The 70,905-nt window shown below is 48.7% G+C and overlaps 5 protein-coding genes across 6 annotated transcripts; 2 read left to right on the top strand and 3 right to left on the bottom strand.

Annotated features, from left to right (window-relative positions):
• Positions 1-6,344: 6,344 nt before the first annotated feature.
• LOC115310283 lies at positions 6,345-14,708 on the bottom strand. Its single transcript, XM_040222166.3, has 3 exons — positions 14,661-14,708; positions 7,848-7,918; positions 6,345-6,672 (listed from the first exon to the last, which is right to left on the bottom strand). The coding sequence occupies exons 2-3, from the start codon at positions 7,908-7,910 to the stop codon at positions 6,415-6,417; spliced, it is 321 nt and encodes a 106-aa protein (XP_040078100.1). The 5' UTR covers positions 7,911-7,918; positions 14,661-14,708; the 3' UTR covers positions 6,345-6,414.
• Positions 14,709-39,156: 24,448 nt separating this feature from the next.
• On the bottom strand, positions 39,157-46,673 carry LOC120849891. Of its 2 annotated transcripts, none has more exons than XM_040222167.3 (2): positions 45,926-46,673; positions 39,157-39,530 (listed from the first exon to the last, which is right to left on the bottom strand). In XM_040222167.3, coding segments are annotated over exons 1-2 (528 nt in total). In that variant the 5' UTR covers positions 46,452-46,673; the 3' UTR covers positions 39,157-39,528. The 2 variants fall into 2 exon arrangements, with proteins under 2 accessions (XP_040078101.1, XP_040078102.1); XM_040222168.3 differs by having other exon boundaries at positions 39,157-39,535; positions 45,931-46,673.
• A 2,491-nt stretch (positions 46,674-49,164) lies between these two features.
• LOC115326539 (TNF receptor-associated factor 6-like) lies at positions 49,165-50,547 on the top strand. The gene has a single exon (XM_029987449.3). It carries the CDS (start codon positions 49,165-49,167, stop codon positions 50,545-50,547), a length of 1,383 nt encoding a protein of 460 aa, XP_029843309.3.
• A 2,766-nt stretch (positions 50,548-53,313) lies between these two features.
• Positions 53,314-56,280, bottom strand: LOC115320705. The gene is made up of 2 exons (XM_042291403.1): positions 56,227-56,280; positions 53,314-53,976 (listed from the first exon to the last, which is right to left on the bottom strand). The coding sequence occupies exons 1-2, from the start codon at positions 56,278-56,280 to the stop codon at positions 53,314-53,316; spliced, it is 717 nt and encodes a 238-aa protein (XP_042147337.1).
• Positions 56,281-56,766: 486 nt separating this feature from the next.
• LOC8043700 (myosin-1-like) lies at positions 56,767-65,047 on the top strand. The gene is made up of 2 exons (XM_029987448.4): positions 56,767-57,015; positions 62,984-65,047. Exons 1-2 carry the CDS (start codon positions 56,791-56,793, stop codon positions 65,045-65,047), a joined length of 2,289 nt encoding a protein of 762 aa, XP_029843308.3. The 5' UTR covers positions 56,767-56,790.
• Positions 65,048-70,905: the final 5,858 nt, after the last annotated feature.

The raw sequence follows: 70,905 nt of genomic DNA, 5'->3' as shown, positions 1-70,905 counted from the left end.
TTTTTAGAACTAAGCGCTCACCGCACATCGCACAGATCGCCAGCTGTTGACGGCACGGTCTTTTACTTGCGTAATACACGAAAGTGAGGACACTGAAACGGTCCAAAACACACGAAGAGATACACGGCTGATTCTTCGAAGAAAGCATATCAATAAACAAGTTCGATGTAATTGTCAATTATTTCGGGGATTTTAGCAGTGTCTATATGAGCTACTCTGTCCACATGTGCACTGTTGAGTCTGCCGGCACGCACTCAGTGATGGTTAGCAACCATTCTGGACATAAAGCAGTAAGTGTTATAATTTGATGCCATAGGCTTAGCACATATATTCGGCTGCTCTGGTGTTTCATACACCTTTTCTAAGACGACGGTTGAAGCTACCTTTCTTCTCCTTCCTCTAACGTGTGAGGATCGAATTCCCCCCTTGGGTGACTTTCCTTCACCCACTCTTTTTTCTTTGATTCTTGGAAACAGGTGATCTTTTGGCATATCGAGATTAGAATGATGGCTCTAATTTTCTGGCTGAGCGCTTCAACGAAGGTTTACGCCTTTGCTATAGAATTCAGCTCTGTATTTGACAAGTTATGAATTGATGCATGATTCTTGAGCACGCCGCCCACTCCGTCGCACGCGCTTTTTCCGTGCCCTGGCGCTGTGTTTATCTATCTGATGGCGACATTCTTCTTTTTAAACCCATACACCTGGTGCCTGTTTTTGAAGTGGCTCGGAGCGCCGTCCAAAACCTAAACTAGCTAAGAGAAAATAGGTAGAGGTTCCTCTAGCTGCTTTTTGATGATGTTCAGTGCAAACACCGTGTGTGCCGAATCATGGCAAGTGTCGTCGCTCACAACACCAAAGCTTGGCGTTTTTTGCTAGGTCGGAGCAACGAAGGTAAGGATAGACACCCTCATGTTTTTCCAATGATATCCCTGTACGGCGTGTTGGATCACAACACTCCAGTTTTCAGCAAAATCGAAGTGCAAAATCACAGTACGTGACTTTACGTGCGCTTTCTCGAACCATATGACTTTTCTTTCAGCGCACCTGATGTAATTGTGAGGAATATACTTTTTCACCCACTTTTCGAACTCGTTGACGAATGCTGTGGCTCCCAAATGTTTTTTACACAACTACTCGCCACCACAGTCCCACAAGGCCAACTCCAGTTTGTCTTCGAGTTTGACTGCTGGCATAGCAAGAGGTACATTCTTCTTATTGGAGCGGACTTCGCATCTAGCAAGAAAAAGTCTTTCGAAGGGTTTTCACACAGGAACGTCTTCAAAGGTCACAGACCGTCCAGTTGCATTCGGGCAGAGCGAAAAGTTAGCGCAGCAAACGCACACGCATTCTTCTTTACCCACTTGGGACGAAGAGAGCTTCGTTAAGCCGACCTTTAATTCCGGATGGGCTGCTTTGAGTTGCCTATAAGTTTCCCTAATGGATCGTGTCAAAAACCACTTAATGACAAATGCTTCTTGACCGTAAATAAAAATCCGCACAACGTCTTTCTGTCGTGAGTGGCATTCGAGCGACCGCCGACTGCAGCGCCGCGACGCGCCTACGCACGGAGTACTCTCGCCCCGGGGGGGCCAGGGCAGAACGGCAGAACGGCGCAACCATGCAAAGACACGGCTGTATGTCGCCGACCGCTCGTATTGACTTTAACCCGTAATAAACCGTTCTTGTTACACCCGAACAACGGCTACGACATGGTGGCAGCGGCGGGATCCGTCCACAACACGAAGTCAGCGAGCAACCGCTCCAGGTAGGCCGTACAAGCCGCACGAAGCGTCCAAGCAGTTGCGCGGGAAAAAAAAAAACGTTAGGCCTCGTTGCCAAAGCACGTCCTCGGACAAAGGACCACGCCAACTGGCACGAGGATGACAACGTCCCAGCAAACAACGCCTCTCAACCCGTTCGTGGTCGAGTTACCGGAAAAACTTGACTTCCGACGACCGGAAGATTGGAAACGATGGTTCACAAGGTGGGAACGATATCGAGTGATCTCGGGCTTAAAAAAACAAGACAACGAGACTCAAGTGAACACACTGGTGTACGCCATGGGCCGGGAGGCCGAGGACATCTTGGCCTCGCTGAAACTAACAGACGCCGAGAAGCAAGACTACGGAGCGGTGACGGAAGCGTTTGGAAAGCACTTCGTGCCAAGGACGAACGTGATATACGAGCGGGCGAAATTCAACAGCCGTAAGCAAGAGCCACACGAAACTGTTGACGCTTTCGTTACGGATCTTTACAAGGCGGCCGAAACCTGCGAATACGGGAACCTGAAAGAAGAATTGATCAGAGATCGTCTCGTCGTTGGACTGATCGACGTTAAGCTGAGTGAAAGACTTCAGCTGAACTCGGAACTGACATTGGAGACCGCCATCACGAAGGCGCGCAATTCCGAGGTGGTCAAGCAGCAACAGAGAGAGATTCGCGGAGGTGAACAAGCGACCCCGGCCGTCGACGAGGTCAGAAAGAATCGCCGCAAGGAAACAAGAAAACTGCCCATCCAAGCTTCCTATCAGCACAAGAACAGGACAGAAGCAGGACACTGCAGGTGGTGCGGTGGCGCACGCGACCACACGAAAGTGCATTGCCCGGCTTCAAACAAGACGTGCAACCACTGTGGAAAAAAGGGCCACTACGCATCAGTGTGCCTGTCACGAAAGGACAAGCATGAAACACTGGCACGTGTCTCGGAACGCAGCAAGGGCGTCGAGGAAGTTTACCTCGGTGAGGTCAAAACCCAGTCAATCTCGGAACCATGGAGAGTTACTGTCAAGGTCAACGGCTCGCCTCTCACGTTCAAAGTCGACACGGGTGCAGATGTGACAGCTATATCACTCAACGACTACAACAAGAAGACCATGGGACCCTTGAAGACTTCAGCGCAGACACTGACTGGCCCAGGTCAAACGCCTATAGCGACAGCGGGGTACTTCGAAGCCACAATTAACCGGCGTGACACAAGCACACAAGACAAGGTCTTTGTCATCAAAGGACTGAAAGAGGCATTGCTAAAGCGCGATCCAAACCAACGCTTCTTTTTGCGCCTGTAGGTCGTGCGGCTGCGGATGTGACGCATTTTCGTGACGTCGCGCCGCTTCTTCGCTCCTTCCGGGCGCGCACGAAGAAGTTGGTTGATTTCAACTTCTTTCTCAAGCCGCACAAAAAAGCGCGGTGACGTAGCAGGCCGCGCCTGTGTCCCGGCCAATCGGTGGAGGGCAAGCTAGTTCCGGCTCCGCGTTTCTCGCCGTCTGGCTGCCCTCTCCTCCCCCCCCCCCCCCCCTTTTATTCTCTTCCAACATGACAACGCGATCTCTCTCCCTCTCTTTCTCTCGCCGGCCAGTCTGTCGCTGTTGCACTTTGCTTGTGCGCTCGTGCCTGCGTGCGCGCGTGCGCCCCCGCCCGTAGCTGGCCCGTCCAAACCAAAGCGCACGCTTCTGACTCAGAAAGCGCGCCCGGAAACAGCAAAAACGACGCGGAATGCGTCACATCCGCAGCCGCACGACCTACAGGCGCAAAAAGAAGCGTTGGTTTGGATCGCGCTTAAGCCGACCAGCAGTCGAGTCTCTTGGCATACTACGGCGACCACTCGAGCTTGGGGAGACATGTGCGAAACCAAGCAATATCTCCGATCTTCTGGCACAGTATCCCAAGTTGACGTCTGGACTCGGACTAATGAAGACCGAATACCACATCAAAGTGAAGGATGACGCCAAGCCCTATGCCGTCACATACCCAAGGCGAGTTCCTCTTCCACTGCTCTCACAAGTGGAGAACGAATTGGAAAGGATGAAAGAAATGGGAGTCATCAAGAAGGTGGAAAAAGCAACGGAGTGGTGCTTCCCGATGGTTGTTGCCAAGAAAAAGAATGATGAACTGAGAATTTGCGTGGACTACGGTCAACTGAACCAACAGATAGTCCGCGAGCGCATGTTGATGCCGACAGTTGATGAGTGTCTCGCAAGGCTAGCCGGTGCAACAGTGTTCAGCCGCCTAGATACTCGAGCCGGGTACTGGCAGGTGCCTCTCGCAGAAGACTCGCGCGAGTACACAACTTTCATCACACCTGTTGGACGGTTCCAGTTCCTCAGACTGCCTTTCGGAATATCGACAGCACCTGAGTTCTACCAACGAGAGATGCTCCGCGTGCTGGAGGGGCTGGACGGTCTGGCGTGCTTGCAGGACGACATCATAGTTTCCGGACGGACAATGGAGGAACACGACAAGAATCTACACAAGGTGTTGAGCCGACTGCAACAATCTGGAGTGACCCTCAACGTCAACAAATGCACCTTTCGACAAAGCAAGGTCAAGTTCCTAGGACACGTGGTATCTGCAGAAGGAGTAAGTGCTGATCCAAGCAAGCTGGAAGCCATCACTCAACTTGAACCACCGTCAGACGTGTCCGAAGTGAGGTCCTTCCTGGGTTCGACAAATCACTTGGCGAAGTTCCTTCCCGGTCTGGCAGAGATGACAAGGCCACTTAGGGACCTGATGCACCAAGATGCGGAGTGGTTTTGGGGCCCGGTTCAACAGCAGAGCTTCGACCGGATCAAACAGGCACTCTGCGCAACACCAGTTCTCGTCCACTACGACTCCCAGCAGCCGCATACACTCTCAGTCGACGCTTCATCCTACGGGCTGGGAGCCGTTCTTCTGCAGCAGGCAGGCGACGGGCTGTCACCAGTGGCGTATGCATCACGCTCACTTTCTGAAACAGAGCAACGATACGCCCAAATTGAAAAGGAGGCGTTAGCCATCACATGGGCATGTGAACACTTTCGCAAGTACCTCCTGGGATCCACATTTCATGTAGAAACGGATCACAAGCCTCTTGTGCCGCTGCTCACAACCAAACTACTAGACGAGCTCAGTCCTCGTCTCCAACGCTTTCGAATGCGCTTGCTAGAGTACGACTATACAGTGTCACACACTCCTGGAAACAAGTTGTACACTGCTGATTTACTGTCCCGAAAGCCGCAACCAGAGCCAGCCAAGGACGAAGAAAGAGACCTTGAGAGCGCTGTGCAAGAGTACGAGGAGTTGACACTGGAACAGCTGCCGGCGTCAAACCAAATGTTGGACAGAATCAAGGCAGGCATCCAAGCAGACCCCACACTCGCCAGAGTGGCTACTTTGTGTACCTCGTCATGGCCGACCGTACATGGACTTGCACCGGAACTAAAGCGCTATGCAGAGGTGGCGAGTGAACTTTCTATTGTCGACAGTCTGGTGTTTAAGGGTGACAGACTCGTCATCCCACCAAACCTGAGGCTTGAGGTGCTGGAAAGACTTCATGCCGGCCACATGGGCACGAGCAGATGTCGCGCAAGAGCAAGACAGTCGGTGTGGTGGCCTAGCATCGGAATGCAGGTACAAGACTTTGTTGAAAGATGCTCTGTCTGCCTACAACATCGAAAGCCACCAACTGAGCCACTGCTGCTGACTCCGTTGCCTGAAAACCCATGGGACACTATCGGCATTGACCTCTTCAAACTTGAAGGGAGAGACTACATTGTGGTTGTGGACTACTACTCCAGGTTCCTGGAGGTGCACTCTAAAAAAAAAAGGCGTCATCTTAACACTTTTTGGAGTGTAAATGGTTTGTCGCAGAATCCACCCTTTTTTTAGAGTTAGGGTTACTCTTCGAAAGAAGGTGTTGACTTTACTCTTTTAAGAGTAACAAGGAATTACTCTTGACAAGAGTTACAATTACTCTTCAAAACGAGGTGTTGACTTTACACTTTTGAGAGTAACCAGGAGTTACTCTTGACGAGAGTTAGTGTTACTCTTTTCTAGGGTAAGGGTTACTCCTTGAAATGAGGTGTAAAATCAACACTTTTGAAGAGTAGCATAGACTCCTACAGGTGGTGTTGTACGTACCCTCGAAGCGAATGTTGTGGCTACTCTCTTAGGTGCAAATAGAACAACTCTAATGAGTGGTCAAGGCTACACTCTCATGCCAAGAGTTATTTTAACTCCCTCGTAAAGGGTAACTTCAGCTCCATAAGAAGTGTTAATTGAGCTCTACGTCAGAGCTAAAAGTACACTCTGTTAGGTGTTATCTTTTCCCTTTCATGTAGTGTGCCTGAACTCTATAGAAGGGCAAACAAAGAGCTTCCAAGACATTGAATCCCTTAAGCAAGGTGTTTATTTCCCTCGAATATGGGCATTTCTTGTTCACAGCTACAACACTCCGCAATGCACGGATGCGAATGTCCGAAGAGAATTCTGCATGTGCTCACAGGACGAAAGGTGTTGCTTGAGCCTTTTCAGAGGGTGCCCATACAGGCCCTCATACAAGGTCGAGTGAAAACAGTAATACGGTGCTCGTTAAAAAAACAGATTTTAATGTACATGTAAAAAAATACACTCATTTAAGATCTCAATCTTCCAGTTTTTAAATTAAATCTAGTACCAAGAATGACTTGGTCTTGTAGGTCAAGCCAATGAAGTTGCCAATCACAGCAAGTGACCAGGATGCTTTTGGACAGCAGGAAATGTCATGGACCCAGTATAGCGCAAGAATGAGCGCAATACCGACCACAATGTCCGTTACCTCGAAGGAGCAGTCCTCCAGCACCACTGTGAGTGGTGAACTTGAGGCCCCTCCCCTGACTTGCATCACAGGGAAGGCTGGCTGGACATGATCCTCCTCCTGTGAAGAAGAAACATGGGCAATTTGTAGTATTTGAAAGGAAGATAATTACCAAAGAAAGGCTACTCAGTCTCCTCGGGGTAATTACAGCAATTTCAGGGTGTCTAGCGAATTATTATTTTGAAATTCCCCAACTTTTCCAGCCTCAACTTTCCCTGACAATTTCAGGTGAAATTCCCTGACCTCTGTAGAGGCAGTTCAATATATGAGACCATTACAACACAAGGCATTGAGCATTGAGCACTGTGAGCAAATTTCTAGAACCACGGGTTTTTCGAGTAATTAAGCAACTGCAGTGGTCCCCGGATTCAAACCCAGGACCTCTGCATGACACCCAGGAGTGGTGCCCACTCGGCCACCACATCATGCGCGGCAATATATGTGGCCCCCTCGTGGGCCCAGAAAAATACAACACAATGCAAATAGCACATCAAGTAGCACACCATTAAAGGGACACTTCAGTAAAGTGACAATTTGTAGATGAAAATATTTGTTCATGTTACACCAGCACACAATAAGAGCAACAACACCATATCCTGCCTTTTGCTATAATTTTGGCCTTTCAACTAGCTCAAAGATTGAAGCCTAAACTTTCTTTCCCCACTTCACACCACATTGTCTTTATAAATTGCCAGAATTACCAAATAAGCACGACAGGCTTATTTGCATTTTATTGTATGTATCTCGGTATGCTCGGAGTCTGCTGAGGTAGTGCATGCCTATATAAAACACTGTTGCTTGTTGCTTTATTAGAGCATCTTTTATAGAGGCTGAAGGCATAAGACCAATACTGCCTGTCAGCCCAGCAACAGGTGCAGAGCAAGTGTTTGAACATCTCCTTCACCATATTTAGTCACATTATAATATTTCTTAAATTTTTTTGGCAAACCAAGTTTTTAAACAACTTCATCTTTTTAAAGCTACTCTTCTGATTTATTTCAATGCTTTTTGTGTGTTCTTCAAGTTGGTGATGATGAATCTCTGTTAAACTGCAGGTTTCTTTTTTTCTACGAGATGCCAGAGAGGCTGCTCTTAGAACAGCCTCCCTGGCTGCTTTTGCTTCACAGGTACCTGCGAGCAGGGTTCTGAGTTACCATGCATACTGAAATTGACATGTGAGCCAGTTTTCACTTCGTTTAAGAGGTTAGAAATTATATCAGAATGGTATACCATACCTTCTCAATGAGAGAAGCTGGTGAATCCTTCAGCAGGGCTGCCAGGCTCTTTACCACCTCCATGGCAGGAGCTGCAAAGAATGAGGTTGCTTAGTTTTCTGATGGTAAGTGTATTCTTATATGGCAATAATTCCTAAAATTCTATGCCAAAACACTATGAAATCAAGGCAATGACCACCACCCCCCGACTGCATAAAAATAAATATCAAGGCTGGGATAAGAAACCCATATGTTTCATTCAACACAGCTGAATGATCACAATAATGCAGAATCCAATCAAGAAAGATATACCCAACTTTTGTGGACCTAATAAAAAAAACTATGCGTTGCAGAAAGCTGAAAATTCACCAGCTTTAATGTAAAGTCAGCAATATTAAAAATGAGTAAACAGCTTGCTAAGTGTCCTTAGTTAATACCAGCACACTTATTTGCAAGACAATAGACCATTTTCGAAAATCCCAGGAGCCATTCATAGGATATACTTGAATAGTTGACTGGGACTTGCTTTTTTGCCGATTGAACAAGAGTCCGAACCAAACACTTAGGCAGTACTCATGGCTATCTCGCTCAGCCACAACCATCCAAAACCATTAGTACCCCTTCTGACATGAATACCTAAGAGAAAGATAATCCACATCGCTCTCCCTCTCTCTCTATTTTCTCCTTTGTATGCAATGGCAGCCGTAAGTGGTTGCATTTATTTATGGCATCCCCAAGTTATTACCCCCTGACAGTGGCATCGGGACAAGGGTGCAAGGGGAGGGGGCAGTTGCCGCCCCCCCCTTTTTTTTTGATATTTGAAACAATTATAGCAGACAATATGGGAGAGAGGGATAGGGCTTAGCTTCCCTGCACATCACCCCTCCACCTTCCAAACGGTAGCAATTTAGCTGGCCTCTGCCCACAGTGGCGAAAGACATAGCTCTATATTTATACAGACTTTCCCGAAGGGTAGGATGAATGCAATTTCTTAACAACTGGATTTGTCCAAGTGGAATCGTCCAAGTTTTTATAGATTAATTAGTGTGAACAATCTATTGTGTTTCAGAGCTGGCTGCCGTATACTATAGTTTATTTTACACCTTTACAAAAAAAAAAGCTAGCAAATGCATATAACATCTCAGTTTGGGGAGACCATTGACTAAATGTAATTTCAGCTCTACAAGGAGCTAATTTGCTATAAAGTACCATTTAACCTGAATAAAAAAATAAAAAATTATACATACTAAAATGCACAAATTCTATAAAAAAAATATATATACATATATATATATAAAAGTAGCCCAACCCAAGAACACACAGGTTGTGATTCGCAAGAGTTAAAATAATTGATAAATGTGCCACATGTCAAAACAAAGAATGCATTATGGCCTGCTTAAGCTCCGCCACAACCGACACTACTAGATAGTTAGCAAGCTGTTCATGTGTGCCACTTCATCATGCAGCTAGCTGCACAATAGATGTGCGCTCTAAATTTCTTGGTGCATGTGAATGAACTGTTGCGCCACTCTGAATGCAGGTGCAGGCACATGCATTGCAAGGTCGAATTTAGAGCTCTTTTTTTCTTTTTTTCAAATAGTAGGAAGGTGAATTTATAAATTGCTTAGGCCTACTCTTGCAACATCATAGTGACCCTCAACCCTTCATCTAGCTTTAAAGGGCCTCTAAAAAAAAAAAAAAATTATTTTAAGCAGTTTGGTTGGGACGCGCGTGTCAAAAGAATTTTATGCGAAAAAAAAAAATGTTCAGAGCAATATTGACGGCAAAAGATTGATTTCAAATTATGCGGGCAAAGTCCATGACATGACAGAATGGTCATTTGCTCTTTCCACCTCAACGAGATGGTCATTCGTTCTTTCCACCTCAACGTGAAGGTGAAGCCGATCCACCTTTCCTCCACACGCCCGAATGCCAAGAGAAAAGCAGTTGAAAGGAGGTGAGACTTAATTGCAAGGCACCTCGCGCCATCAATATTTCTGTAAAATAAAATGTTTTTTTGCTTCAATTTTCTTTGACACGCCCCAACAAGACTTTAAAATTTTTTTTTTTCAGGTGTTTTTAAGAATTGTTAATTACAAACTTGCCATTTAAGTTCACACCTATATTTCTACGTTGATTTGAAAACAAAAAAAGAATGTTTTAAGACTTACGGTATTTGCGGCACAGAAATATGTAGTCATAAATGTACCCATATTACCTCCATATTATTTACAAGTTAAAAATCAAACCGCTAGCCTCCCTCTTCAGCTAACCAGTGTCAAATATACTACTAAATTAACAGTCCAATAAATACCCTGTTATACGAAAGAACATGACAGTTGAACAGACGTGTCCTTCTGCCGCGCCATTCGCTGCGCGAATGGCGCGGCAGAAGGACACGTGTGGCAGCTGCTCCGCGGGATTTCACCACAAGCAGCAACAGATTGTTTGCTGTGCGTGTTTAACTCGTTTTCACTGCAAGTGCGTGAATATCGTCAATGATGACTACGACCTACTCGTGCAAGATGGGGTGAGCCAGTACAAGTGTGCGAAATGCGTCAAGCGAAAAAACGACGACGACGACCAAGTTCCCACGCCTAGAATTTCAACCACGGAATATACAATGGACGCGGAAACCGACACCGATGACATTCTCTGTGCTGCAGCAGGTTCATCGACATCAAAGAAAGACATGCAAGCGGTACTGGAAGAGCTCGTTGACCAGTTCGCACGACTAAAAGCGGAAAACGCCTCGCTACGTCAAGAGGTTCGTCGTCTCAACGACACCGTCTCTTTGTTCGTGAGTCAACGCTCCAGGAATATTTCAGACACAACTGACCGCTCTCGTCCGTCGTCCTACGCATCTGCCACTGTAGAGTTTCCCGCCTTGAGTTCCCGACAGCAGAGCCCACCGAGACCTCGAAAAGCGCTGCCAGCTGACACTTCAGCGAATGCCATCGGACCAACTGGGCTCTTTCCACCTGCAGCGTCTACAGCCCAACGAGACTCTGTTCCACGAAGCACCGTGGATGGTGACGGCTTCACCCTTGTCACCCGCCGTAAGCCCGTAAAGCCCTCTGTCGGAACTTCGAAAGCGTCAAAGATAGCCGTGATTCAACGTGCCCCACAAGAAAGAGCCCTGTTTGTGTCAAGACTGTCCCCGGAAACAAGTACGAAGGACGTTGAGGATTTGGTCGCTGCTGTTTTGCAAGGTAAAACTTTCGTATGCACGAAATTGAAAACCAAACTTCCTTACTACGCGTCTTTCCACATTCTCGTTGACAAAGAAGTATTTGAAGCGATAAACAGCGTGTCTGTCTGGCCAGAAGGCTGCATCTTCAGGCAATTTTTTGGACCACTTCCTGTGTCGCGCCACTTCGATAGTGCAGAAAGCAACGTTGAGGCTGGTGCGACTGCAGCGTAATTCACGGTTTTCTTTGCACTTGTTTGTCCGTTGTTTTTTCTTTTTTTTTCCTTTTAACCTCTAGCTTCATGGCCGAATACCATGAACTTCTATTGCCTGTTAAACTAAAGCGATATGCAGGAACCAAAGACTCGACCACGATCTTACATTTAAATATACGCTCTTTGAAATGTAAAAGTGACAATTTTATTACTCTTTTAGATCAACTCTGTGTTTCGTTTGAAGCGGTGATGCTTTCCGAAACATGGTACGCAACAGATGACGATGTTTTTATCGTGCCGGGTTACAATCACTTCTTTTTGAATCGAAGCGGAAAACGAGGGGGAGGTGTTTGTATCTATGTTAGACAGGATATTAGATGCGAAATACTCGATGCCTTTACCGAAATTACAGACGACTATGAAATCGTAACTGTGAAGCACGGACGTCAGCTGCTTTCTGTTATGTATCGACCGCCAGCTGGTAGCTTTAATAACTTTTTGTCTTTTCTTGAGAGGTATCTTGATTTCATATCCTTGAATAACTACTCACTTGTTCTGGGCGGTGACTTAAATGTAAATAGTTCGGAAAACTCTTCTCTTTCTTCACGACTGAGTAGTACACTCAGTAGTAGTGGTTTTTGCAATGTGATTGTGTCCCCCACCAGAATTACTCATTCTACGGCAAGTTGTATCGACGTTTTTATTACCAATATAAATACTATAGTTCGCAGTGCAGGTACTATTAGTAGTGATATAAGCGATCATTTACCAATATTTTTTTGTTTTCAAACCCGTGATTTATCACGGAGCGTCGGTAGACTCGTAACTTTCCAAGCGATAACCGACTGCCAACTGCGGTCCTTTCGAAGCACAGTTATGCAAACAGACTGGACTTCTGTCTTTTCAAAGCAATGCGTGAACGAAGCATATGATGATTTCATAAATATTTTTAAGACGCTATACATCGCATCGTTTCCATATAAGACGGTTACTGCTAAAAAACGAATAAGAAAACCATGGGTCACGCCACCTATTCTAACAATGATAAGAAAAAAGAATCGCTTATATCAGGAGTACCTCTGTTCAAAGGATGACGGTGACCATGCAGTTTTTAAGAGGTATCGCAATCAACTGACATCTGCACTTAAAAAATCAAAAACAGAATATCACAAACGTCTTTTTCATGACGCCCACAAGAAGCGTCCTGCGATTGTTTGGCAGTCGATAAATGAAGTGCTTAAACGCAGCAAGCAGAAGAATTCAATAGATGAACTTTCACTTTCTGGTGAGAGCGTATCAGGAGTACAACTATCTGAGCTCTTTAACAGACATTTTACTAACTTGCCTTCTAGCGCGCACAATGAGCATGCTTCCTCGTTTATCTCGCACCGTGTAACAGACACAATTTTCCTACAACCTACAGACGAAATGGAAGTGATCCGTGTATTTATGGGATTGAATAACAGTAAAAGCCATGACATAGACGATATACAAATAAAGCCCGTTAAATTCGTAATCGATGTGGTGGCCCCACTCTTGGTATATATATTTAACTTAGCATTGTCGAGTGGTCAATTTCCGAATAACATGAAACTCGCAAAAGTTTCAGTTTTGCATAAAGGTGGAGACAAAAATTTAGTTACAAATTATAGACCCATCTCTGTTCTTCCAATATTTTCTAAAGGGCTGGAAAAAATTATATTATATCGTTTAGACAATTTTTTTACGAAGACCTCAGTGCTAACTGACTCCCAGTTCGGATTTCGCAAGGGAAAATCCACGGAAAGCGCTCTGATATCACAGAAAGAAATAATATTACACAATATAGAATGCAAACTGCTGACACTGGGAATATTTATTGACCTTAGCAAAGCGTTTGACTGTCTTAACCATTCGACGCTCCTTGATAAACTTTCATGTTATGGCATACGTGGCACGCCTTTGATACTTATTCATTCATATTTAGAACACCGTAAGCAATGTGTCTCCGTGAGTGATCATGTTTCCTCTTTGCAAATCTTGAAGTTTGGTGTGCCCCAAGGCAGCATACTCGGCCCTCTGCTGTTCAATGTATATATAAATGATCTAGTCAATATTTGCCATCAAGCACGTTTTGTAATGTTGCAGACGACACGAGTATATTTCTGTCTGCATCGAATATGGACGAACTTATACCCATGGGAAACTTAGTTTTGGAAAAGTTTCTTTCGTGGTCAAAAATAAATGGTCTTAAAATAAACACTGTAAAGTCCAAAGCAATTTTGTTTAGACCTGTAAATAAGCACGTTATTAGTAATTATACTCTAGAGATTGGAACTGACCAGATTGAAATAGTTAAACAGCACAAAACGCTAGGTGTCATTTTTTCAGAACATATGCAATGGGATAATCACATCGAATACTTAGTTACGAAACTGTCAAAAGTTGTTGGAATAATATGCCACTGTCGCTCCTTGTTGCCTGTAAATATTAAAATGCAAATTTATCATGCTCTGTTTAGCTCACAAATTAACTATTGTCATTTGGTTTGGGGCGCAACAACCAAATCTAATATTAACAAACTCACGATCCTACAAAAGAAAATGCTGCGTTTTATTGCAAACGTGCCTTACGACACTCATACTGAGCCATTATTTCTTAAATTCAACATCATGAGGATTGCCAGTGTATACGAGTACCGTTTGCTATGTTCTTATTTATTTTCGACCGCTGAGTTTGCTTCTTTTTTGTCTAATGTATCCCATCTGACAAAACGTGAATCCTTCATCCTTGTCAGACGCAGAGAGTTCTGGAACGTGCCTCATTTTCGTACAAATTATGCACTCCAATCTATTGCGCATAACCTGCCTTCATTACTTAACAAGTTCCTTATAGACCACAATGATATTCACTGTTTAACAAAAAAAGATGTACGTGTTTGTTTTGTTTAGTCAAAGTGTATTCTGTAGTACTTGTTTTTTTTATAATGCCCTGTAAGTGCAGGGGCACCAGGCCCAGTCAAGCTACCTCATGGAAGCTTTTTGTCTGGTGCCCTCAGCACAATATTGCTGAAAATAAATATTACTTACTTACTTACTTACTTACTTACTTAACATGACATTTGAATGAATCAAGAATTTAAAATAAATCAGTCACATAACAAAAAAACTCGTTGAGTAAAGATAATTCCTGGCAAATACATTCACATATCGCAGTGATGTAACTGACACTCCACTCGCACCCAACAAGCCGAATCTTGGCAAATAAGGACTAACTCAACACTCTGTGGCATTCGGCTTTGGACCTACTGAGAGGACTTTACTACAGCACACATCTACCGCCAAGAAGACAGCCATATTTTAACAGCGAAAATGAAATAAACATGACTTTGAACACAAAAATAACCAATCATAACGTCTCTCACGGACTATTAGAATAAAAAGCACTTACAAATAGCGCTGTACAGGGCCTTTCGCCGTGGATTACACGCTGGACTCGTCGGAGATTCCCGGTCAAGAGTTAGACACAATCCAAGCTCATCAGATCCTGACAAAAAGTACATTCACTGTAAAAACAAATTCCGTCAAATTAATAAAAATTGTTAGCTAATTTTTGATGCCGATACAATTAATGTTGTCTTCCATCACGGTCACAGCATTAACTATCTATTACGTGCATGACAGTAATGAGGCCCCACGGTTTTCCCCGTAACTTGACCTGGGTAGAAGCATGGCAGAAAACTGTAACTCTCAGTCACTGTACTGCATGTGATGCACGGATACGGGTATTGTTCCGGAATCAAAAATTAGCTGCCATGTTGTCTGTAACTTGCGACGGCAAAAAACCGCAACTTTCAATCACAGAGTTGCACGTGACGCACGACGACGGGAATCGTTTAAATTAGCTGGCGTGTTGTTCGCACCTTGAAGCAACGGCCAGAGCTTGTTAAACTGCTAGCTGCAGTGACTTAACAAAATGGACGTCTCAGTGAACAATAAATATAGCATTTTACTAATATAATTATTGTTCACTGAGACGTCCGTTTTATTAGATCATTGCAGCTAGCAGTTCAACAGGCTCTAGCCGTTACTGCAAGGTATGGACAACACGGCAGCTAATTTTTAATGTCTGAATGATTCCCGTTGTCACGCATGACGTGCAGCTCAGTGATTGAGAGTTGCAGCTTTTTGCCGCCGCAAGTTACGGACAACACACCAACTAATTTTTGATGCGGGAACAATTCAAAGTAAATATCTAGCGACCATAAAATCTGATTAGGTTGTGGGCCCAAGTTACTTTCAGGAGTTAACGCCAGCTGCGCTTCCCAGCGGTTAGCAGGTGCTTAAACACTGTTAGAAATTTAAAGCAAGTGCACACAAGATACAGTATTAGGTAAAACATGTTCATACCTTTTTTTCTCAAGAAATAATTAGTGGGCCATTTCCATCTTTCATGTACAAAGCAATCTCTGATTTTCAGAGCAATAAAGTCCATATGAAGAACTACAGATCCTGGAAAAGCAAAACAGAAAATATGGAATGTGATTAGATTATCAACAGAGTGCGATGACAGAATAAATTTCCCAATTTCTGCAAACTATGAGTTAGACGTGAGCGCATTGCAAGAGCCTCAGCTTAACTCTCGCGGGAACTAGACAGCAAAACCAACTTGAGACCTATGCTACGAATTAACAAAGGAAGTCCGAAAATGCCTTCGAAGACAAAATTGCTGCAATCAATGAGTTTCTGCAAGCATGCTGTCACGAGTTACTTTCAGAAGTTACTGCCAACTGTGTCTCTCAAGAGATAATTACACACTGTGGTAGCAAGAAATTTCAAGCAAGCGCACATAAGATGCAGTACGGAGTAAAACCTGTTCATACCTTTATTCTTGAGAAATAATTAGTGGGCCATGTCCAGCTTTCATGTACAAGGCAATCTCTGATTTTCAGAGCAATCAAGTCCATACGGAAAACTACAGAACCTGGAAAAAAAATAAGTGGAATGTGATTAGGTTCTGAACAGAATGCAATGACAAACTAAACCTCCCGATTTCTGCAAACTATGAGTTATACATAAGCGCAGTGCAGGTAACTCAGATTCATTCTGGCAGGCACTAATCAGTGAAACCAACGTGCGACTTATGCTATGAAACCATTTTAACAAGGCAAGTTCGAAAAATACCTTTCAAAATGAAATTTCCACATTCAATGAGTTTCTTCAAGCCTGCTGTCACAAGTTAATTTCAGAGGTTACTGCCAAGTGCACCTCCCAGAGATAGGTGTTCGAACACTGTGTTAGTAAGAAATTGCAAGCAAGTGCACACAAGATGCAGCACTGAGTAAAACTTGTTCGTATCTATTCTTGAAAAATAATTACTGGGTTACGTCCAGCTTTCAAGTGGAAGGCAATGTTCGTAACCTGCACAGCAATCAAGTCTATATGAACAACTATAGAACCTCGAAACAAAGAAAAACAAAAAAATGTGGAATGTGGTTAGGTTCTGAACAGAATGCAATGACAAACTAAACCACCCGATACCTGCAAACTATGAGTTGCACGTAAGTGCACTGCAGGTGCCAGTGTGATTTAAGAAAGCTGTAAACCCAAATGAAATCACTTGAAAGGGGCCAGGACACAGAAATTAGGGAAGTTGGAGTATTCATTACATGATAGCCCCATAGGTTACTGGGCATACAGAAAACACTTAAGAATATTTAAAGTTCCAATAATTACAAAAATATATCTTTTAATGTTTCTGATTTTTATCTGCTGACCAGGATACCTGGGTGACCAGGCGATGCCTGAACATCGGACTCTGAGAACACCAAAGCTCATTGCAAGGGACCGCATACTAGCATTTAGCAGTACACTGTCGAGATTGCGGTGCAAACTGCAGGAAACCTATTACATAATGAAGGAAACCTATTACATAATAAAAAACAGACCATCTTGAGTAAGCCAACCTTCACTGACTCCAACGAACAGTGAGATTCATTTTCTGAATCTTGGTTAGCATGTGGAGTGTGCAATGAAGAAGAAGGAAGTGCAAAATCCACGGTGCGCCTTATACCCGAGCGAACATAGTGCCATATACACACTCCAATGAAAAATCAGTTGTTAGTAAGCACTTATCCTATGTAGTCCTTCCTTTTTGTCCTTTTCCCTTTCGTGCTGTTTTTCACGAAGAAAATTTCGAATCCATGATAAAGTGAGAGAATCAAGATTTAGTGAGGAAAGTTTTGATATTAAATGACAGTGAGATACATGATCGAAAGCCTTAGAGTAATAAAAAAATATGGCATCATACTTGGGAGTTAGTGTTCATATTAACATGAATATCACGGGTGAACTCCAGCAGCTGCCTCTAGCATGAATATCTTTTACGAAACCTGTACTGATTTTGGTAGAAAAAGTTGTTAGTAGATTCCAGATGCGATACTACATGAGAAAATATTTTGAGTTCTAACAACTTGCATACAACGCTGGTTAATGATACGAGACGGTAGCTTCCCGCAGAGTGACGATCGCCACTTTTGTAGATTGGAACGACCTTCCCAACCTTCCACTCGGGTGGGATGCAACCAGTGGATGAATGCTGGAAAAGTAGACTGCATATTACTGCGTGCTTAGGGGTAGCCCAGGGGGCTCCGCGCCCGACTGTCATGCAGAGGTCCCGGGTTTGAATCCTGGGACCGGCAGATGTCTTTATTTATTCCTAAAACGATGCTTCTAGAAAATTTGAGAAGGCCGTGGTTAATTCTAGAACAGAATGTTCGAGTACAGAATGTTCTAGAAAGGAGAGTGCTATAAAAGAAGCCCCGCGTGGCCTTATGCAATCAGTTATCGCTTGTGCTCGACCCTGTTGTATTGAAGACACTCTACGCCTCCGACGTGCTGTTATTTCCCTTTAATTTGGGCAAAGTTCGCCCCATTAAACATTCATTTTGTTCAGTTTTACTTCGCCTCGTCACCTATTTTTTGTGACAACCCTTGGTATTTTTTAGAATTTATGTATTAATTGAGTCGACACCAGCCAAGCTGAAAATTTTGAGGTTATCATTAATATCGCAATTTCAGACGGTGTTATAGAAATAGGGTCCATATACCTAAAATCTACATCTGGTACAAAAGGTAAAAAGGAACTATCTCCATCAGTAAAAGTAGACTAAAAGCAATTGTTCAAAACCGTAGGACATTCATTGTCCGAAATAACAGTGCCATCATTGTTCATCAAGAGTATTGAACGGGATGACTGATATGAGGAAATAAGTTTCCAAAACGTTTTTTGGTTATTCTATAATATTGAAGGCAGTTCACAGTTATAAAATTTGTCTTCGAAGAAATGCATACGTTCGATACAGAGTTTGGCCCAAGAGTTATATTTGGTCCAGGCTGCCTCGAAATTCGAGTTTTTGGCTATCTTAAATAGTCTTTTCTTTCTTTTGCCCTAGTTTTTAAAATCTTCCATGTACCAGGGTTTAGTGCTGTCTAACCAAATACGAACGCATAGAACAAAGGCAAGAATTCTAGCAACTTTTGTTTGGAAAGTAACTAGTTGTCATTAACTGTAGAATCAAAAAAATTTACAACATAATTGTCAGAAAATTTCGAGAGAGCTGTGTTAAATTTGGCCATCACTGGGCCACAATACCACTAGCAGACATTAGTTGCTAGAATGACAGCAAGCTGAAGTTTTCAAATAACCAACCTGCAGAAAAAAGATGTTTGAGTGCTCCATCACGGCTGTGCTAGCGTGCCCCGAATGACCGGCATGGGATAGCGGCTTTTGTAGAGGCATCGCAGCTGACGACCAATGTTGGCAGGCTCCTAATGCTCCTAACTTGAAATACACCAGGACGGGTTCTGGGAGCCGCTGTTTTCCCGTGGTTGGCTCGAGAATGATCGGTTCAGTGGCGTCCCATGGTCCGTCCAGCACATGGGCCCGTCATTGCTGGCGATGCTCAGAAGTATAGACTGCAACAAAAATATGTGTAAGTGCTCCATCATGGCTGTGGTAGCGTGTCCCCCCCTCCGATTTCAGCATTTGGAGCAGGTAATTCTCGTTCATCACCTTGTAAAAAGCGATGCAAGTACTATAGAAAACCCCGCAGTTCCTCAAAGTGCCATAAAAACTATTTTAACTGTGACTCTAACACAGACAAATATTTACAGCAAAAAGAGTGTTGTTGGAAGTGTTGTAATAGAAGGGGATAGAAAGTAAAAACGCAAAATGCCTTTAAATCTCGATCCATTTACTAAATCAGTTCAGTCTTTGACAACTGCAGGGCAATAAAACTATTTTAACAGAGCGAATAAACTACAGGTCGTAACATGCACTTTTCCTTAAAGGGGTGGTGAACCGAAATTTGGATTTCAGAAAACAATGCAGGAGCTGTAGATGGGACGCTACAATCCTTACAACACTACTCGTAAGGCGATATTTCGAATGGACGGCCGTATATTTGGAAAAAGAGATCGAGATTGAACGAGGCCAACGAGGGACGTGGAGTCAACGTATCTGGTTCTCTCCTCTCTTCGCTTTGCGCCATCAAGGCGACGAGGCGAGGAAGACGCAAGAAGATTCCCTCTCCTTCTCGACTCTTCTCAAAAAAACAAGACGTCAACATATCTGTCACATGCGCCTCCTTTTTTAAAAAAATATGGTTGAGATATCGCTATATGGGTGATCTTTTGGTGTTTGTAGCATCCCGTTGCACGCTTTTGCTGCCGTGTTTTGTGGAATCCAGATTTCGGTTCAGCATCCCTTTAAAATGCAAATATAGCGAGGAAGAGTCATACGAGTGTTCCTCAAGTAATCGGGGCCACTGAAACAATGATTGACACCTCACTTCCTCCCATGCAAAGCATCAATAACCATTTCAGCCAAGGGGAAGCAACTATAAAGGGAAAGTAAAAGTTGAACACTTGTCTCGGAAAGTGGCTACTTTTTGCTCGAGCACATAATTTAATAGTTGCTTTTACGTAGGGAAATATAAGCGAGTAACTTGGTGTTCCTTAATTTCATAAAAGGACAAAATTGTTTCCGTCTATGGCAGTGCTCTCTCAGGTCACCGTGGGACAGAGGTGGTTTGTGTACCTCAGTCCTATTTATTATTGAGCGGTAACACATCATATCCGCTGAAAGTATTTAATAAATCATAGCGGCCAAAGCAGGTGGCACGTCATCGTCTGCTTCCAGCCAGCATCTAATGATGTTGTTGGCGCCATCCTGCGGTATGTTATGCAAGCACGGTCGTCGTTCGCCCGCTAGGCCTACCGCGAAACGAACGAACTACCGGTCTCTATGACAATTGCCGGATCACGCATCCCTACTTGCTCGCTGCAGCGTGAGTGCGGCCACCGAACAACCATCTTGCACATTGAAAAATTGTTTTTGGAACGTGGTGGAGGATGGCGGCAGCTAGCTGAAGACATGTTTTCTACTTGTTTGTCGTCATTTGCCAAACAAGTTTTTTAAAACCCTGTGTAAGCCGTGAAACTTGCCGTTGAGAAAACGTGGAAATTTTTACGGCAGCAGAGTGCCACAGGAAAAAGGCACAACTTGTCGAAAGCATGTTTCACCGGTCTAGCAGCGTGATCAAAGCTTCCCTGGCCCACAAAAGCACTGCGTCTCTGCGCCTTCGCATGCTCGGATGACAATAAAGAATCGACGTGTAAATGTGTTTTACGAGTGCGATGTGTGTAAAGCCATATGTGCTTCTGGAGCAGCATTTTACTTTACCCCGACGACTGTACAGGGTGTCACAAAAGAAAATTTACACAGTCTTTTTTACTGCAAAAATCAACTAGGCATCATCGAACGCTCATTCTCTGCCGAAAGATAGAGCTAGAGGTCACAACCGGATGGCAAAGTTTCAGCCCGATCCGATAACTTAATCAAAAGTTATAAGCGATTTTTTGAAAATTTCAATGGGCAAATGGCCGCCGACAGAGTTTTCAAACACATGGGGCTCTATGGCACCAGAAACCGAAAACGGGCAAAAATGGGCTCCATTTTCCCATTGAAATTTTCAGAAAATCACTTATAACTTTTGATTAAGTTATCGGATCAGGCTGAAACTTTGGCACCTGGCTGTGACCTCTAGCTCTACCTTTGGGCGGAGAATGAGCGTTCGGCGATGCCTAGTTTATTTTTGCAGTAAAAAAGACCGTGTAAATTTTCTTTTGTGACACCCTGTATTTGTAATTTCCGGCACTTGCGGTCCAGAAAGAGCTTGATCCAGGGGCCAGTGGCAACTAGAGCACTATATAGCTCCTACGGAGCAGAGTAGCGCAATCCTTTGAACCCCCTGTTTTGCCGACAACATGGCCGACAGAGCGGCTCGGCGCGAGTCACGTGGTACTCAGGGTTCCAGGACGCGGCCCGCCCTATGGGAGAATACATGGAGATCGACACAACACGGCTGATTAAAAAATGAGCGGCAAGTTCACACCTTTCAAAACTAGTCTGTCGTGAAGTTAGTAAGGCGCTAAACACTTTATCAAAGTTTTAATAATATCGGATGCGTGTGTAAATTTTGAGAAGGCAATTTCCAAGGCAATGGCGTTTGAAGCAGACGATTTTTGCTCGCAGCGGAGATGGGCTTTTCGGGTTGGCCGGAGCGGGTCACGTGAATGGTGTGACGTCGCCGTGTCGTCTGCTGCATGATGCCGTTCAGGCAATTTTTTAAAAAAAGTTACGTCCTTGCGTGGCACAAAACTTAGCGCAAATTATTCTAAAATGTTCCATTATTATGTCAAAAACAATTGCCATTTCGTAAATCCCCACAAAACTGAAGAAGCAACGATTTTCTCACGTTCTCCATGCATTTCTGACCGCAGTTGGAACCTCCGGGCGTTCGCCGCTAGTCGCCGAGAGGCGGCGTTCTAGATTGCGCTACTCTGCTCCGAAGGAGCTATATAGTGCTCTAGTGGCAACGAACGAGGAGGGGAAGGTACACATCATGATACTGTTAGCGCGAACACGACATCGGCACATTTTACTTCCAATTAGTATTAGCGAGCACGAAATGTTTTTGCTTACATTATATGAGCTCTTTCCGTAGCAATAATAACTTGGATGACATCCCTTGGTTTCAAAGAGAAAAACTGGAAAAACCAGCGATTACTTGTTCGCACAAACTGTGTCGCACTCAGTACGTCTTTTTTCGTTGTTAGACTATTTACAGAATATTGTGCACGATAGCTCCTCATCACTGATTAGTGCTGAACCATTATAAACCTACTTTATTGCACTTGACGTTTGAGCGCGACTCGCCTAATTGTGATTGGCCAAGGGACTGCACACGACCGTATGGGTTGCGCTTCAAAAATTTTAATTCTCGCTGTCTTGTAGTTTTGCCTTCGAAAACCAAACTTGCTCCACAGCGTTGCTCTATTTGTGCTGCCATGTGATCCATTAGAGCAGATATGGAACATGGTTAATAGTGCATAAGAGCAACCGTCCATATTGTTTTCCCCCTTTATTCAAAGCAACTTGCCGGAACAGCTGGACGACCCAGAACTCCGTGCCCGATATATGATACCCAAAAATATCTACGCGCGACACACCTTCAAAACTCTGCCGCGGCGCCGATTCTTGATCGGTATCCAAGCGCGCGAAGGCAGAGAGACGCAGCGCTTCGGCGTGCCAAGGAAGCTTTGATCACGCCGCGGTAAACTTGATTTCGACGAATTGCGACTTTTTCCTACGGCACTGCGCTTCCGTAAAACTTTTGACGTGTTCTCAACGGCAAGCCTCACGGCTTACACAGGGTTTTAAATAACTTTTTCAGCGAATACCGACGAACGAGTAAAACACGTAACTTCAGCACGCTGCCGCCAGCCTCCGCAACGCTCCAAAAAGGCAATTTTTCGACATGTAACATGACCGTCTGGTGGCCGCATTCGCGGAGCGGGGATGCACGATGTGAAACGAACACACCACTGCCTAAGACAAGAACTTTTTTTTTTTCTTTACATAGATAAGTAGACTAAAGAAAACATGACATCCTCTCTTTAAATTTCAGCACGCGAGAGCGCCCATCGTAATTATTCAACGAGTGCGGTTCAGTGTTTTCGATTTCTTCCGTTCTTCTTACGGCGCCGGAAAGCGAAAAGGTACGAACAAAAAGTGTTTAAAAGAAACCAGAGCAAACCGAACTCCCATGGATATGCGCCCTTGTCCTGGACACATCAATCGAGTCGAGTCTCATGCGAGGATGCGTTGCCCTCGTGCAACTGAGTGGGGAAAGCAGAAGCAACAAGGTTGAGCGCGTTTTCTGACACAACACGCGCTATCGCGTTAAGTTACGCGTCTTTCATTCCTTCTGCACTTCGATTATCTCTCAAGGCGCATGCGAAAATGAGCTACTTACCTTTTAAGTGCGGTTGAATGGTGACAAGAGGTCGCGGCAACGAAGTCACGGAAGAGCTGCCGTCGGCGAGCCTACGCAGCGGTGTCGACGGTGCGCCCAGTAAACATCACGTGACAGACGTCTTCGTCCGCGAGCTGAGTGCGCCGGCTTTCGGGTAGGCCTCCCTACGCCGCTCCGATGGCGAAATGCCCTAAAGCAAAGAGATCTCGCCTTGACGGCGTCGGCGTTTTGCCGCGCGCGCCCGCGCGCGCCTCTCAACGCTTTCGTCTCTTTTTTTTTTTTTCTTTTTTTTAGTGTGTGTGTTTTGCGTGCTGGGCTCCGTCACTCCTAGGCTGAAAGTGTAGAGGAAGCTAAGGGGTGCCCGGTGAACTAATCGCACGTCTGTCTTTAACCACGTGATCACGCTCCCTCCTGTAACCAGGCGCAGAGAGCGAGGCAGGTGATAACTGGTCCGGTGGGCGCTTAGCTCGCTCGACACTGTCAGCTTAGAAATGGAGGGAGTCCTCCTTCAAGGACGAGTCCTCTTCGCTTGCAAAGAAGAGATTAGAAGAGATTGGTGATGGTGTAGGGCAGTGTGGGGAAAACGGGTGGGGAACTGTCCTCCCATCACCCTCTCTCGCCCTTTCCCAGGGAAAGGACGAGTTCTTGCACCAGGCCGAGCGACCTTGTAAGCATTCCGTTTCGAGGCCGTCGGTGCGCGCGCCTCCTCCCCCCCCCCCCCCCCCCCCCCTTTCCGTGCGGGAGAAGGGCGCTCGAATTCTTTCGTTTGTCTCTGTTGGTATTTGCTTGCCGGGTATCCAAAAAACCAATGTGGTAGAGATTGCTTAAACATGACAGCTCTAGAGCAAGAAGACAAAAAGAGTCTGGCAGACACGACGCTCCGAACTCAGCTTGAAGCCTAATGTCAAAATTAAAAAGAGAATGATAAATCAAATGTCTCCCAACGAAAAAAAAAAAAAGAGGCAATATGATTTTCAAGAAAATCGTCAGCCACTTTCGCGTTGCCTCGGAGCACCAGCGAAGCTAACTAGGTTATGCCTCAAAATAAACAAAACAACAAAACATGCCCACCAAAAAAAAAAGAACATGCACGCAAACATGTGGATTGCGCCAGATCGGTAGTCTAAAATACCAACCACATGTGGGCGATCGTACGGGTGTAGCATTATAGCCTCACGTGCAGAATCCCTGTGCGAGCTTCAACCAGCATTGTTCCATGTCTTAACCTAATATGTTGAGGGTCTACAAATGACGGCATGATTACGTTACACACGCTCGCCTGCACACTTACTGTCTCTTAATTAAAAGCAGAAGGCTCAACCGTCACGGTGAGGACCTGGCCGTATGATCTGGGGATTCGAGTCATGGGCTTCTGATCAAGCTAGCCTTTTAAAGGCGGGGCTAAAGGGTGGGGTGTCAGTCGTGGGGCATTTGGCAACTTCTTTGTGCTCGCTTCTTTTTTTTCTTTTTTTTTTTTGCGTTTTGCGTTTTGCAGCTGACGTTATTTCCGGCTAAACTCTAAACCAAACACGACGTTATCGTCTGCTATCAGTGCCTTGGTGCCATGTTGGAGCGTAAAGTCATAGAGCCGTCCTTGTATAACCACGCTTCAGAATATGTTCTTGTCCTGTCAATCGCAACGGGGTTCTTCACTGGACACGAAATGGAGTTCATAAACCCGTAGTTACAGCACGAAGCTTTTCTCTCGAGGTCGTAAAGTCAACATAATAATCTGGAGCGAAAGGTCCCATGCATTTGGTCGCGACGGAATGACGAGGCATTGACGCAGACATCGGCAGCCCCATTTGGCGGCCCCGATGAGCCCATATCGAGACATTTCTTATCGTAGTTTTCGGTTTCCAGAAACAAAGATACGGTCTTCATATCAAGATCGGCAATAAAATAAAAGAAATTCTTCATTAACCCTTTGCTCATGTGTAGTCATAAAAGGATGTACTTTTATCCGAGTCTCTGAAAAAAAGTGCTGAGGTTTCGTACGGGTCATCGAAAAGCTTTTGTCCGGCAGAGCTCTTGTTCGGGATTCATGGATTCATCAGTGACGATGTTTACATCGCCCCCACGGATTATAGTCACGTGACCTTGTGACTAGTATATGGAGCGCTATTTCCACTGTGGTTACGTGGTGGCTCCAATCTGTTGTATGGTTACAGACGACCGACCGGCGGACCGTTACGGACGCGTAAAGTGCGCAGGGCTCGCTAATAAATGCTATCGCAAAGCAAGCTATGTTGTGAAACGGCACAACGCTCGTTTTGATGAAACCGTCGATGGGACAGCGCAGTGTCGACGAGACAATTTTGTCGATGAAGCATCCTCCAACAAACTGATTGCCATAGCGGATCAAACACGTCGATAAAACCCATTTTCCGGATTGCTAGTTGGAGGGGTTAATTATCATATGATATACGTAATACCGAGGCAAGAGAGAGCGGGTGCACTACTGAACGAATGCCCCCAATAAACAAGAGCTCACGCGTTGAAAGCATCCGCCACAGTAAATATATTCAAACCAACATGACCAAAAAAAAAAAAAGTACATTGGAGAGTGTTTACCATTTTACAGTGATAGCTCTTCGAATCTCTAAAACCCGCGAACGGTTCCACTTGCCTTCACTACAAAAACAGATCTCACCTTAATATTTGAATGATTAACTGCCGTAAACTTTACGGCAGTTAATCATTCAAATATTAAGGTGAGATACCAACCTTTGAAAGACTAATCGAAAATTATTCATTCAGTTATTAGCGCACCCTTCCCGCGGATATTTATTTGTTCTATTTATTTATAAAATGCCTACAGTGAGCAGAGGGCATTATTTTAGGGATTAATTTCGTACATAAAATATCAAATTGTCACAGATAGAGAAACACAGCGTCCGACTACATAAAAGTCCAGTAGCCAAATTGCAAAAAAAAAAAAAAAAAAAAAAAAAAACAGGAATAATAAAAAGGAACACGATGCATCAAGAGCACAGCACTCAAATGTCACGCCAATATGGCACTATACAGGTATCACTGGTGACCGGTATTCTCGGAGATCACTCCAATCACGAATCAATTTTTTGAGAAAAAAGAACAAATAGAAGATTATTCAAACAATTACAATCTGTTTCTAAAAGTGGTAGCTTACGTTAAAAGTACTTACGCTACTTTCGCGAGCACTCTGCTCGTGAAATAGATGCGGGTGGCTTCCAGCTTTTCTCCTGCACTTCAAAATACTACTACAACACCAAAATATATTTCCGCGCGAATGCTGCACGTGCCCGAGGCTTGTCCTTAAACAGCGAAGGCTACCGGCACGAAAGTGCAGCCTTCAGAGGTGTTTTCGCGGAATGAGGGGGATCGGTGGCCGTGTGGTCTAGCGCACACCAGCTCGGAGCACGTGGAGCGAAAGCTCGCGCTGCAGAACCCAGGGATCCTGGGTTCGAGCCCCACCCCTGCCCGTTTCGATCTGGATGAGCATCGTACCGGCGTGCGGTCGTTTATCACTACTGCGTGATGCACGTTAAAGACCCCAGGCTAGCGGCTGTACCGCACTGGCTAAATTTCTCATCTACAGCTGGGAGACTCGTCGCCCCTATGAGGCAGACCAAGTTCTAGGCTGTATAAACACACACACAACCCAATTTTTTTCGCGGAATGACCGCTTGCGCTAGAAATTTCTGTTTCCAAGGGAGGATTTCGCGCTAGCCCGCGCGAGTCGCTGACTGGTTGGAGCTAAGAGCACGAGGAGCGCAAGCTCATTCTGCAGAACGTGCTATGAACACCAGGAATACTTCGTCTCAACTCAGCATGGACCATTGTTGGTCACACGTGCTAAAAGCGCGAGCTAATTGTTTTGGATGACGCCTCGGCGGGCACACGAGCGCTCGCGGATGCACAAGCACTGAAACAGCATCTGCGGTTCATTCGGAGGTGAAACTAAGTATAGCGCGTGATGCACGTTAACGACCTCAGGTTAGCGGTCGTGCTGCATTAGCTACGCGTGTCTCATGTACAGCGTGAACCAGTGTCGCAAATCTTGAAAGGCAAACCGACTTCACGCCGAATAATCTCTCACGAACAGTTTGACCTTTGAATCGAGTGTTCACCAACTCATTGCGTGTAAACAAGCACGCGTTTGCACACAAGAGCTCCGCGCACGACGCGCTGCATGTACCCATTTTCCGAAGTGCGAAGCGTTCGGCCATGCTCCGTTCAACAGGCTGCACCACCGCCTAAGCGCGACGTCATAGATTTGGTGTAGGTGGGACTCTTGTTTAATTAACGATTCACTCTGGCACATCGACTGTAATTTCGCACTCATTTGCTTTGAAATAATGTTTTCATCCGAAATACTATCTATAGATTACGAATGACGAGTCACTGATCATTTATACGCCAGGCGAGCACGGGATGGCGGCCCCTCTCATTGGAAATGCACCGGTGATTTTGGCACGGGTGTTTATTTCAAATTTATAATATAAGCAGTCCTGACCTGTCCTATCAAAAAGATGTTTGCTTTTCTTGGCAGCAATGACAGCAGGGTTGCACAGAAGCATATATGCATTTAAGCACGTCCCTTATTACAGGGAAAATTTAATCGAGAAAAGTAATTAAGGTAAAGTAACGTAAGATTCTTTTGTATAAAAATAAAAAAAAAATTCTGCCATATAAGTGCACACGTTAGTACTTAAATGATTGTGTTGTTACCCATGAAGCGCGCGAGAAAGACCTTCTTGAGAAAAAATGGGAAGCAGATACTTTTATAAATATATTAATTAATTCATTTATGTATTTTCCGTGTTCACAAACATAACAAACAAATTATCGTTGTTCTATATATTTATGCATAATTGCGCATGGAATATCCTACTATCAATGACACATTCATAGTAATAAATGATAATGTAGTGATTGCGCAGGCGAGCTGGTGGATGTTAACCATTTTGTTCTTAGCCCGAGACTGAGGCAGGAAAAGAGGAAAGTTTCAAAGTAGAATAAAAATGAACAGTCGAGGACGTCCTCGACTGTACGTCCTCGACTGTTCATTTTTATTCTACTTTGAAACTTTCCTCTTTTCCTGCCTCAGTCTCGGGCTAAGAACAAAATGGTTAACATTCATAGTGTCACTAAATCTTAGTTCTGTGGAGATGCCAAAACGGTATTCGGTCATATATTCCGAAACCGTTCGTGAAATCAAAAACAGAATTAAAAATAAAAAAAAAAAAATAAAATATGGCAGCGCTACTCTTCCTAGGCCCCATCGTTCGCAAGGCATCCGTTCTAAAGTTCCGGGAAGCTTGATCGTGGGCAAAACGATCTTGTTGCTTTCAAGGTTGGAGGTTTCGCGCGCAGAAAGTGATGTCAGGCGATAACAGGCCGGAAATTGATTGTAGAGGTGAGCTCTTATTTCGTTCATCTCTAAGTTGACAATGCGGTGAAGCTAAGCGTTAGCCAACCATTCAGTGGCCTGACTCCTATCGCTTGATTTCGCTCGCCTCGCGTGTGTATGCGGAGAAGGGGTGATCACGTGGTGCGAGACTGACAGTCAAACGGTCTAACAAGCACGTAGTTTCCACCGCGCTGTCAGCTTACGGGGGATAAAGTCCCCGATCCATGACTAAAGGCTTTGTGTGGCAACTGAGGACAGCGTGTGCGTCCGAAGGCGGTAATCCAGGGAATCCGGACTCAACGGGCGCCTCGCTCGTTCCTTGCGCACCTTGCACCCAGCTTGCACTAATGCTCCATACAAAAAAAAAAAAAAAAAAAAATATTAACGAACTTTAGTGTCCGCAGCAGGCCCATTCCACACCATCTTTTTTGTGTTTATTTATTTGTTTTTTCGAAGTTTTTTTTAAAGTTTTTTCGTGAAACTATTTGCGTCGTAAAAGAGCTGGTTGGTCGGTGCTGGTTTTTTGTCGATTCGGTAACTAACAAACACAGGAGACCAAATTAAAGTTCACAATCTTTCCACATCATGACTTTCAGCTGGCTGGATTGGTACCAAGACGAAGCTTATAAGTAAATTTGGCTGTCTCTAAAAGACAGATTTATTTACCTTCTAAATTCCTCTAAATTTATTTACTCTCTAATTTCCTCTGGGTCCTCTAAATTTCCGCTTGCGACACTTCCCTCACTTCCGAAGCACTTCGATGGTGAAAAATTTTTTGTAAATCGGATTTCTTTAGCTTACGGATGCGGCAGGCTATGCTTCTCGGGACGCGCTGACCCACGTCTTCTGTACAGCCCATTTAGGGCCTTCGGATTGCACTCCAATGCGTGCTTAGAGTGCCATCGGACGTGGGCACTTGCTTTGGGGCCGTGTTCGCGCTGCAGTGAAGCGCGAACACGGCCCCAAAGCAAGTGCCCACGTCCGATGGCACTCTTGCCAAGCAAGTGCCCACGTCCGATGGCACTCTTGCCAAGCAAGTACCGCTTGGCAAGAGTACCACGGCACTCTAGACACAGGCTTTTTCAAAGGCCATGCTAGATGGAGGAAGCTACCGCTAGTTACAGAACATACAGACAATTTCGCTCATTCATTTCAACTGAGCTTCTGTCGTCCGTGTTTCGTACCTCGGGAACATTGAACATAAGAAGCTTAGCATACTTTTTAACGTATCGTAGGGCGACATAGAGCAGTCTACGTTCTTCCCAAAATAATTGAGCTATCGCTTGCTGTGTAGAATCAACTGAACGTAAGGTGAACCCGTCAATGGCAGTTTAAATGTGGCTCTGTTGGACAGCGAAATAAGACTTCTGTAATACACACTAATGTATCTATATTTAAAGCCAGTGAGATCCGTACCACAAATATCGATATCCGGAATGCTACACGGTGCTTCCGCTGTACATTAGGAACTGTTTGTTGAACAGCGGAAAAGAGCAGCGATCTTGAATGTTCCCTTATATCGAAAACCTTCCTGTCAAGGGAGCTTCGGAGAGCGAGGTTAAAACAGTTAAAGGATGTAGCAAACTGTGCAGAGTTAAAGGTTTAACCCCCCAGAGCTTTTCTTGAACAGAGCAGAAGACTGATCGACTCCCGCGCTTCGGAAAATAAGATGGAAAGATTGAAAAAAGGTAGTAGTCAAGCCAGGTTTATTTAATGACTCAAAAAAAGACCGCATAACAAGTTTGGAAATCATCGCTAACAACTTTTCCAAACGCTCTGGCTCCGTCGTTTATTTTCTCCACGGCGGTGAAAATAAGGGAGCCCCTAGTGTCACGTACCATGAACCTGGCTTGCCGCCATGTATAGGTTTTTTGAACCTATACATGGCTTCGAAACGAACGCCGTGTTTAGGGCGACGCTTTATGAAATGGTCGTCACGTGGCGTATGCAATAGACCGCGCGAAGCCGACCTCTTCTGTCACGGAGGGAGGTTTTCCTCTTTGCTTGCTTTTAATGCGAATGTGGAAAAAATACTTTTTTTATACATATACCTGTTCCTACGATCAGTGAGGTCGGGCTCAGCAGTAACTTGAAACGACCCCCCAAAAATATAACAATGCCCCAAAAACATCTCTGGGCTACATAACAACCCTAGGCACTTATGTAACGAAACATAATCGCACACGCGCGTCAACATCCGCTCATACACCCGTTTACACACTGATCTATATGTTTATTGTTTAATATATCTGTCTAGCAAAAACATTAATTGCCTATTGCTTGGATAAAGGAGTGTCCCCCGCTCCAATGATCTTCCTGCCGCAGGTAATAATTAAGTTAATAAATACTGAAATATAAACCCGTCAAGGCAGGCTGTCCCAACGCATTTATTAAAACATCCTTGCCCCATCTCCCCCCCCCCCCCCCCCCCCCAAAAAAAAAAGGAAGAGTAAAAAAAAAAGAAAAAAAGAAAAGCGGATAGGAAAAAAAGGTTTCCCCGAGAAAACGAAAAAAATACCTGCGCCGAACAGCGTCGAACTTGCGCCGAACCCATGGCGGCGCCATCTATCGACAGCCCGTGATATCGCGAGGAGAAACTAACTCTCGTTACAGTTACTCTCGAGGTCGAGGGAGGGTTAAGGTAGAGTATCATAGAAAGAAGCGGTCGGGAAAGAGTAACTTCCATGCAGATAGAGTTAAGGAAGAGTAAGTTAGGGCACTTACTCTCCCTTGACACCCTTTTTTTTTAGAAACTAAAGGGCACTACAACAAAAGACATCGCTCGAGTCTTGGAACCAATCTTCGCACGATTTGGAGCGCCAAGAACTGTGCGGACAGACAATGGCCCACAGTTTGCCTCAGCTGAATTCAGGAGCCTGGTGGAACGTTGGGGGGCAGACCACGTAACCTCAAGTCCATACTACGCCCAGAGCAACGGCGTGGCAGAGCGTGCGGTCCAAACAGCAAAACAACTCCTGAAGAAGTCGAAGGACATAAACCTGGCTCTTCTATCGCACAGAGCTACGCCAGGAGTCGAAGGTTTTTCACCCAGCGAACTGCTAATGGGTCGCCGCCTGAATACGCCTGTGCCAACCACAACCAAGATGCTCGCACCTAAGTGGGACGACGGCGACTTCAGACGCAGGAATGAAGCGTACAGGGCGCGAGTGAAGCAGACCTACAACGTGCGTCACAGAGTGAGAAGTCGTGAATGCCTGCCGCCAAAGACAGTGGTGCGCATACTGAGTGGTCCGGCATCCTGCGGTACAGTGACACGGCCAGCAGCCCAACCAAGGTCCTACATTGTAAGCACATCGACAGGACTAACACGACGCACCGGGAGTCACATGCAGCCAACGGCGGTCACTAGGAGCGGACGACCAAGCAGACCACCGGACAGGTTGGACTTGTAGCTCAGCTCCCTACTCCTAAGAAAGGGGGGTGTCGTGAGTGGCATTCGAGCGACCGCCGACTGCAGCGCCGCGACGCGCCTACGCACGGAGTACTCTCGCCCCGGGGAGGCCAGGGCAGAACGGCAGAACGGCGCAACCATGCAAAGACACGGCTGTATGTCGCCGACCGCTCGTATTGACTTTAACCCGTAATAAACCGTTCTTGTTACACCCGAACAACGGCTACGACACTTTCTATCTTGGGACACAGCGCGAACAGCAGACGTGGACGAAGAAGAAAACACACAGGACTTGCTTGTTTGCGCTGTGTCCCAAGATGAATTCCCACAAACTCGCTCAACTATCCATTCTTCTACGTCTTTCTAATTAGGGCTTTGCCTCGTGGAGTCAGTGGCATCAGATGTGTAACAAGAAAGCGCCAGTGCGATATCCTTTTCGTCTAGAGGATGTCCCTCATACGGGTCAGCTGCCGCCCAAACTCCCATTCCTTTCTTCAGCTTCCTCGACGTGTGCAAAGTGTGCATCGTGGCTTCGGGAATACTTTTCAAAATATCCTTCTTTGAAAGATGAGATGGCAAGAGGGATTGGAGGCGGTAGCGTTCTTACTGTGACGTGCACTTGGCATAGGCAACACACAAATTGCTCATTCATTCTTCGCACGGGGAAGATGACTCCTTTTGATCGACATCTATGGGTGATTCTTAGACATCGGTTAGTTTACGGCCAATTTTATTTCGGATATCCTTCGTAACCTCCAACGTTTTTCGCTCAACATAGGTCGTGCGAATGGTGGGACTTACGTTAGGTGGAAGTTTTAATGGGGTGACATTCACCTCTGCAGCATGGATCGTCTCAGTCACTCCTTGGAGCAGGAATTCCTCGTCGTTGAATGACTTGTCCGCCGGTGGGAGGAATGGCGAGGATGAGGTCGATGATGGCGCTTATTGTCTTCGCCGAAGTTCTTCAATGTCGCTGCGGAATCTCCCCAATTCATGCAGATCGCGTCTTCAGAACGTCCGCGCTCGGCGCCCTTAGTCAGCAGCACCCGTTTCAGCAATCCGATGCTCAGCTCTGAAACCGTGTGTATAAAGCACCCGCAAGCGATTTTGCTTTTGTGCCTCTGTAGATGATCGGCACAAATTAGTCAGTTTTCACTGAATTTGTCAGTTATGGCTCAAGTCATGCACTTCTGGCTTTTATGAAACGCGGGGTCGGGTTTCGTTCACGCCGACTTTGGGAAATAGTTCGAGCAGCGCACTTTTATGCGCGAGAAGGTAGCCCAGGCGTAACATGCCTCGGGTCCCATATGGGGAGAAGAGCTTTCGAGGTAATCACTCAAACTCCGTCTCTCCTTTGGCCTTTTCGACCGGAACATGTCAGCCGGCGCTAACTTTCCACATCAGGAGCAGACTGACTTCGACGCAACGAGTCTCCATACTTTGCTCTTTCCAAACGAGATAACCCTTCGGTGCCATCGGACCCCCCGGGTAAAGCAGAGATAGAACAGGGCAGTATGTGCCTCTGGAGCAGCGTTTTACTTTACTCTGACGACTGTATTTGTAATTTGGGGCACTCGCGGTCCAGAAACGAGCTTCATCCAGCGTCTAGTGGCGGCGGAAGAGAAAGGAGGAGTGGGGGGGGGGGGGGGGGGGGAGGAGGGGGAAGGGTTAAAATACTTTTTTTTTTTTTGTCGTCGTTAGACGGTTTACAGAATACCGCGCACAACAGCTCCTCATCACTCATCACTGCTGGCTCATTATCAACCTGCATAATTACACTTGACGTTTGAGCGCGGCTTGCCTAATTGTGATTGTTCAACAGATTGCACAAGACCATATGGGCCGCGCTTCAGAGATTTTCAATCTCGCCGTCTTGTACTTTTGCCTTCGAAAACCATCCTTGCTCCACAGCGTTGCTCTATTTGCGCTGCCATGTAATCCATTAGAGTAGGTTTAGAACATAGCCATGGTTAATAGTGCATAATAGCAACCGTATAGATTGCTTTCCACCCTTTATTGATAGCAAATCGCTGGAACAGGTGGACGATCCAGAGCTCCGTGGCCGATATATGATGCAAAGACATCTACGCGCGACACACCTTACAAACTTTGCCGCGGCGCCGATTCTTGATCGGTATCCAAGCGTGCGAAGGCATAGAGACGCTGCACTTCTTTGATCACGCCGCGAGACCGGCGAAATTTGCTTTCGACGAGTTGTGCCTTTTTCCTGCGGCGCTGCGCTTTCGTAAAAATGTTCACGTGTTCTCAACGGCAAGTCCCAACGCTTACGCAGGGTCTTAAAAAAACTTCTTCAACGAATGACGACGAACGAGTAGAAAACGTGTCTTCGGTACACTGTCGCCAGCCTCTGCAACTCTAGAAAAACCGCAATTTGTTTACGAGCAAGATGGCCGTCCGGTGGCTTCACCCGCGGGAGTGGGAAGAGCGATCCAGCATGTCATAGAGACCACACATGCTACCGCAGCGCCGCCGCGTGCATCCGGGACCTTTTTCACGCTCGCCGCTTCACAGCAATGCATGGAGCGCGTCGGTGCCTGATTTCACCACCCCTCCTCTATACACCTTTCCAAAAAACACTCGACCCCAGGGGCAACAAACCGTTTGTGAGCCCAGTCACTTAGTTTGAGGCTAGACTCTCACCGGCGTCCCTCCTAACCCTAACCGAGTGGACTGTGATTTCAATAGGCGCAGCCTGCGTAGGTGCAGTTTCAAACGCTGCTGGCGGCTAAATTCTCGTCTTTTCCCGCTATATTTTGTGTTTCATAAAACATGTATGTTCCCGAGGACATTGAGAAAGCATTGTGCCACATTTAAAAACACAAAAAAAGTAAAAAAAAAATCTAAACTATTTTTGTTGGGTACACGCGCGACAGAACGAATGCGACTGGAATGAATAGTTCTAGTTATTTGTTTTTTTCTTGCGATAAGTTTTGACGGCACCGCGGGATTCGCCGCATGTGAAACGACAAAGGGCTTTGCTGTCAAAAATAAATTGCAACAGAAGAGGGCCGAAAGGCATGCATTTTTCACGCTCACAAATAACGTGTTTACCGATGGACAGGACACGGACATACGATTGAGGAAGTGTTAACATTCGAACAATATATCATACGTACCACACGATGGAGCGTTATCCGAAAAGAATTTATTTGAGAAAGATCTCAAATAACACAGTCACAGTCGACGACAGTCACATCTTGACGATCGAACGTAATCCGAGATGACTTCGTTTCGGGGCACGTCTTGGGGAGAGCTTCCTTTTTTCACAACCGCACCAAGGCAAAGAAACAAACGCGACTGACCCGTTTCTCACCCCAACCCGGACAACTGTTTTTGGAGATGGCTGAGGATTTTACGCGGATTATCTCTGGGAGGGGGGAGAACAATGTTCGCAAAATCGCGTCGAGGGTCGTTCGACGTCCTTCACGTCTTTCGTTTCCCGTGAATGTCGAGCAGAAAAGCTTGAATGGCAGGCACTTACCAGCCTTATTTCTCACAATGGAAGATAACACAGAAAGGGTACGCAGCACGCATAAAAAAAAATTCAGTGGAAGCTTTCAAGAGGGGCGAGAAAACGTCGAATGCAAAACCGCGAAAACGTAGGTAGAGAACCGCGCTGAGCGGGTCTTCACAGTCCCAGAGAGTGGCAGAAAATTTCTAGCTGATAGAGGGCGCGAGAGTCGCACCAACAGCATCAGCATCAGCAACATGGCGGCGGCCTAGGAGCGGTTTTTGGAAACGTGTATACTCCCCCGTACGAAAATGCCAGATACAGGCCGGAATAAAAAATGCCGGTTCCGCCTGGACCCAAAATTGGGGCACCAGTTTGTATCCAGCCTGGAACCGCGCAGTTCCAGACGGGATACAAACTGGTGCCCCAGGCTGTGCGCCGCCGGAATTCCCGCTGCGCTCACCACTGGACCCTACAAAACTATTTCGTGCGATGCCCTTCGCCGTTACAAGCAAGAGTGTCGCGATTTCAAAGCCAGGCGGAAGAGCCTGGGTCTGAAATCGCGACAATCTTTCGCTTGTAACGGCTATGGGGATCGCGCGAAATACTTTAGTAGAGTCCAGTGATGAGCGCAGCGGGAATTCCGGAAACGCACATGGTCGTCCAGGCGTCGTCACCAAACACGGTGCACAGAACACACACAGCGCGTAAAAGCACAGTATCCAGTGTTGAGCGCATCGGGAAGTTCCGGCGAGCAACCGGTATCCGAGTTGTCCGAGTATTATCACCAAGCATACCAGCGCCAAGCGCATCCAGATGCCGAGCCAAGGTGCAATGGGTCGGCAGCTTCATACTATATGAAGATCCAAAGCCGAGGTCAGTGGGTATCCATCCAGGGAAACGATGGGCGCGTCAGTATCTCTCAGAGCGCTGCCGCCGACTGCAATGCAACAGACAAAGCGAGGACAGCGATTAGCGCGCGGAGAACGCCCGCTCGCAGCGCCTGCGTAGCGGATGCGCCTTTCCCTAACACGTGACCTGCGAGAGACCGCGGAAATTCCCCGCCGACCCCCCCCTCCCCCCCCCCCCCCCCCCCCCCCCCCTCCTCCAACCTAGGTGTTGTGTGAGCGCCCGCTGGCTGGGAGTGGAACCAAAGGGAATGGATCGAATCCACCCATTACCGTGCGGTTCCACGCGTTGCGTCTCGCTGGATCCGACTGGTTACACTCAGAAGCGCGCGCTACCAGATCGGATTCGCGCGGATCTGAACTGTGTACAAGTTTAGAACTGCGCGAGTCCGAAGTGGAACCGCTCCAATCTGACATTTTCGTATGGGCCGTTTCATACTTAGTATGCAACGATGTCAAAGCTACTGGCTCGAGCGCGTAGCTTCATCTATATGGTTTCATTTGCGCGAGAAGGCGTGCAGATGCGTCGAGGAAATCAAGCCCCATGCTCGCGCCAGCAGCTTTGACAGCGTTGTACATAAAGTATGAAACGGAGTATAGTTCACTGTAGCACTGCCTATCCTTGCTAGAATTATGTATACGACAGCCGCAAGCCTGTGCCAACCGACCCCGTTTTTTATATATATATTTATTTGCGGTCATAGCTGTGGGCACAACTGCTGAGAGCATGCTGGCGGCAAGCTTCCGCAGTTTCTTTGTAACGTGCATACCGAACCATGTGCTCTAAACATCGCCCTCAAATATGGCACAGCACCAGCTCATCGGGCTTTCAACATTCTTGACTTCACAAGGCCGATGGGGCACCACCGCTGTTAAGAAAAGTCTTCGAGCAAAAGGAAGGCTGAGGAGGAGGAAGCAGACGGAACGCTGGAGGGAGGAGGTTTCCTTTTCTTCCCTCCAGCATTCCGTTTGCTTCCTCCTCGCTAGCCCTCCTTTCCCTCTAAAGCTTTTCTTAACCTGTAAGGAGTTTAGTCTGCTAGAGTATGGCGACATTGTTGCCCACTATAAATTAATTTAGCCACTGCAGTACGACTGCTAGCCCGGGGTCTTTAATGTGCATCAAACAGAAGTGATACACGACCGTACGCCGGTACAACGCTCATCCAAATCGAAACCTGAATGGATGGATGGATGAATCCGGCTGAGCCCTTTGTATCGGGCGGTGGCCTACGCCATCTAGCCATTTTGTTTTACCATTTAAGCTTAGAATATTTAAATGTGAAAACTATATTTACTCCACACTGAAAAGAAAGTGAGGCTATAAAACCTCCTTGCAATTAGTTAATAAGAAAATACTTAGTTTTCTCTCGCTTTCTGCCACGATTCACTTAATCTTTGCTTGGTAATTATACTTCGTTTCAGCTTCGGTCCAGACGCAGCCGATGCTACAAGCGCGAGCATGTGGCCCAGAACAGTGCTTGCACTGCACGAGCGCGCGTGCTTGCCAGGGATGCTGAAAGCCCGGAGCTCGCGCTTGTAGGTTTGGCTGCGTCTGGACCGAAGCTGAAACGAAGTATACCAGTTCTGACGAATGGTACTTATCTGAAGTTACTCCTCTTAATTTCCTAGTGCGCTGTCTCCACCTTGAGTCTATACTCGCCACCGCCAGCGCCACCAGTGAGCGCTCCGGGGCATTATGGGAACTGTGAGGGTGTCGCGCCTCTTAGCCAAGCCAAGTCTAGCCTAGTCGAGCTTTTGCGTACTTGGCGGCCCACGCTACCGCCCGAACTGCAGCACCATTCTTGTTCCATTCATGCATCCAGGCGAGCTAACGGCCTTCAAACGACACAAGCTGCGTTTTTTTTTTTTTTTTTTTTTGGCGAAGGGAAATAAAATGTAGCAACTAAGTCAACTAATTTCCGTAGCAAAATTTAAAAAAAAAAAAAAAGTTGGTTGAGCCAGTGATATTTTGCTTTTTTGTCGCGTGGCCCGCGCACGATGGCCCATTCAAAACAGAATGGTGGCCTATCCAAAACGATGGCCCATTCAAAAAAGGGCGCAGAGTAATGTGCTTGAAGGTTTCTCATCTCATGTGGGCAACGCAGCGCAGCACAGGGCGCTGCAAAGATTGCCGTGTGACGTACACAGGGACCCAACGCGAACGTAGGAAACCTGTTTCTCGCAGGCGGTACGGCGTACGGCCACGAGGAAGGCATGACGTCAGCCGTAGCTTTCCGAAGCCAACCTCCCGTGTCGCTCGCCTCTTTCTTATTCTCCTCGCCAATCATTCTTTCAAATATGAGCCATGCGTGACCACTGAATGGTACATGGTGATTGCGTCTACGAACTGAGTGAGACCATATTCTACCCTGGTCCTGTTCATAAATTGCAAGGGCTGACTGCGCCTGCTGCCTTTTATTTGGCCGCGTAACAAGGAACTCAAGCATGATGTTTTTTTAGAGTCGGTTACCATCGAGCAAGTGGATGCGTAGTAGTAGACAACCTTTAATTGCGCCCAGAAAGACTAAGCGATTGGTCGGAAATAGATCTAGGAGTCCCCTTACAACCACACCTTAGGCGGCGGCCAGAATCCCTTGGACTCCAGCGGCGAATAGCTGCCCAGTTCTCTTGGTTGGTGATCTTTTTTCGTAGCGGTTGGGCTTTACGGTCGAGCCGGCTGCATTCCCATACCATGTGGCGGAGTCGCTCTTGCACCGCATAGCTGGCAGTCTCCCTTGTAGCGATACGGATGTCATCGGTGTGACAAGCATGTAGCGCCCTCTCCCGTCCACCCGCCGATGGCCGCCAGCCTCGGTGGGCAACATTGTTCACCACACGAATAAACTTCGGCTTCCCATTATAAAATGGGAAGCCGAAACTACAAAACCAGCAGCAATAAAAAGAGGACTTAGACAGGGTTGCCCATTGTCTCCCCTGCTCTTTATGATATACCTCAGTGAGATGGAAAAAAGATTGGAACAGTGCAACCTAGGTTTTGACCTGAATTACATGGAGGAAGGACATAAGGTAAATCAACTATTGCCAGGGTTAATGTATGCAGACGACATTGTACTCGTATCAGAAAGCCGTGAGACAATACAGGAACTGATTAGGATTTGCAGCAGGGAAGGGGACAGTTTAGGACTAAAATTCAGTAGGGACAAGTCGGGTATAATAGTTTTCAACGATGAGAAGGGGGGACCCCTGGAGATACAGGACACAGTGATAGAACACGTAGAAAAGTACAAATATCTAGGGGTCTGGCTCAATGAAGGAAGGAAATATCTGGAGGAACACGAGGAGAATACAATTAGAAAAGGGAAAAGAAATTCATCTATTATGAAGCTCAAGGCACTATGGAACTATAACAGATATGAAGTGGTCAGAGGTATATGGAAGGGAGTGATGGTGCCAGGACTGTCATTTGGCAATGCAGTGCTGTGCATGAAATCTGAGGTTCAATCAGGGCTAGAAATTCGACAAAGAAGCGTAGGCAGATTGGCGCTGGGAGCACATGGAAAAACACCAAATGAGGGAGTACAGGGGGACATGGGATGGTCGTCTTTTGAGAGCAGGGAGGCAATTAGTAAGTTGAAATTTGAAGAAAGGTTGACTGAAATGGAGGATACGCGGTGGGCACGTAAGGTATTCAAGTATTTATACATGAAAAGTTTAAACACAAAATGGACAAACCGAACCCGAAAGCTTACATTTAAATATCTACACACTGGTGATGGGGCTGAACAGACTACGTCAGTGAAAAAGAAGGTGAAAGAGGCGGAGAGGAAAATTTGGGAGGGGAGAATGCAGGAGAAATCAGCTTTAGCAGTGTACAGGTCACGAAAGCAGGAGATAAGAAAGGAAAAGCTATTTGACAATTCACTGGGAAGTGCTTTGCTGTTCGAGGCAAGAACGGGAGTTTTGAGGACAAAGACGTATAGGGCTAAATTTCAGGAGACCGACACATTATGTGCCGCCTGCCATAATGATAGCGAGACACTGGAGCACTTGGTTTTGAAGTGCACGAGGCTTCGTCCTGCCCTCCCTGAAGGGGTAACGGATTTGGCCGGGGCCCTGGGTTTCACTGGCGACGATGGAGGGATGGTAGAAAAACAGATTACAGTGACAAAGAGACGATTAGAAGATTGGTGGAAATTATCTAGGGAAAATTAAATGATGGAAAACTAACTAGCACAGCTGGGAACAGGCGGGACAGAGGAAAATTGGGACTCCCTCCCGCGTGGCTCCGGCCCAAAGTCTCAACCCTGTCTCCCAGTGGGTCCGGTGCTGGGGTAACGCCGAAAAGGTTTGACCAGAGGAAAATTGGCGACTCCCTCGCCGGGGGGAAGAGGCAGGGGGGTGATGTTTTTTTAGTTTTTTTGCCCGATCCCCCGAAGGTCATCCTGGTGATATCCCACACTGCCTGGTGATAGTTGGGGGACAAAAATTGGTCTTAAAAGGGCGGGAGGAATCACGTTTTTGTCTTTTTAGACTTAGGCTAGGTGGCGCAAGCTACCGCCCGTTACAAAGGGAATAGCCATTAACATCCATCCATCCATCCATCCAACACCGTTGAGCGCACGCCGCTCCGGTCAGACATCGTCCACCCTCACAACCAGGCTGCGTGTCGTCTCTCCTCGGCGGGTGCTTCGGCCCCCTTCGTCCACGTTCCAGAAAGATCGTGACACTGGCGACGAGGAACCGTGGCACTGGAGGCTACCAACGTGCACGGTTCGGCCCACGCCGCCGAGAGAGTCGCAACACCGCCGCCCGCTCCTGTCGCCATGCCGCTCTACGGGAGGCTCGAGCCGTTCGACGGAGATGGGTCCGCCTGGCCAGTCTACGAAGAACAAGTCCACGTGTTCTTCCGGGCGAACGACACGCCCGAGGGGAAACAACGGGACATCTTCCTGGCCAGCTGCGGGACCCGAGTCTTCAGCCTCCTGCTCGACCTCCTCAAGCCGGCCACGCCGCACGTTAAAACGCTGGGTGAGCTGCTCGCCACGCTGCGCTCGCACTTCAGCCCGGCGCCGTCCACGCTTATGGAGCGGTTCCGCTTCAACAACCGGAGCCGCCAGGACGGGGAGACCCTCGGGCAGTTCGTCGCTGCGCTACGAGGGTTAGCGAGCACCTGCGCCTTCGGCGACCAGTTGGACTCGCTACTCCGGGACCGGTTCGTCTGCGGCATCAACAACCCTGCCATGCAGACGCGACTCCTGGAGCTCCCCGAACCCTCGCTGGACGACGCGGTGAAGGCAGCGCTGGCGATGGAAGCAGCAGCGAAAGACGCCAGCGAGATAGCGCGTGCGGCCGGCTCACCGTCGACGCAAGCGGCGGTGAACAAGATGGCGGCAAGGAGCGGTGTCTGCAGCCGCTGCGGTGCTGCTCACTCCCCCTCACTGTGCCAGTTCGTCCACGCACAATGTTTCACGTGCGGGAGAACTGGGCACCTCGCACGTGTCTGCCGAGGGGGGAGGACGAGCGGCGGCCAGCAGCAGCAGCAGCCTGGTTCAAGCCCGGGTTCCAGTCAAGCCCGCGGCCAGGGTGGCCGTCGCAAGAGAACGCGGCGGGGACGAGCGGCACCAGGCCCGGGTTCGTCTTCAGCCAGGGTCCACGTCGTGGCCGAGGACCCGCAGATTTTCGACGTGTGGCAGACGAGTAAGCCCCCATCGTCTGTGCCACCTTACTTGGTGTCCGTCGAAATCTGCGGCCACCCCATCACCATGGAGCTGGACACGGGGGCCAGCGTGTCGGTCATGCCCGGGAAGCTGTTCAAGCGGACCTTCCCTGGCGTGTCCATCGAGGCGTCTGACGTCATGCTGCGCAGCTACTCCGGGCAGCTTTCCCAGGTCCAGGGTCGGGCCCAAGTCAGCGTTCGCCTTGGCGACAGGGAGGCAATCCTTCCCCTTTACTTAACCAAGGGGTCGTCGCCGACGCTGCTGGGCCGAAACTGGATTCACTCGCTGGGTGTTCGGCTGCCGGAGTACCAAGAAGCTGCGCTGCACGTGGTACGAGACGTCCCGAGCCTCCTGACCGACTTCCAGTCCCTGTTCCAGCCGGGGGTGGGCACCTTTGCCGGCACGACGGTCGGCATCCACGTACCCGAGGGAGCCCGGCCTCGGTTTTTCAAGCCGCGGACGCTGCCGTTTGCCCTGAAGGACGGGGTCACCCAGGAGCTGTAACGGCTGCAGCGAGAGGGTATCCTGGTGCCCGTCAAGACTTCCGAGTGGGCTGCACCAATTGTCCCAGTCCTCAAGCGAGACGGCCGCGTCAGGATCTGCGGGGACTTCAAGGTCACCATCAACCCCGTCGCTACCGTCGAGAAGTACCCGCTGCCTCGGGTAGAAGACCTCTGGTCGGCTCTGTCCGGGGGATAGAAGTTCACTAAGCTCGACCTTCGAGATGCCTACCAGCAGCTGGTGCTCCAGGATGCCGCCCGGAAGTATGTCACCATTTCGACAACGATGGGACTCTTCCAGTACACGCGCCTACCGTTCGGCGTGGCCTCAGCCCCAGCCATCTTCCAGAGAGAGATGGACAACCTCTTCAGGGGCATGAGGCACGTGGCGGTGTACTTGGACGACATCCTGGTTACCGGTACCGACGACGGGGACCACCTGCAGAACCTGCGCAAAGTCCTGACACGATTGCAGGACGCCGGTCTCAAGCTGAGGCTGGACAAGTGCGTGTTCCTGACCCCCAGCGTGGAGTACCTGGGACACATCATCTCCCAGGCTGGCCTGGCCCCGGCACCCCGCAAGATTGAGGCCGTGCTCAAGGCGCCGAAGCCCAAGAGCAAGAAGGAGCTTCAGAGCTACCTCGGCCTCATCAACTTCTACAGGAGGTTCCTGCCCAACCTGTCGACGCATCTAGAGCCGCTGCATCGCCTGCTTCGTGATGGGCAGCAGTGGGCCTGGAAGAAGGAGCAGGACTTGGCCTTCCAGCGCAGCAAGGAGCTGGTCGTTAAGGCTCCAGTGCTTGTGCACTTCGATCCGGCCAAGCCTGTGGTCCTCACCGTGGATGCGTCGCCGTACGGGGTAGGAGCCGCCCTGTCGCACCGGGGTCAGGATGGTCAGGAACGTCCTGTGGCGTTTGCTTCTCGTCGACTACATGCGGCGGAGCAACGCTACAGCCAGCTTGACAAGGAAGGCTTGGCCCTCCTCTTCGGGGTCCAGCGCTTCCATCAGTACCTGTGGGGCCGGCAGTTCGAGGCAGTCACGGACTACAAGCCGCTGCTGGGGCTGCTGGGACCTGACAAGGCGGTCCCAGTGCAAGCATCGCCTCGTGTGGTACGCTGGGCCTTGACGCTGGCAGCCTACAGGTACAAGCTGGTCTACCGCCCTGGGAAGGACTTGGGACCTGCTGATGCCCTGAGCCGCCTGCCCCTGCCGGAGGTGCCTGCTGCCGTTCCAGAGCCAGCTGACGTGTTCCTGCTGGAGCGGGCCTACCCGGGGGTGCTCACCAGGACTGCGGTGGCGCAGGCGACCAGCCGGGACCCGGTCCTGTCTCAGGTGGTCAAGGCGGTTGCCCGAGGGGAGGAGCTGCGTCACCAGGCGTACAGCCACAAGTGTGCCGAGCTGAGCTTGGAGCAAGGCTGCCTCCTGTGGGGTTCCAGGGTGGTGATTCCACAAAGTCTGCGGGCCAAGGTGCTGCAGCTGCTGCACGCGGGGCATCCTGGCATCGAAAAGACCAAGATGGTGGCACGGTCGCACGTTTGGTGGCCTGGCTTGGACCAGGACATCGTGCACCAGGTGCAAGGCTGCCAGGTCTGCCAGGAGAACCAGCGAGCCTCGCGCCACGTGGAAATCACCCCCTGGCCGTTCCCACAGAGGCCGTGGTCCCGCTTGCATGTGGACTATGCGGGACCCTTCAAGGGCCACTACTTCCTGGTGGTAGTGGACGCCTTCTCCAAGTGGGTGGAGGCACTGCCAGTCACCAGTCCCTCGGCAAGCGCGACCATTGCGGCGCTGCGGCAGGTCTTTGCGGCGCAGGGATTGCCGGACATTATTGTGTCCGACAATGGTCCCGCTTTCGCTAGCGCCGAGTACCTCGACTGGCTGCAGAGAAATGGGATCCGCCGGATGCTGGTTCCGCCGTACCACCCCGCTTCCAATGGTGCAGCAGAGCGGGTGGTACAGACCCTCAGGAACAAGCTGAAGAGGAGCCAGCCCGGGGATTTTCGGACGCAGGTGGCCCGGGTACTGTTCCAGTACCGGACCACACCGCATGAGGTCACTGGCCGTGCCCCCTGCGAGCTTCTGCTGGGCCGGATGGTCAAGACCCCCCTGGACGTCTTGCATCCAGACCTCCGGTCCACGGCGCTCCTTAAGCAGCTGAAGCAGAAGCTGGCTGCTGACCGAGGGTGCCGTCCCGGGCCTTTGCCGGAGCCGGGAGCGTCGGTGTACGCCAGGAACTTCCGTCCTGGCCCACCATGGTCTGCCGGGCGTGTGGTTTCACCAGCGAGTGCCTCGTCGCTGCTCGTCCGCATGCCCGACGGGACCACCTGGCACCGGCACGCCGACCATGTCAGGCCTCGCCTCGGGACCTGGCTTCCACCCTCGGTCGTCGCTTCTGAGGACCAGCCTGCAGGGGACCCAACAGCACCAGTCGTGGCCAGCGGAGCGCCACCCACCCCGGAGGCGACAAGCGTCGCCACTCCTCAGGCACCAGTTGGACCGGTGCCAATCCCTTATCCGGTCCCTGCAGCTCCACCGGGTGGAGCGCGACCGGTACAGGCAGCGCCCGGCGTTGCCCCACCTGGCCCATCGACTCCAGTGCCCAGGCGGAGTACGCGGCAGCGAAGGCCACCTGACCGCTACTCGCCTGGGTGATCTTCGCCGTCGACCAGCCAGGACTTGGTACGAGCAGACGCCGAGTTGGTGTCGGCCGTGTGTTTTTTTTTATATATATTTTGTTTTAGGAAAAACAAACTGGGGGGGAGGGATGTGACAAGCATGTAGCGCCCTCTCCCGTCTACCCGCCGATGGCCGCCAGCCTCGGTGGGCAACATTGTTCACCACACGAATAAACACCGTTGAGCGCACGCCGCTCCGGTCAGACATCGTCCACCCTCACAACCAGGCTGCGTGTCGTCTCTCCTCGGCGGGTGCTTCGGCCCCCTTCGTCCACGTTCCAGAAAGATCGTGACAATCGGCTGAGCTGGGCAGGGCTGGGGTAGGTGCCTGTCTGTAGTCGCCACCACGCTACCGCTTGTCTCTTGTCCAGCGAGGGATGCGCCGTAGGGTAGCGCGTCCTTTCGCCAGCGTAATAATCGCGGATGTCTCGGTACGTGACCAGTCTGTCGACCCCCGTCAACAATTCGGTATATTCTCCCTCTTGGTCATAGAGCCTTATTTTTTTTAGTTGTCGCATCATGACGAGGATCTTGTCGAACTTGGCGTTTTGCGTCTGGGCCTCCTTGCTCTTCTTGACCGAGGCGTTGTGGTCGGTCACCCCGGCCCAGATGACCCGCTGTCGGGAGCTGGTCCCCTTCCTGGAGCCGGACCGCTGCCGCGAGGTCGACCGCACGGAGGCTCGGCTCCGTGACCGCAACCGTCTTTTGGGAAACGGCGGGAAGTCCTTATCCTTGAACGTACTCTCCTCTTGTTCCTTCTTCTTCTCCCACTGCGGGATGCACGGCGTCTTGAAACGCTGCTTGCACCGTGTGTCACCCATGGGGTTAGCCTATTGCCGCTGATGCCGCACGACGGCGAACACGGGTGGCCATCTGTCGGGTTTAGAGCGTTGCAATTCTTGCACCGATGCTCTTTCGGCCGCGGACACACGTCGGTTCGATGTCCGACTCCGCCGCACGTACCGCACACTTCGATCTTTTTCTTATACAGGTGGCATTTGTACTCCACGTTACCATTCATGATCCAGAACGGCGCCTTCTGGCCCTTGAAAAGCACGACCGCCGACTTGGAACAACCCATCCGTCTGGCATGAAGCACGTTGGGGTTCCTCGCCGTGACTAGGTTTTTTAGAACGTCTTGCTCGGAGTCTTCGTCCGGTATCCCGTGAATCCCATCCTTGATGGTGTCGTCCAGCGGTATTGCGTCCGCTACATTTTCGTAGGTTTGTCCCTCGAGACTTACAGAGTGCAGTCCTCCGTACTTGACGGCGTTTTCGAGTGCCGGAGTGCTCACGATGAGCGTATTTTGCTCCTCGTTGAAGCGAAAAGCATCGTGTCCTGCTTGTTCCGGTACGAGAGCTGCGCCGCGCGTTGAATGCTGCGTTGGGCCCAAGACTCTGTCTTCTTTCTACGTTTAAACCGCCCTGAAGTCGAAAAACTATCTTTGCATCGTCTTCCGGAAGGTTCGGAGGCACTGGCGCCTTCTTTATTGGAGCTCGGCCCTTCCCGCCCGTTCTTCCTACCGAAAGTGCGGTTTGGTTGAAAACCGGCCGCTAGGGTTTCGCGCTTTCTTCTCTGCTCGGGCCTTGAGTAAGACCGGCCTCCAACATCCACCAGCAGAGTGGAGTGATTTCTTCTCCTTCTACCTCAATGGCTCCGTTTCCGGGGTGTCCAACTTGACGTCGGTGCAACGGCTGCGGCCGCCCTCAATTTGTTTCAATAGCGCGTGAGGTTGAGCGAAGCGGCGCCTCGTTTCGTCAAGAAAAACGGTGAAAACTTGAGACAAAAACGGCCCGCTCACCCAAGAATTTGGTGTACGGAGGTTTCTCTCGCGTTTCGCCGCATGTTGGTGGAGAAAGATTTGGAACTACAGTGCAGGAGGTTCGCTGAAAACTTGAAAGTTCACGGAGCCGATGCGAGATGCGTCCGGCCCAGATCACTTCGTCGGCGACTTTCTGGATACCAGCGTTCTAAATGTGCGTGGGTTCGTTCAGCTTGAGAACAGTGTTTTGCACCGGCAGAAATTTAAATACAAATTTTGACAGCCTTATTTTGTGCACGCCCCTGTGAAACGTTTTGTGGACACTCACACAACTTCACAATACGTTTGGGAATGTTCTTTGTGTACATCGCAACCAATATTGAACCATGGTTGAGTTTGACTATTAATTGTTTTATTAATATATATCATGACCAACGTTACACCTACGCAATTTGACTTGGCAGGGGCACATATATGTGGCACGACTGTCGAATTCATCAAATTTAAAGCGAACGAAACTCCACTCCACTTCGATGAAGTCCAGTCACTGTTGCAACAACGGGCCGAAATCCATCGTTTGGGCAGTTCGGTAATTCTCAGAAATCTAAGTCAACCGCTAATATAAGCTCACGTTAGTGCGTTCAGGACGTAATATGCCGGTTAACGAAACTTCCTGCGGAAGGTTTCTGTACTGTTCACACTGCAAAGCCCTATATTTGTCTCTGCGGCGCCACGCACTTTCGTTTTTACACAAACAGCAGAGCGGCTCCGCTCGTCCTGTCGTCGTGGTTCATCATCCGCCCATCAGGGCCTCGCACGTCTCGCCGGTCTCGCTTTCACGCCGGAGAGGTTGCAGCTCTCCGGCGCGCAAAGCTGGCACATCGCAGGGCGTCCACTTCTCCAGTTTCGTTTGGTAGAACTTTCCAGACGCACGATGGACCGCGACGAGCTCAACGCAGTCCGTCGTCTGCGCCTCGAGGCCTCGGCCTCGCCTCCTCTCGCTCACATAAACCCTGCCCCGGGAGGAAGCGAGCACAACGCTTCTGCCACTCCCATGCAACCAACCACCCAACTCGCATGTGACAGGGTCACGTGCACTACACGTGGGTGCAAGTATCGTTTAATCTTTTTTTTTTTTTTTTTTATGACTGGGCATTAACAAAGTCAGGTGACAACCTCCCCGTGGGTACGGGGCACGGTGTAAGATACATTCTTTAGGTGAGGACACGGCGGGGCTGAACGCGCGGCGCGAGGAATCAGATAGTACATGTTCGCTCGACGGGCATCCGAAAGGCTGCATTATTCCGCGGCCACCGTGCCCGCGTCACCGGCGAAACTGCGTGAGAGCGAAAACAATTATCTCGTTGCCATGACACCCCGGTACAACGTGGTCTTTCTGCACGAGCGACAGCCTCGCTGGAGCTCTGCGCGTGTGGAGCATGAGGCGGCACTAGCCGTCTTTGCCGTGCCCACGGGCCGGCAAGTCATCTGCCGGCGACGCTTGAAACCATAGTAAGAGATAGAGTGAAAAGCGAACTTTATCTGCACTGCGCGAGGAGCGCGCTGTCCTCACCGTGGTACGGGGTAGCAGCAGACGACGGAGCAGCGACCCTCACTGTTCCCATGCTTCATGATGCGGGGCACGTGAGGGCCCGTGCTTCTTTCCGGAATGGTCCAATTTTCTGCCTGCGTAGGTTTTTGTTTTTATGGTTGACCGAAGGTTACGAGAGAAGAAGAAGTTACTCCACAGCGGGACCCTCAACAGCGTCGCGATGTTATCCGGCCCCAACAAAATTGTGCCCGCAGCGCCAGCGGCCAACGCTCCAAAGTCACAGATCGCGATGGCCCCGCCGCCCGTTCCCACTCTCCAAAAACGTTATATCATTGGCTTCGAGCAGGCAGGCTTTCCGGACTGGACAGAGATGGAATTCGCGAGTCCCATTCCCCGCTTCACGGCCTGCCTGGTATGCGGCTCGATCGCGTCAGAGATGCTCTGGTCCCGATGCTGGCACGTCTTCTGTCCGCTCTGCGCGGCCCTGTTGACTCGCGACGACGAATCGCTGCCGTGTCCCTTCGACGGCGTTCAGACAAATGCCGCTGCTCTGCATCGGGACAAAATCGCCATTGAGGTCTTGCTCGCGTTCAGGGTATTCTGCCCGAACCGATCTCTTGGATGCGATCACATAGGCCCCATGGAAAAACTCCGAGACCACATGCGACTGTGCGGTTTCTACGACATACGGTGCCAAATCTGCGGCACCTGGTTGAAGCGGTTCCAGCTCCGAGAACACGCCACTCAAGGTTGCGCTCTTCCCGAAGACACACTCGTCGGCCGACGCATTCATGAAGTCGTAAACGGCCACCTCTACCCCGACATAGAGAAGATGGTGGCCGTCGAGGAGGCCGCTGTGACGGCACGAGAAGCCGGCGAAAGGCCCTCGAAACTGTCGGTGATCTTCAACGGGAACAGCCAGGAATACGACGTGCTCAGCATGATTTCGGCCATGAAGGAAATGTGCCGGGAGTACGAAGGCTTCAAGAACGCCTTCAATGGCGTCCGCGAGACCGTGGACATCCACGTCGAGCAAATGCGCGCGGACGTCGAGGCCCTGGAAGTGAAGCTCCAGACCGAGCAACGTCACTGGAGGGACGACCTTCTCTCGGACGTACGCTTCGTCAGGGACGTCCTCGGAACGCGGAGCTTCGACTGGCAGATCTCGCCCTACTCCAAACTCAAGCGGCCCGCCATTAGAAAGAAGCTTCTTCTCAAGAGTGAGGGTTTCTACATTGGGTACCAGGGGTACCACGTGGCGCTCTCCGGGAGCTTCCTAAAGAACCCGACCGATGGCAAAATTTACGTGAATGTGTTCGTGCACCTGCTGAAGGGCATCTTCGATTCTGTGCTCAGCTGGCCGTACCGCAAGCTGACTAGCGTGAAGTTGCTGAATCAGACCGACGACGGCGTGGACAAGGTGGTGACCTTCGACCCCTGCGAAGCGTGCGAGGACGAAAAGGACAGCTTCCAGCGGCCCAAGGGCCCGAGGAATGTGGGCTACGGGTTCCGCTTAGCGCCCCTTGAAGAGCTTGAGCACCCCGCAAACGGGTTCCTCAGAAGCGATTCTTTCGTTGTACAGCTCACCGTCGGATTTCCCTAGTCGCGTGGATGTTTTGGCAAGGGTGAAGACTCCTATTTTAAAATTGCCTGCGCGAGTAATTTAATAAAACACATCAATCGCTAATGACACCTTACTTAACTTTCTTTTTATTTTTTTTTTATTTTTTTATTTTGGAATTGCACTTGTTACTTTATTTAGATTTGAAATTGAACATGTCCAAAATGGGCAGAAGGCGCGGCAAGCGATATTTATAGGAAACAATTCTGGAGCCATGTATGGTCACGGCCGGACTGGAAGCGCACTCGCTTTCTCCTCTTACGGCCTTTGCAATCGCCCTGGAGTCAATAGGAAGTTTTCGTAGACCGCGTTTCCCACTCCGCTAAGCCCTCCGCAACGAAGAAGCCGCTAATAGGGAGTTTCCGTAGACCGCGCTGCCCCCTCCGCTAAGCGTTCCGCAACGAAGTTGCTACTGCGCCTGCGCGCCGATAGCCTTGACTGTGGAGTTCCCGCTATCGTAGCGGGTTGCGGAGGGCCTTGCGGGACGGCGAAAACGATGTACAAAAAAGTGAAAGCCGTTTACAAATCCCTGTAACGCCGAATTGGAGCGCAGCTCTTGAGGAGGAGGAGTGAAGGGTACTGAGGGGAGGGTAGACCCCTCCTCCTCCCCTCATTCTTTAATATGCTCCGGGGGGGCGGTCACGTGACCTCGGGGGGGGGGGGGTGTCACGTGACTTCGGGGAGGGGGGTCACGTGACCTCGGGGGGTCACGTGACCTCAGAGGGGTCACGTGGCCTGGGGGTCACGGGGGTCACCTTGGGGCCACGTGACCTTGAGATGACCTTGGGAGGGGTCACGTGACCTTGGGGGTCACGTGACCTTGGGGAGGAGACCACGTGACCTCGGGGGTCACGTGACCTCAGAGGGGTCACGTGACTTGGGGGTCACGTGACCTTCAGAGGGTCACGTGGGGTCTTGGGGTCACGTGACCTTGAGATGACCTTGGGAGGGGTCACGTGACCTCGGGGGGTCACGTGACCTTGGGAGACGTGGGGTCACGTGACCTTGGGAGGGGTCACGTGACCTTGGGATGACCTTGGTTACGCCGACGGCGACGGCGACGCCGCTCAAGCCGGGAACGGGCCCCTAAGAGCTGCGCTCTAAAACTACCTAATGCGCCTGCGCGCCGATGGCCTTGACTGTAGAGTTCCGGGTAGCGTAGCGTGTTGCGGGGAGCTTTGCGGGACGGCGAAAGCGATCTACGAAAATTCCCTAATGACATTTTTCCTCCGTATGTAGTTCACTTGCTTGCCGCCAGGGGCGCAACCACCTCACCCCACTTAAAGCCCCTGTATACGGAAAAGTAGCGACATCCTTTGAAGAATGCCGCCTGCTATCTTAGAGCGATCCAGGCGGCACTACCGTCGACGCGCGAGCGCGAAAGAGCAAAATATAACAATAAGACTGTGCATGAGGCACAAGGAGGGAGATGGAATACCTATGCTGTCGGAGTGCAGTGCATGCTATGAGCTAATGTCGCCAATCAAATAACGCCGACTGTGTAACGTCACGGCTTTCATCGTCTTTCTTTGAGAACATTCTTTGAGGCTGGTAGACCGTGACAGTGCGTTTTTCAGCCTGTGTGTATGTATTTTGCGTGTCTTTCAGCCTTTGACTGTGCTCTGACTCAAGTATAGGAAGGCCGTTTGATATCTTGGAGCAATCCAGGCGGCGACAAAACGGCGTGCTGTATCTTAATCAAGTAAGCGGCAGTCGAAGGCACACGCTACAGTGCGAGTCAACGGAGTGAGCGCGGGCGGCCAAATCACAGCGCACTCAGCTCTCGCGTCGCGATTGTTGATTCAGAGCTCTGCCTACCCCTATGACATGTGCGCGGGTGTTCATAAACGGCTCCTCTCGACTGCACGCGGGTCAAATGAATCAAAATGAACAGCTAACAGCGCGATAGGAATCGGTAGCATGGGTAGTACCACGGCCACTCGATCCGGGGGGTCGAGTGGCCGTGGTAGTACTCACCCAGGGAGCGACGCGCGAAGCGGCGTGATGTCCGTCGGCACTCCCGTCGAAAAAGGCGAAATAAAGACACAAATACAAATATACAAGAAATATCGCGCGCAGAAGAAAATAGAAACACTTAGAAGCAATAAAAATACACTGGAATAGATAAAAATAAATAAAGAAATCGAAAAAAAATGAAAGCCGTTTACAATTCCCTGTAACGCCGGTTAGAGCGCAGCTCATGAGGAGGAGAATGAAAGCGTACTGAGGGATAGGCGACTCCTTGAGGTCACGTGACCTCAGGGGGGGGGGGGGGGGGTCGTGCGACGTCAGGGGGCACGAGACCTCTGGGGAGGGGGTCACGTGACCACGGGGGTCGCGTGACTTCAGGGGGGTCACGTGGCCTCAGGGTGGTCACGTGCAGGGTTGTAAAAGTTACTTCAAAAATGTACCTAAGATACAGTTACAGTTACTCATACGAAAATGTACCTGGGTGCGTATCTAGCTACTCGCTTAAAAATGTACCTAGGTACAGGTACAGTTTCTTCAAAGGTACTTTTTATTTTCACATCAAGTATTTTTCTCAAATTTGTCGCATTATTATTGGAAGTAAATCCTTTGTATACTCGGATGTACACAAAAACAAGCTTGATAAACGTGCTTTATTGGTGTCAATGGGAGAAATAAGGCAAAACGTTCTCACCAGAGCATTCGTATACTTTGTCTTTTTCACTTGAGTGCTCGATTTGACTTCAGAATCAGGACTTCTTCGAAATGTTCATCCGACATCTACGATTGCAGTTTGGAAGCAATTGTTCCTCCTATGCTAAAAATGCGCTTCTCCGCCACACTGCTTGGAAGCCCTGTGTTGAATTTTAAGAACACGCTTTCCAGCAGCGGCATGTGCTTGAGACAGTTCAGACTTCTTGTCGGAGCAAGTTCGGTGTACTGTAGAAACTCCTGCTCCCATGAAGCAGATGAGGACGATGTTTCGCAGTTAAAGAAGTGCTCACAGTCTTCTTCATCCTCACCACTTTGTTCGCCTGACGACGCTTTTTCTATAGTTGATGTTTGCATAAGTTCGTTCCTTAGATAATCCCAGGCCCGCTTCCATTCCACTTCGTTGTCTATCCATGCAACCTTAAATTTTGGATGGCATACGGCAGATATTATCAAATGTTTTTCTTCCTCCATACCTGCAAACCTCTTATTGATCGCCGCGATTAAGCTCTCGACCACCGGGCGGCAGTACCTGAAGTTCTCCGTCAGCAACGCGAACATTTTTTTGCGAAGTGAAGTCACTGTAGGCAGGAGATATGCCATGAACATGCTGTTTTCGCGCTGGAGAAGAGCTATAGCTTGTGCGAGAGGTGTAAACACCTGAGCATACTCATCAATAAGGTCAATGTCTGACTTCGTGAATCGCGGAATTCTAAAATTCTCGCAAACTTCCTTCAAATTTCCACTTCACAAACTAACTCATTCGCCTTAAAGAGAAATTTGAAGAATTTACGCAGGATCGCACCCACGACCCTTCAATTGCGAGCCAGACATGCTACTGACTGGGCAACGGAGGGTTTGGGAATGGCACTGCGATCCTGCTATCATTACAGTGCCTCGATGTCTGTGTCAGCGTAAAGGCATTATCGCATCGAGTGTTGCTAGCGCGTGCCGAGCAAACACATAAATAAACCTTGCGGGGTAAAATGGCATCAAAGCACTGGCAAAAGCTTCTCGATCGCGCCGGGAGTGTTGTATCAACTAGGTCTAAAACTAGGTCGTTGTGTGACTCAAGAGCTTGAGAAGCGATTGAGAAGGCCATGCGAATGGGGCCCGATAACCCTATCGCGTTCAACTCTTAAAGGCGAAGGTTAATTGTCCTCCCAGTTTTTTTTTCTTCGCAAACATTTTCAGTTTTGTAAAGTGCACAATTCGAGTTCGATTTATTGCGTGGAAACGCTACGTGATGTTAAATTGCTTTACGACTGTAATTGTAATTTATTTTCAGTTATATGTTGTATTGTATTTTCTACGATTTTGACGAAGTGAATAGAAAAGTACCTGTAAAAAGTAACTTCACTTAGTTACAAGTTACTGGAAAATGTACCTAAGATACAGATACAGATACTGAGAAATGAGAGTACCTAGGTTTGTACCTCAGGTACAACAAAAGTACCTAGATACCGATTTACAGTTACTTGTACCTAGGTACTTTACAACCCTGGTCACGTGACCTCAGGGGGTCACGTGGCCTCAGGGGGAGGGGCTCACGTGACCTCGCGTTTACGCCGTCGGCGACGCCGCTCAAGCCGGAAACGGGCCCCTAAGAGCTGCGCTCTAAAACAGGATTAAGAGGAGGCAAGCGACAAGGCAAGGCGATCTCAAGGCAGAGCGGCCAGGCGAGGGACAGTCTGTCCCACGATTCCTCGCGCGCGGGCCGGGGCGCTTGGGGGATTTCGCAAAAGGTCTGTAGCGGTGAGGCGGCAGGTGGAAAACAGACGCGCAACTTTGGCTCCCGTAGGAGCCTATACAGGAACTCTACGCTACTCTAAAGCCCCTTCATGTTTCAGAAGTAGCGCAAGGTGCGCCGATGCATGAGGCACGTGCAACCCTTGAGAAGATCATGGCGGCACAGCGCAGCACTGAGCTAGATTTCAGACGCCATGTTCTTCCCAGAAGTGGAGCGCGGCATGTGTCTCGAGCATTTCCACAACAATGAATGGCGCCACTTTTCCCAGGATAGAGGGCACCGTGATAGAGGGGCTTTATGCTACTCTGCTCCGAGGGAGCTATACAGTGCTCTAGCTGAAACCACTGAAACGGCGAATTCCAATGCCTCAAAGCCCGATGCCTCTGCGACGCCTGGGTTAAGAGCGCCTCCCCGCGGAGAGACGCCGCTTCCTTCTCTTTTTCCGCATATAGAAAGAGCTGGTCCTCCTGCGAAGAGTCTGATACAACAGTGCCATCACCCCACACATCAAGCGACTGTGGGGCATCTCGGCGAGCAAGACTGAAAAACAGAGAGCGGGAAAGAAGCAAAACGCAACCCCAGGACCCCTACAGTCTCACACCTCAACACTGGCCAAGCCCGAGACATGGCCTTATTACAGTATAACCCTCGCAGCAGACCTCCACCACCTCATGTGGAACTGTTCACAATTCGCCCCCGCCAGAGACAAGGCACTCAACTCCCTCCCACTCAACCTGCGGTCTTCTGCTCTGGAGAACCGGACCAGGCCTTCCACGGACCTCCTGAAGACAGAGATAATCCTAGACTCGGTACTTCTCTTCTTGAGGGAGTCCGGCCTGGCCTCGTCTTTTTAGGGGAGCCGTCGCAAGATAAATCCCAGTGCTTGATGCGAGTGCTTGATGTATCAATAAAAGTCTTGCACCACCACCTCTCCGCACGAATGGGACGCTCGTCTCGGAGGCCATTGCTGATAGGGCCACTGGGTTGCGCCAGTTGACAGAGGGCTTTCAAAAAACAAATTAGTCGTTAATTGTTTACACAGTGTTCACAGTGACATCTGACTCTCTGCAGTGCGACTGTTAACCCAGTGCCTGGACGGATCAGTGGTCTTGACGTGCATCACGTAATAAGTTAAAGAGAGGCAGAGGGGACTGAACTGAGCCAGGATCTCTAGGTTCTGGAGCGTGCCCCGCTCTTAGCGGTTTACTTCACCGTCTTTTCCATAAACCAACTTTCTTTCTCTGCCACCCGTTGCCCTGCAATACATAGCTTGCATGTGACGTCATTTGCGGCCATGGTAATTTTATTCGCCGCGAGTAGAGTGAACTAGAATCCCTCTAGCAACGAGCGTTCGGTTCGTCGTGTTCATTTCATACCGCATAAGTGTTCGAAGAAACCAGTAAGTAGAAATAACCGTCAGTACCCAGCAATGGCGACGCTTGCAAGGTATGTATTGCGGGATCATTATTTTTAATCGGCTAATAGGAATAACATATATTCCAGGTAACACCCATACAAAAAAGGTACATCTAAAATATATATTTCAAAAAAAGGCAAGGGGATTGAAGCAGCCGTGCACGTTCTTCGCGCGCCCCACCGAAGCTCGTAGGAGCAGCTCGCGGTTCTTGGAACGGCATTGGTCCCATAGCTGCTGGTGCGAGAGCCGGCCGAGCTTCGCCGTGCCTTCCCCCGCAGCACCAGTGATTTCTCCGGCCCGACACCTGCGCTTGGCCACGGCGGCGGCGACCCGAACGACCGCCAGCCCGCGTCCCCGCTACGCCTGGTCCGAACCCTCGATGGCCAGCGTGACGGAAAAGCGCCTGCTCGTCGGCTTCGACGACCTGGGCATCCCGGACTGGACCCAGGTGGAGTTCCTCACCTTCTCTCGGGAAATCAGGCTCTGTTCGCTGTGCGGCGTCGTGTCCGTCACCACAGCGACCATCTCCTGCGGACACGTCCTCTGCACCTTCTGCTTCCGCGACCACGGCGATGGGACTGTCATCAACTGTCCCGTCGACAAGGTATACGCCAGCATGCCTGCCGCCAGGAGCTAGCTTATCGCGTAGGATTTCGCTCTTTCAGAACGTTTTATAGCATACATCGGCCATATAGTCTTCCGTGTCGCTCAAAACAATGTAACAGTCAAAACTTTTTTTTTGGAGGGGGGGGGGGGGGGGGTTGGCACACATAAATTTGATTACATTTGGGGGGTGGGAACTAAGCCTTACAGCCCCCTCGGCTACGGCCCTGCCTCAAGACACGGGAGTTTCGGAGCTCGTGGGTGGAACTGGCTGGCAAATGTGCGGTGCGGTGCACGTTATGGCGGCAGTTGTCTATCGTTCCAAGAATATCGAAACTGAGTAACGTATCTAAACTGAATCAACGCGGACTGGTCCAAACGCTTTGCGTCTCCCCGCATACAGCACCGTCACAAGCCACTGTATCGAACACGCGCTCCAACCGCGTGGAGAAGGTAAGAAAGCATATGCGTCACTAAAAGAGGCCACCGCGCGGGGCATAGCTTGGACCACGGTGGAAAAAGAGGTGTCTGAACGACGCCACTCGCCACGGAGCAAGTATGTCGAAGATTCGCTCCCATTGCAGACGAACACCGTGAGATATGGCACAGCACGGCAGGAGCTCGAGGGACCGACTTTATACATAGCTTGCATGTGTTGCCATTGCTGGATACTGATGGTAATTTCTACTTACTAGTCTCTTCGAGCTACGACTTCTGCAGTGAGGAACTAACACGGCTAACCCAATGCTCGCGGCGCATAAAATACTCGCATGCACGCGAATGACGCCACATGCAAGTTATGTATTCGCACAAACGTTTTCAAGAGAGCGACGCGCAGGTCCACGCCCGCGCCTGCGTGCAGAAGCCCCTAGGCTCCCGTAGGAGCCCCAACCCGACAGTGCTCCTGCCGGGTTGGGGCACGAAGCCCGAGTGGAATTTCGACCCGTTTCTGGCCTTGTTCAGACGAGTGGCGTCACTAGGGTCAGAGGTACCGCCAGCGGTACCCCGCCGCAAGCCAAGCCCCCCCCCCCCCCCCCCCCCCCCCCCCAACTGCACCCCCTGAGTGCTATATCCGGGGCGGTCCGACCCGATGACCGCCACTGGTTCGCACACCTCTCTTTTTTCATTGTGGATTGGTTAGACCAACACCTCTACTCTATACAGTAATATCATAACCTAAACCCTAGGAGAAATAAAATAACGAACATTTCTCATTGTCTCCATGTTCAGATTATGATGTTCCCTAACCAGATCGGCCTCAGCAATCGATTTTTTTTAAACCTTTTGATGGGATGGAATCTTGTTTTTCGTCTTATCTGTATGCTGTTGCGTCGACATTTGTAAATATGCGTGGTAATATTCTGGTTTTTACTTTCGCTCCTTGCAATCCTCTAGGTGGTGTTGATTGGACACGACTGCAACGTCATTATTTGCCTGGGACTCGGGTTCTCACTAATTGAACACGAGTTTCAGGTGAACGCTGTCGCAGCACTCGTATCTGTGCCCTGCGGTGGCCTCGCTTAGTGACGCAGGAAGATTTATCACTGAGGCTTTCTTACATACTTGGTGTTGGTATCAGCCCGTTTTGATCACTCTGCCACGCCCTCTGCAACGGAGGTGCTGCCACTGGCATGCACGCCGCTTTGTCGGCAGTATTCCGGATGTCGCAGCGGGTTGCGCTGCGAGAACTACGCATACTCGGTATGACAAACACGTGCACAGCTGACTCCTGGGACCTGCGGCAGCGGCCTGTCGAGGCTGAACGCTCGACATATCGGAGAACTCATTGCCCCTTGAAGTGCTTTTTTGAAATGATGAATTGCATTTTAACGGGAACAAACTCAGCTTGCGACCGCATGAGCCGCGTGGCAAAGTAGAATGTACCAGAATAGGCCTCCCGCCAAAAGCTTTCGGAAACTACAACAAAGGAACAGTGGGAGAGAGTACGTAGCTTTTGTAGACCGCTTTCCTGAGATTTCGTTTTACCAATTTTGTTTATAGCTAGCAGTGTGAGAGAAGTCGATTCCGCAAGCACAAGTATGAACGATGCTTTTATTTCACGAACAGAGCACCGCCCTTGCACTCGAAGAGAAGGTCAGACAGTGGCGCCCCAAGTGGCTAACTTTTGAACTAAACGGATGGGAACAGCAAATAAAAATGACTCAGCGCTCGGCTGACGTAACCAAACGCCGCGCCAGCGTTTGGCTAATTGTATCCAGTGGAGGCGAAGGCAACGCCTCTTTCTAGGAAGGCGAGACGGGAGATGAGCGCGGGAAGAAAGGGAGATCGCTAGGAATGTTAGAGAGAAGAGGAAGTTTCTACTTAGCGCTTTTCTCGCACGTGTCCCCTCTTTTTCGTCCTCGTTTTTGCGCGCTTTCTATTTTATCATGAACTGCTACCAACTAGCCAGTGCGGCCAACCTTCGGGATTTTCCCCTAGATCTAGGGATTTCCGTCATCATTTAGGGGCAAAGGGAAATTTGTTAAAATCTAGGGATTGTATTTTTATGGGTGTCAGAGGGCCTCAGAGACGTGTTCCTTCCCTTTTTCCTCCTCGTGCCGGCCGAGTCCAGTGGAAAAAGGCTTCTTTGTATATTGTTGGGACCAGAGATAATTACAACAGCGACTTGGGTGTGGGGAGGGGGGGGACTAAAGGCCAAATTAAGGCCCGCTTCAGACGGAGCAATTTCACCCAGCAACTTGACGTCGCAACACCAGCAACAGGGGCCGCCCGCGTTCACACGCAGCAACCGAATTGCTACAACATCATCATCATCATTCAATTTGACTTTTCTTTAACTATTTAGACGCCCAGATACGCGCTGAAGACGTGTCCTTATATCTTTGAATGGCGTTGAGGATACTAAATCATTTTTTTTTTCTGAAAAGCTGTATTCCCAGAAACGATCAATTTCAAAGCAGGACAAAGTCTTTAGCTGTCATCAACACCACCACAGGGGTGTCACGTGAAAATATCGCGTCCCTGATTGCCTGCTGCCGCTTTAAACGTCTCCGAGTTGTTCGTCCGTTTCGAGCCGGACCCGACCTCAGCAATTCGTGTCGATCTAGGGAAAGCTAGGGAACAACCCGCCAGCAACCTCAAAATTGCTGGAAAAGTTGCCCCGCCTGAAGCGGGCCTAACAAAGTTTAATTATGTACAAAAAGGTTTTAACGAAGCAAATTTAACCTTTAAATGGCCACCCAACTACAGGAATCTATTCTTGAGCTATTCCATAACGATAATCTCAATATTAACGCAAATTAACACTTTTTCTGAAAATCGGGAGCATTTTCCGATAAAAATTGGGGAAGAAACGGCCGCGGAGGTTGGCAACACTGCAACTAGCCCAACCTTCAACCCTGCTAAAGTTTCTATCATACACCCCAGTCTTTTTAGTGGTCGCCCTTTTTTCCCTCGCCTGTACTACAGGTTAAGAAAAGCTTTCGAGGGAAAGGAAGGCTGGGGAGGAGGAAGCAAACGGAATGCTGGAGAGGATATGAGGAAACCTCCACCTCTCTCCAGCGTTCCGTCTGCTTCCTCCTTTCCAGCCTTCCTTTCTCTCAAAAACTTTTATTTAACCTGTAACTAACTATAGTGACACGGAGTATTCGCGACTCCAGCGACCTATAGGGGGCGCCACCACCAAACAAACATGGCGGCCGAGTCCAGGTCGCGTCGGCTCGGCCGCGCCGCCTGAACAGGTGGCGCGTTCAATTTAACAGATTTTCTTTTGTTTAATGCCCAATTTTATAGGTATTTAAACTGAGACGGTTAAGTGTAGCCGGTGCACATAAACTTGCAGAGCATAGTTCTGTTTTCCCGGTGATTTTTGTTCTTTTCATGTCAAACTTTCGTTTCGGAGATTTCGTTCAAAACCGAATCTATGGGCGCTGGAGAGACGGTAATATACTAATCAGTATTGATCATCTAAGGAAAGCGGCAATGACTGCAGAATTCTTCCACCGACAGTAATTTTCAGCCAACTCGCATGCCTCGACCATGCGACTTATCTGTCCGCGAAATCGAGTTTTTGTGCGTATCTGCGTTTAAGAAACAGCTCCAGTCGTCTGCTGGGTGGATAACACAGGCTGCAGGAAAATTACGAAAATTAAGCAAGCGCTTCTTGAGCCAAGGACCATGTTAACCCGCCGGCACCCCGCAGAGCAGCTGATACTCGCATTTCAATTCAGGTTTTAGTAGCAATCGAGAAGTCATTTTGACGAGCGGGTTATGTATTATATTACGTACTATGTCCCACTAAAGCGATATTAGTATATTTTTAGGTTTGAAATATGAGCTTAGTTAACTAGCTATTAGGTGAACTGCTCAATAAAAGTATATTTGACAGACAGAGAGATACTAAGTTAAACTTAGCCAAATGGTTCTAGCCGGTAGTACGGAAACGAATGCGGACAAACTGAAGAGAGTCTTCATTGGAGATTCACGCAGAACCTCTCTGGCGTTGAACTTGACTTCGAATCCTGAACGAATAAAATAAGTATTTTTGTGACCGGTCAACCTGAGCAATGTAGACGTATATTGCTGCTGGCTTAATTCGGCGGGGGTATAATATAAATATTGGAGGCGCGGTAGATCATAATGCCGTGACAGCTTCTAACGTTGCGAGACGCGTCCCCCACCTTCTGAAAACAGATAATTTCCCTCATTCACCATTTGCAGCGAGCAGGTTTTCCTGAATCAAGTAACTGCGAAATCAGCCCAACTCCTTCAAAGTGGTCCAGAGGCTTTTTTGGCGCAAAGCAGCCAAGACGAATAGGCAACGCACCGACCGGCGTGGGTGGCTCAAACTTGAGGCTAATCGAACACAACCAAACTCAAGAAAAGCAGCTATCGAACCTTCCCCTTCTGTAACATTGCAACATTGGTGTTCCCTCCAGTGAAATGCCTCGTCTGTCGTCCTCCCACTATTCTACATCCTTATAAAGAAACCCCTTATCAGTTACCAAGTAGTCGTCACTTTGATAGTGATTCGAGACAGACTAGAAGTCAAAACGTTTTTCCGCGATTCCTCCCCATCCGAGAAATCGAAAGCACGCGACCGTGTGTTGTGGAGTAAACGGGCTTTCAAACACGTGATGGAAGGAAACAATCTACTGAGGCTTCACCACACTAATGAACACTCAGGCAAACTTAAGAAATTTTTGGACCTTCGTCAAATTACACTGTTCGCCATCGCGCCGACAACACTTGTCCGCGAAAGCCGCCAGAGACGCGGAGGGGCGCGGAGCGACCTGGACCGGCTGGTTCCCGGTTTTCCCGCTTGGTGGCGTCCGTTTTGCTGGAGTCGCGAATAGTTGTCTGGTCGCCCGAAGGGGAGGGGGGGGGGGGGGGGGGCTCTTTTGTTACCATTGCGGCCTGCAGAAACAATGCAGCATGCACGGTGTATATGTCCAGCTCAGCACACCAAAGGCGAAGTGGGTCAAGCTCGCATTCTCTGACGACTGCTTTCGGGAGAGATTCGGCACTAATAATAAACTTAACTTCGTTCATTGTTAGTGTTTTTACGTTACACTGTGCCACGCGCCTAATTGATGAAGATGACGTAAACATTATAAAGTGGACATGCCCGCAAGGCCTGTGGGCATGTCCACAGGCTTGTGTTGGGTAAACACCAAGGTGTGGGGACAACAAACGGGTGAGAGCGCCCTCCATAGATCGATCTCTTCGCCCCTGGATATGTCAATACCTTTGTTTAGCTGAAAATTGTGATATGCGTAACTGCATCTGTGGTTCAATGTTTTATTTTGTATTCGTGTTCACGTTTGCAGTTGTTTCCTGGCTTGGCCTTAATTACTTGCTCACACGTTCGGGGTTTTATATTTTTATTAAAATAAAGAAGACAACGCAATACTACTTCACTCGTCTGTTTAGTCATTTTCCCTGGACTTTAGAAGCAAATTTTGACCTTGCTTACTCTTTTTCTCCTTTCCGCATTTTTTGCCTTAAAGGTTCGGACACTGGCTGGAAAGGCCAACTTTGAGCGCAACAACACAGACCTGCTTCTGTCGTTACGAGTGGCCTGTGTGAACCGGCGTAATGGCTGCCGCCTTCTTGACAGCCTACGGGATATGAAGGCGCATCTGAAGCAGTGTGAATTCCAGGCAGTACAATGCCAGATGTGTGGCAAGAAGATCAAGTTGCATGAGGTACCAGGCCATGCCCGTAAAGATTGCTCGCGCATCCACAAGCTTGAAAGTGGCAAGCGTGTCATTGCTCCACCAGTAATTCAACAGGGAGCTTCCCCGGCTACTGATGGTACAGTTAAACTATTAGTGCCAATGCCACAAACACACACAACTCAACAAATGACGGCAGCGTTGATGTTGAACCAAGGCGCGGAGATGCAGGCAGTGGTAACCCCTCACACGGTCCCGCAGATGCTCGTTCAACGACCACTAACGTCTGCTGCAAATCACTCAGACTCGCTACAGCATGGGGAGATTGTCTTGCTTCAGCAGAAAGTGGGCAAGGTGCATGAAGACGTCCGCAGGATGGCATCCAAAATACAAGGACTCAAGGATGAGACAGCCCGAGAATTGGAAAGCTTCAAGAAAGAGATGCAGAAGTTGAAGGGTGACAAGGGGGACTATGGAGCAATTGTGAACGCCCTAACGGGCCTTAGGAGTCAGATGAAGGGGAACATGACTGCAGTGGGAGAGGAGTTCGACAACCTCAAGGAAGGGATGAAGGTGTATGAATCTAGCCTTGAAAATGTTGGGTCACTCAAGGAGAGAGTAGATTCAAAAATAGAGGATGTGGTAAAGGACATTGAATCCCTGAAGCAAACGGTTGAATCCTGCTCAAATCTCAGCAGCACCGTTAATGAGATGAAAACTTCGATTGCTGCCATTCAAGATATGAAGTACGTGTCAGAGTTTGTGAATGATTTTGAGCAGACCCTCGTGGGAGACATCAAAGGGAGTTCGGGCGACAAGAAGAAAGCCTTCACTCAGCAAGTGGAGATGCTGAAGAAGTGTGTAGGGGTTATAGATGAGCTGAAGACAACCGTCAAGCATAAGGACATGGAAACAGTAGTAAATGAACTTAGAGTCATCCGGGAAGATCTTAGTAGATACAATGCACTGCATGAGAAAATGGAAGGCATCACTACAGATTTGAGTGGACTGAAGGAAGTTGTGAAAGAAGCTGGAGACTTTAATAAGAGTGAGCCATCACTCTCTGAAGAATGCCGGCTAGAACTCGAGAAGTCCAAAGCTGAAATTGTGCTCCTCCATGAAAAAATCTGCAATATTGTCAGCGACGTAAATAAGCTGAAGGGCAACTCAGAAGCTACCAAGGAACAAGTACCCTACGAGGAGGTTGTGACAGAAGTATGCAACTTAAAAACCAAGCTTGAGAACTTCGATGCTCTTGAGGATTCTCTTCAGGAGACCAAAGAAGATGCCTTTGCAAGATATACTGCTCTGTCAATAGAATTGAACGAACTGCGTGAAAAGACATTAAAAGCAGAGGAGTACCAGGGCAAGACTGAAGGAACGGAAAAAAAGGTGACAGAACTTGAGGCAGAGCTGTCTAATCTACGCACAACAGGCGACGACATCCACAGACTGCAAGTAAGCCTCCAGACATTGAACAAACGCTTCAATCGGAAGTTAGAAGAGCTACAACTTACGCTGCAGACCTCAATATCCGATAGACTAGAAAATGTTCAGAAACCACATGAACTGGCAGATCTGAAGTTATCTGTGCAAGACATAAAAAAAGAGGTTCAAATGCTGAATGAGCTGAAAGCATCTCTTTCCCTCAAGGACACATCTAGGAAAGAAAATCTCACTGAAATAACTGAGCAAGTCAAGACTCTGAATACCCTTGTGAACTCCTTGAATGAATCATCCATACTGCTGCATGAGAAAATGAAGAACCTTGAGGGACTGCACACTGCCATGGATAACATCAAAGGCAATGCAAAAGAGTACAAGGAACTCAAGAAGAACTTTGCAAAGCTTAGCAAGACAGTTGAGGAAAAGCTTTTGAAGATTGAAGAGGCATAGTTCACAATGCATTTTAGGTGTTTTTCCTTCTCTTTTGTGTACACTGCAACAGAAAGCAAATTTTCTTATTTGACTGTACTCTCAAAAGTCAACTGGGCTATAGCATTTGTGAGGGAATAAAGGCTTTTGCCCTATCACAAGTATGTAAAGCCAATTTGGTTGGTCATGTGGGATTAAACACAATCAAGGTTCCTAGTTTTTAGATAAAATTAATTTTATTTTAAAACAAAATGTCATCCCAAACTAATATACTCGTCTTAAAATTAATCAAAATGGGCTATAGTCGGTTGCAACCTAAGAAAAAACCGGAAATGCCTCTCAGAGGAAAATGTAATCCTACGCCGAGAAACGCCAGCCAATCGTTTTCATGACGTCACGATTCCGTGGACCAATCGCGATCCTTTTGAAAAAAAAAAAAAGCTCAACATGGCTGCTGGCCTTAGCAACGCGACGCTAGTTTCTCGTGACAATTATTCTGCTTTTTTGCACCGTGTTTTACGTGCCCGAGGTTACGCCACGAAATCTTAATGGTATCGGCTTGCGTTTGCAGCAGTTTTTGCGCGACAACGTGAGAATCCAGCGACGCTCTCGCCAACGAAAATTTCGAATCGGGCGCGAGGCTTAGCACTGCTGAGAGCTGGAAGACGGTATGTTAGACAGTATCTTGGACAGAAAATGAATTGGGAAGACGGTATATTGGACATGACTTTCTTTCTTTACTAAACCGCTATTTCGTTGACAAAAACGTATTCTAACTTATTTAAATTTCCTGAATGAATTAAATAAATATTGTAGTAGTTTAAGACACGTTTCCTGGAGGAAGAAAAAACGTTGCTAGCGAACTATTTTCTCGACGGCGGAGGCCCTTCAGATGGGCGCAATGCGCTTGTGGGTGGAGCTAAAAGATTGTTCTCAGGTTGCATCCGACTATAGTAAGACTGAAATATAAAATGTGAATTATGTAAATTAATTTGCATACACTACCTAACATTCACTTAGAATTCTGCAATATTAAGGTGCAACCCCACCGTGCGTGACATTTTGGTGCTTTTTGACGGCTTATAACTTTCTTTGTAGGTATGCTACAATTATAAAGTTAATGTCAAATTAAATAGCTCTTTTTCAACGATACTTTAATGTCTCGATATTACGATTATGTTTAGTATTTAGTTGATTCAGCCTGTTAATAGAACACAAATCTAATATAGAAAGAAATATCGAGTTAAAACGTCCTTTCGTCCACGATATTTTACGTGAGCGTTCGGTTGGATATAATGAATTAAAAAAGTAAGCAATGAACTGTACAGATAATGTCTATCTTAAATAAAGAAATAAGTTTAAAATGGTATTATTTTGTGGTGCTATAAAAATCGAATCACGTCAACTAATCAAAATTACGAGACATTAAATTATGAAGCATCCTTCGATGTTACAATTTCCAGAACTTCCATATTGATATATTACACATTAAGAACGTTATTCGACCTCAAACTTTTCCCCTTCAGTTACGGCAAATTGCAGCTTCTTAATATAAAATGCAGATGGCGACACGCGTTCAAGAATAGCTTGATGTTCATTTCCGGACTTCCTCTTCTGCCTCTGATGAGTGCAGACGTGTTTTTCTCGCCTCGGTTCTTTAGGCCTAACAAGCCCAAGCGAAAGATTCTTGCCCGCGCCAGCGGGGTTCGTCCCGAACCTCAGCAGCCTGGAGGACGCGGAAAATGGAACACCCGGTCACCAAGCCGGCCCAGATAGGGATCCCCAAGCTTTTTCGGGGACAGTTCTGAAGACCCCAGCAGGCACTCTCCGAGTAGGATCGAAGAACCGCGCCATGACAACAACGAGCCCTTACCCGACCGGAAGCAGCGGTCCGGGAAACTCCACCCACCCAATAATAGCGGGACAGGCTGCCACCACCTTCACGATAGTACCACGGCATGAGGCCCAGCTATACCTGGCATTCAAGAACAACCGGCAGGGGATAGAGGAATACCTCACGAACAAGACAGAGATTGAGGCATTCCTCAAAAACAAGAGCGCTTTTGAAGCGTACATGGAAAAGAAAGAAGAAAACGACATGCTGATGCAAACATTGCAACGTTCCCAACATGACCTACCGGGAGATGAGATGCTGACAGAGAGCGGCACAACTCCGGTTAGGCCAGTGCATACGACAACACCAACCTCCGAGAGTAATGAGGGAGCATGGCAAGGAGTGAAATATCCTAACAAAGATCACGATATCAAGATGGATCAATCTCAACCAAGTAAGTCAGCCAAAGGGAAACCCCCAACTCAAACCATTGTGCTAAAACCAACATGCAAGCAGAGCGTACACACTTTTACAGGAAGAGACATATATTCAGCGATAGAGAAAACAGGAATTCGAAACAAAGATGGCTACTCGGTTCACATGAACGAAAAGTCTAACACAGCCATAACTACCAAAAACCCGCTGATCACGAGCAAACTATTGAGCATCGCCCAAATCGAAAAGGGCCAAAAAAGCTATGAGGTCACACCCTATATGGCAATTTCAAGCAATGAAGTACGAGGGGTGATCTATCTCCATGGAAAAGATGTGAATGAGACATCTGAATCGCTCATGGAGGGGCTAGACTGCCACACTCACAATATAATCGCAGCCAGGCCCATTGGTAAATCCGGAAAGACAATTCTCGTCACCTTTGAAGGAAAATTTATCCCGAAGAAAGTCCGTTTTCTTTGCGAAGTGCTCAGTGTGGCAGAGTACAGGCCCCGGCCTTTGGTATGTTTTACATGCCACAAGCTCGGACATAAGTCGGACGTGTGCCCCAGCACCACCAAGAGGTGCGACAAATGTGGACACACACATGGGGACATCGATGACTGTGAACTCGAGCCTAAGTGTAACAACTGCGGTGGCCCACACATCGTATACAAGTAATGATTGCCCAAAGCGGCAGATTCCACCTAGAAGGAAACCGACCAGGAGGCTTCCTCCAAACCGACGCTCCTCAGGGAATGCAACTAAAACGGAGGAATCATGGCCTCCCCTCCAAGGAAACGCATGGAGTACACCTTTCAGGTTTGCCACAGGTACGCCACCGATGGTGTTTGGACGCACCCAAGAGGAAACCCCATCATCTATGAAGCATACGACGGTTTTCCCCGGGAACTTCCCTGGAGACGTCGATTGGATGAAGTTCAACGAAGCCCGAATGACACGCCTAGAGGCGGAGCACAATGCCATGGAAAGTGCCATTCACGACATTAAGAGCATGTTGTCCAACATCATCAACTGATTCAATAGATAATACTCTTCCTCTATCCAATGTAAGTTCTCCAAAGAAACAGAAACAACGCCCTCCCTGGATCTTTCAGTGGAACTGCCGAGGTTTCCGCACCAAGGCAGCCGAATTGAAACTGCGTATAGAGCGTATGAAAGACGATGCGCCCGTTGTTATACTACTGCAAGAGACAGTAGGGACAACGCCCACGATTCCTGGATACTTCACCCTCACCGCACCTTCCATTCCACGATCCAGCAATGAACGCGGTGGCTCTCTGGACACTCCTGGCATGGTCCTCACCCTGGTAAGAAAACACATTCCCCAGTCCCAAATAGACACCTCCTCTCTCAACAATGAGGAAAGAGAAATTGTTGGTGTCCGAATTCGGCTAGGAAATAAGACTTTCCGCATCTACAATGTGTATCTCCGCCCCAATCAGTCAGATTCGATCTGGTGGTTGTGCGTGGATTAATGAAATAATGAATAACACAAAAGAATCAGTCATCCTTGCGGGTGACTTCAACGCACCCCATAACCAATGGGGCTACAAGAAAACCCTTCGTAGGGGGCGCCTCATAGCATCACTCTGCAAGAAGCACAATCTCGAACTTCTCAATGACGCCAACACCCCAACTCGCTTTGGCGCTTCACCACAACAGGATGACACGTCCCCGGATCTGACATGGGCATCCCCGGGCCTCAGAACCAGGTGGAGTGTCTATACGGACACTATAGGGAGCGATCACGTCCCTCTCTGTACCACACTCTACATTGGCTGCAGCCCACGCAAGGAAATACGTTTCATTAAATGGGACACTTTCCGTGAAGCACTCTCTACTCTTAACAACACTGACCTTACCCTGCGCATCCAAGAAGCCATGCGCAAGGCTCAATCTACATATCAGGTCAAGGAAGACTCCCCATATCTGGACCTTCATCTCCTAAACCTGTGGGCGAGCCGACTTCAGGCGCTCCAACAATACCGTAAGAACAAGCGCAGCCAAATCCTCAAAATTAAACTCAACCTCGCTACCGCCAAAGCCAAACGATACACACTGGAGCTCGACAGATGCACGTGGCAGAAACACTGCAATTCATTCAACGAAAGGACAGGGCTCAAGAAGGTCTGGCGAACCTACAAGGGCATGGCCGGGAAAACTAAGAACAAGAACACGGGCAGCAACTTGGCCCTGCATCTGAACATTTCCGAGGATGAGTTGGCAACACTGGCAGCAGAAACATTCTTCCCTCAACCTTCTACTCCATCGCCTTCTGACTGCTACCAGGTCCAAACAGAAAATGTGCATCTTCCCGAAGACTCCCTCTTCACTATGGGGGAACTGGTGTTTACACTGAACACAGCCAAGTGCAATACCGCCCCTGGCCCAGACTGCATAACCATTAATGCTTTCCGGAATCTCCCGGAGGTCGATATGCAGGATCTGCTGGACTGGTTTAATGACGTGTGGCAAACAGGGCTGCTCCCCAACGATTGGAAGCTCTCGACCGTCATACCCATCCCCAAACCGGGCAAGTCGCTTACTAACATCAAAAACCTGCGTCCCATCTCCTTAACATCTAACCTGTGTAAGGTGATGGAGCGCATGGTCCTCACTCGAATCACGTGGATTTTAGAGACTCACAACAAATTGCATCCTATGCAAACAGGATTCCGTCCTAACCTCTCCACGCAAGATAGTCTCGCGTTCATACATCACGACATTATCGCACCCCTTACATCCGGTCCCCGCACGATCGTTGCGGCAGACGTGCAGAAAGCATTCGACACAATTCCTCATCACACCGTAATCCGCGCCGCTGAACGCCTCGGCTTCACCGGTCGCATTCTAAATTTCGTGAAGTCATTCTTAAAAGACCGCCAATTTCAAGTCATGGTAGGCGCCACCTCAGGGCCCATCACACACAATGCAACGGGAGTGCCTCAAGGGGCAGTTCTCTCGCCCACCCTCTTTAATATTTCTATGGCCGAGCTCGCCTTCCGACTTGACGAAGTGGAAGGCCTCGGTTTTACGATATACGCTTACGATATCACTTTCTGGACGGCCGGTACCCCACTAGCTACACAACAGAATACACTTCAACATGCCCTGGACGTGACATCACGGTTCCTCGAGGACAACGGCATGGCCCTGTCCCTCACTAAAACTAATTACATGATTGTAGCCCGCCGCCAAGGGCGGCGTAACAACTACAGCGACCTATTCAAGCTGCATCTTCACGGGATTACACTCGAACAGCAGCCCAGCCTCACCATCCTGGGCCTCACCATTGATCAAAATGGAGGGGCCCAAAGCTGGGTGCGCTCCATTAAAGCCCATTGGAAGCACGGCTTATACATTATCCGTCGTACCACAGGCAAAACCTGGGGTGCTCAGGAAAAGATCCTGCGTCAGTTGATCCGTTCACTCCTTATTTCTAAGGCTGTGTACGGATACAACTATCTCCAACTGACTCGTACACAGGAGCGTACACTTGAAACTCTTAATCGCGCAGCTATGCGGGTCATCACTGGCTTGCCCAAAATCACCCCCGTAGCCCAACTCCACTCGGCAGCACAGTTCAACT

The sequence above is a fragment of the Ixodes scapularis genome, unplaced genomic scaffold (assembly GCF_016920785.2).
Source record: "Ixodes scapularis isolate PalLabHiFi unplaced genomic scaffold, ASM1692078v2 PGA_scaffold2__306_contigs__length_199485367, whole genome shotgun sequence".
Taxonomy (NCBI): Eukaryota; Metazoa; Arthropoda; class Arachnida; order Ixodida; family Ixodidae; genus Ixodes; species Ixodes scapularis.
This window is presented reverse-complemented; position numbering and strand designations above follow the sequence as displayed.

Bases quoted from the DNA above. Each gene is read 5' to 3' on its own strand.
- LOC115310283 (XM_040222166.3), bottom strand. From the start codon at position 7,910: ATGGAGGTGGTAAAGAGCCTGGCAGCCCTGCTGAAGGATTCACCAGCT. The intron at 6,673-7,847 runs GTATGGTATACC...TCTTCTTCACAG, and splicing joins CAGCTTCTCTCATTGAGAAG to GAGGAGGATCATGTCCAGCC.
- LOC120849891 (XM_040222167.3), bottom strand. From the start codon at position 46,451: ATGGGTGACACACGGTGCAAGCAGCGTTTCAAGACGCCGTGCATCCCG.
- LOC115326539 (XM_029987449.3), top strand. From the start codon at position 49,165: ATGTTATCCGGCCCCAACAAAATTGTGCCCGCAGCGCCAGCGGCCAAC.
- LOC115320705 (XM_042291403.1), bottom strand. From the start codon at position 56,280: ATGACGTCACATGCAAGCTATGTATTGCAGGGCAACGGGTGGCAGAGA. The intron at 53,977-56,226 runs GTTGGTTTATGG...GGAAATTTGAAG, and splicing joins ACGGGTGGCAGAGAAAGAAA to GAAGTTTGCGAGAATTTTAG.
- LOC8043700 (XM_029987448.4), top strand. From the start codon at position 56,791: ATGGCCAGCGTGACGGAAAAGCGCCTGCTCGTCGGCTTCGACGACCTG. The intron at 57,016-62,983 runs GTATACGCCAGC...TTTGCCTTAAAG, and splicing joins TCAACTGTCCCGTCGACAAG to GTTCGGACACTGGCTGGAAA.